The sequence below is a fragment of the Zingiber officinale genome, chromosome 8B, assembly GCF_018446385.1.
Source record: "Zingiber officinale cultivar Zhangliang chromosome 8B, Zo_v1.1, whole genome shotgun sequence".
Lineage (NCBI taxonomy): Eukaryota > Viridiplantae > Streptophyta > Magnoliopsida > Zingiberales > Zingiberaceae > Zingiber > Zingiber officinale.
In genome coordinates this window covers 49160830-49232455 of record NC_056001.1, presented here as the reverse complement: position 1 = coordinate 49232455, position 71626 = coordinate 49160830, and the positions used below count along the sequence as shown (strand labels likewise).

Below are 71626 nucleotides of genomic sequence, written 5' to 3'. Positions count from 1 at the left end.
CTAAATCATTCCTAGTCGAGTATTAACATTCAGGGACAATGTTAATGAAATAAGACTAGCATGTAGGTCAGCTCGATGACTTGATCTCACAAGTCATGGATATAGAGATATCAAGCTGACACATGGGTATGCATTAGAGAATGTATACTGAATGACCCGCCATGAGAAAGTATCATGGATCGTTATATGAGTGTCATATACTTTCTCATGTGGCTATTAGTATGACTATCAGTCCTTTGACCTGAAGTCACCATGGATCCCTACATAAGGAGTTATGTACTTTGGTTTCGTCAAACGTCACCTGTAACAGGGTGGACTATAAAGGCGATTACTGGGTATGTAACAAATTATGCAGAGGGATGTGAGTGATGTAGATGGGATCTATCCCTCCCATATGACGGGAGCGGCATCAATATTCTTGATAGAGTTAGACCACGAAGTGCATGGCCATGCCCAAATGAGTCAACATTAGATGTTGAGCTCATTTGATCGAGTGAGTCTACTTGGAGTTCAAGATTTAGATCGATTAGAGGATGACACGGTCTATGCCTCACATTGATCAATCTAGATGTTTAGGATAGAAGGACAATGTCACATATTGTGAGGAGTCACAATTAGTAGTCACAAGGTGATGTTGGATCTCGACATTTCTTGTAACTTGGGTAGTAATGATGTGTTGCTAGATACCGCTCATTACTTATGCTCCTAAATGGGTTTAGGGCATTGCCAACGTTACAAAAACCTATTGGGTCACACACAAAGAACAAGTGGATGGAGATTAGGTTCATATGATGAACCAATTGGATTAGGTTCATATGATGCACCAAAGATTGGATTCAAATTAGACTTATTGAGTTAGACTCAATTAGATTCAATTGTTGAATGAGTCTAATTTAGATTTGATTCATTGAGTTAATTTATATTAACGAATTGAGATTCATTAAATTAAAATTGACTTGAATCAAAGGTTGGATTTAACTCAACAAGGAAGACAATTTGTCAAGTTTGACTTGACCAAGTAGAAGTTGAAACATCATGTTTGACTTGATGTATTGCCACATTATAAGGATGACTCATCCTTGCCACATCACCTCCACCTCATGAGACATGCCACCTCATGGGGGTTACACTCTCCCCTTGGCTTTAATGTGGCCGGCCACATTAATGGGGAGGTTACAATGTTGTGGCCGGCCACACTAATGCAAAGGAGTTTTTGTTTTGTGGCAATTGATGTGTGGTAATTGTCTCATCTTCTTCCTAGCTTTCTTCCTCCTCCTTGCTGCTGTTGCCGTGAACTTCCAAGAGAGGAAAAGGTGGTTGAGTGAATTCCAAGAGCAAAGGAAGAGTGAAGGTCACAAAGGAGGGATACTACTTCTTGAGTGTATGAGTTTCTTTTGTACTCTCTTTTTCCTTCCTTTCCAATCCCATCCGAGAGCTCTAGAAAGTGCTAGCACACTTGGGGCTCTCTTCTCCATCCTTGAGTGCTAGAGAGCACTCCTTGTTCGTGTGGATATCACTAGAGAAGTATCTACCTTGATACTTTGGAGATCCGACACGTACCTTGGACGAGCGGGATTTTGCGAGGGCACGCTTCAAAGGTAAAACTCTCAACACTTAGATCTAGGAGTAGATCTAAAGTTTTGAAACTCGTACTCGTATTTTTGTTCGGTTTTCCTTGCACGGATCTACGACTTTGGGTGATTCGGGGTTTCCGCGACGCGAAAAAGCGGTTTTCGCGGCCCGAAAAACCCAACACAAAGGCCTTTCCATTGACATGCATACACTAGGGAAGGAACTCGAACCTTCGATTTGATCGAAAGACTGAAATGAGACCCTTCCAGCTGAAATCCGACACTCCAATCGATTAGCTGATCGATTGGAGTCATCTGATCGATCCGTTGATCGATTCAGCGTGCTACTGTGCACGGACAAGATTCTGGATCGATCGGCTGATTGATCCGTCCTGACTAATCGATCCATTGATCGATTCAGCGCGCTACTGTGCGCGGGGGTAATATTCTGGATCGATCAACTGATCGATCCAGACTTGCCAATCGATCCAGTGATCGATTCCAGGGCCTTCTGTTCGCGACAGAACACGTCCGGATCGATCAGCGGATCGATCCCGGAGCTTACTGTTCGCGGTACAAACTCCTCAATCGATCAACTGGTCGACTGAAGACCCCCAATCGATTGGCTGATCGATCAGGGTTTCTGATTTCATATCAGGAGTCTGATTTCAGCACTGTTTCGTGCCAAATTCTCACACATAAGTTCTAGCATGGCTATAAACATACCAATAACAATTAACTGACATTCTAAGCATGATCACTAACAATCTAAACAGGTCTTTCATGATTCCAAACTTTAAAATAACTAGAAGTGCGGAAACGTAATAATTTAAGAAAATGCTAAATGTTTCTAATTTTGCTAGTTTCTCCAAGATCTTTATTCCAAGTTCCATCCACACACATCTTCCTTGCATTGTCCTCCAGCCTCCGCTAATTCATCCTTCCTTTACCTTTATTTGCAGTATAAGGAAAAGAAGTATCTGTAAGCTCAAGAGCTTAGTAAGAAACCATCTACCTCACAAAACATGCATACGATGCAATTTATGTTTTTAAAACATGCTATTTGAAACATATGCTGAACGTGTTAAAGCATGGCATACTGAATGACAAAACATAGAAAGCAAAAGCTGATCATGGCAATATCTTCTAGTATCAACAAGATAGAACTAAACTGATACAATAACTAACTAAACAAATGCTAAGCTGATATAAATCCTGATCTGTAATCACATACTAAATTGTGAAGCTTTGAAAAACTATTTATCATAAATAGATCAAAATACATAATCATGCTGCTGTTGGGCCCGACAACTGTACTTGCTATGCGCGCATCCCTAACTAAACTCGGGGTTGCAAATCCCAATTCTAGTAGGGTTTACTAGGTTATCTAAACCTAAGGACGACTGTGGGAGCCCAACCCAAGGACAACTGAGGTCCAGTACAGTGCCACTGAAAAGTAAAATACTGACTTGTAGCTAATGTACCATATCTTGCTCTTACTAGGTTATCTGAACCTAGAACTAGGTTATTTGAACCTAGAACTAGGTTATCTGAACCTAGAGGCGACTGTGGGAGCCCACCCATTGGACCGTAGTCCCATATAAACTGTAGAAAGGCTAATTATGCTATAAAATGCTCCTATTGCATTTATCTAAGCTATTAAAAATGCCTATGTTGCATTTAACTGAGCTAAACATTTTATCAAGCATTTGGTGTGCCATAATTCACCCCCTATGCGTTGAAAATCTGTATACAACTAAACTAAGGCATAAAATCGTGAAAAGAGCTACTTATACTGCAGGTGAGGGGTTTCTTACATCCTGCGCTAATTTTCCTTACAATCCAATCACTAAGTTTTCCGGAGAAGAGATCTCTTCGACGATCTTCTCGCGTCTATGCGTTCTTCTCGCGGAGAGGAGCGTCCTCGTATCCTTGATGTTGCCGGAAGATACTCCTATGACCCTAGGGATGAAACCCTAGGTTCTTCCTTGAACTTGGGCGCCGAGAGGTGAGGAAGAGAAAGAGGAGGTGGCGTTGAGGGTTTTAGGGAGGAAAAGAGTTGTCGTTAGAAATAAAAATAATAACTCTCCACTTAATTTCTCCCTATTTATATTAAGTGGTTTATTCGGCCAACTAAACCTTAAATATAATTGTTTCCCTCTTCTTTCAGCACACCCCTGTTGGGGCCTCTTGGTTACTAGAGTTGTCTATAAGACATAGGGTCTCATAGGTCTCGGGTTCAATTCTCGCTTAGGCTATTTTACGTTTCTATTTATTTTTGCTACTTTCACTACTCTAAAAATTCCATAAAAATATCCTAAAATTCCAGAAAAATACTAGGATATTTATAAAAGTATTTTGAGAATTTTCAGGCGTTACAATAGGAATATTGATTATTTTATATTTAGAATACGTAACATTGAAATGCTCATCGGTAAAATAATAGATATAATGATTATGATGAAAATTAATATTTTATATTTATAAGAGATAAAATGAATAGAGGAGAAGACAGAGGATAGAAAACTTAAATTAGGTTATATATGCAAGAGTAAAATGGGAAATGAAGTTAATATTGTTGTAGATAGTTCATTAAATACCGAATTAAAAAAGTAGTTAGGAAGAGAGATAAGATTATAACTCTCAAGATAATAGTAACAAAAGAAATAATTAATGTAATTAACATATATGCACCTCAAGTAACATTAAATAAAGACACTAAACATAAATTTTAGGATGATCTAGATGAGGTAGTGTAATAGGAGGGTTAAATAGATATATAGGAGTAAGAAATGAGGAATATGATATAGTGTATAACGACCATGATTTTGGAATAAGAAATATAATATTAGATTTTATGATAGAATTTATAATAGCTAACATATTTTTCAAGAAGAGAGACGAATATTTGATCATGCTTAAAAGTGAAAATAATAAGTTGTAAATTGACTTTCTTAAGATTAGGAAGAGAAATATTTTTTTTTATAAAGATTACAAGACCATCTCTATAAAAAGTTAATCACCTAATATAGGTTAATATTATTAGATATGTGCCTTAAGCATAGTACCAGTAACAGAAAAATGTATATAACTATTAGAATTAAATGATGAAAGTTAAAGGATAAAAATAAAATATCTTTAAGGAAAACATAGAAGCACAAGTATTAAGAAAAATACATGATGACTCAAATAGGACAGGAGATAAGATAACATCAAATTTGAAAATAGTGTCTAAGAGCACACTCAGTGAGTTAATGAATCAAATAAGGAAACTTGGTAATGAAATGAGGAAGTACAAGAGAAATTAAAGAAAAAAGAATAGTTTATATGTTATTATACACTTTTAAGAACAAAGACTACTTCGAAAATAAAAATATATGTAGTAGCTAAGAAATAAACTAAAAAAATAATGAGTGAAGTTAGTAGGAGCTAAGAAATAAACTAAAAAAATAATGAGTGAAGTTAAGAATGAAGCTTTCTAATATTTGTATGGATAATTTGATACGAAAGAATTGAAAAAAAAAATGATATCTATAAAATAGCTAAAGTGAGAAAGACATAGAAATAAGGAAGTCATTAAAGATGAATCAAATAAGATACTAGTGAAGTAAATAGAGGAGTGATAGAAGTGATATTTTTAATATTTAGATAATCAATTTAGTGTAGAAAATTTAAATAGGTAAAAGACTACAGAAATTTAAATTTCTATAAGAGAATTTAACTTTTAGAAGTAGAATAGATGCTAAATGGGAAAGGAAAAAATAGATGATATATAAATAGAGGTATGGGGAGGTGGTGGGGCTAGGCGTAGTCACCACCAGCATAACTTAGATCTGCAATGAGCTCCAGTGACTCTTTCTATCTCTTGATCCAACTTGATACAATCCTGTGTTTCCTAGTGGAAGGAACAAAAATAGTTGATTGGGGGAGACAAGGTCAGCCTTCTCAAAATCTACTAATCATCATAGCTCTACAATGCTCTCTCCTTGGATTTCCAACTTAGCTTCCTATCAGTTGCCACCTGGTCATGTCTAGTGGCGGTTACTAGCAGTTGCTACTCTGTCGATATTGTCTGTTAAGGATTGCCAATAAGGATGAAGGGTCGTTCGACTTGGAGGGATTTGGCTCTAAAGAATGTGTCTGATTAAGGATGTTCCCATGGTGTGCATCGACTCTATGGGAATGCTCTTGATCATTGATCAGGGATGTTTTGATGGTGTATATTGGCTAATGTTTCAGGTTGGAGATGTTCTCATTGTGTGTACTACTGAGTAGGGATATTCTCGATGAGAGATGTTTCCATAGTATATGATCCTGTCTGGAAGCTGAGAAAACGAACCTGTCGGTGTGACGTGTCTGGAAGGTTGACCGCATCCCCATGACCCGGTCGATGATCTGTCCGCCGCGTTGACCAGATCGTCAGAAGTCCTCCTCCGGTCAACTGTACCTGTATCCAGCGACCGGGTCGCCCCCGGTCTCTGGTACCTCGGTGCTCGAGGCGAATCCCACAGACATATAAATAACCGCATAATAGTATAGCACAATTAACTGAATGCAGAAAAGGTACGAGAACGTACCCTGGCCTAGGGGGGCGCCCTCGGATGGAGCGGTGAGCTGGTTCCGGTGAGGTGGATGAATGCAAGTCGGTCGGGCAGCCGAATCCACGGGCGATAACTCGGAATCCAGTGCGGCATGGATCCAGAAGATGGCATGTAGGCCGGGATACCACAACGGCTCGCAGGCCGAAACTCGGCACGCAGGCCGGATAAGCCCAATAACCCACAATGATGATAATGATGCAAAAAGTAAAATACCTCGGCGCGATGGCCGGAATGACCCAACTAGTACCAAGCTGTGGCTACCTGGAAGGTGACGATATCTACTAAAGACAGCGGCAGTAGACGCGTGAGGGGGCTGTTGCGGCTGTGGCCGCGGGAGAGGGCAGCGGTGGCTGCCGGCGGCGGCTGTGGCCGCGGGAGAGGGCAGCGGTGGCTGCCGGCGGCGAGAGGAGGAGAAGGAGAGGCGGAAGTCCGGTCCCTTGGCAGCGTCAGCCGGCGAGGAGGCCGGAAGCAGTGCTGACTGCGGGTGGCGGTGATAGAGGAACGCTCCTCCTCTCTCTCTCTCTCTCTCTCTCTCTCTCTCTCCCTCTGGCGGCGGAAACCCCCTTTCCTCCTCGAACCCGAGCCGCCGCCGCCTCTTCTCTTTTCCCTCCGTGTGCTTGCCTTAATCCCCAAACCAAAAACCTAAAAAAAACCCCCTTTTACAAAAAAGCCCTCCCCCTTATATCTCTTTACCGGATCACAAGCCTCCCCTTCGAGTCTAGTCGAAGGAGGCGTGAGTCCGACTGACTGGACAGTCAATCGCAAAGAGCTGAACCGCTCTCGATGTCAAAGCCATCTCGCTGAATATAATATCCCTTGAGCGATCGCTATAATAATGGTGTCGTAGGAGATGGTAACGATACCGAGTGGACCAAGTCTGTAATCGAACCCATGCCGAGTGCGCAGCCGCGAAGATACCGACCGGACGATCGAAGTGCTATCGATCGGATGGATAGATGCTAGACGAACGCTGTCGTGCGAGCGACCGAAATGATGCCGATCGGATGGATAGATGCGGGGCGGACGATACCGCGCGTGCGACCGGAATGATGCCGATCGGATGGATAGATGCGGGGCGGACGATACCGCTCGTGGGACCGGAATGATGTCGATCGGTCGGATAAATGCCGGGCGGACAATACCGCGCGTGCGACCGAAATAATGTCGATAGGAAGAATAGATACCTGGCCGCGACGACTGCTCGACCCCGAACGAGGGAGATAGATGATCATGAATCTGGTCTGTGACCAGCGAAGGCCGCTCAACCCCGAACGGGGGAGATAGAATATCTGATAACTAGTCCATGCAGCGGTCTTCAAGCCGGGGTTTTATAGTCGCCGGTTCGACTCTCGATATTTAACGTCGGAGCTCGACGGTCTTCAAGCCGGGGTTTTTATAGTCGCCGGATCGACTCTCGATATTTAACGTCGGAGCTCGACGGTCTTCAAGCCGGGGTTTTTATAGTCGCCGGATCGACTCTCGATATTTAACGTCGGAGCTCGACGGTCTTCAAGCCGGGGTTTTTATAGTCGCCGGATCGACTCTCGATATTTAACGTCGGAGCTCGACGGCCCTGAGGGCTAATTCAAACCCGGCCGATCGGCTCGGGGTCTTCGCCATCGAGCCCGTGGCATCCACGGGCTCGTATATAAACCTCCCGGCCGATCGGCTCGGGGGCCTTCGTCATCGAGCCTGTGGCTCGGATATAAACCTCCCGGCCGAACGGCTCGGGGGCCTTCGTCATCGAGCCTGTGGCTCGGATATAAACCTCCCGGCCGATCGGCTCGGGGGCCTTCGTCTTCGAGCCCCTGGCTCGGATATAAACCTCCCGGCCGAACGGCTCGGGGGCCTTCGTCATCGAGCCTGTGGCTCGGATATAAACCTCCCGGCCGAACGGCTCGGGGGCCTTGGCTCGAGAAATAATACCGATCGTATAACTCACCGAGCCCGGTCCGGAAAAACTGACCGTGGTCGGGGCCTTCGTCATCGAGCCTGTGGCTCGGATATAAACCTCCCGGCTGAACGGCTCGGGGGCCTTCGTCATCGAGCTTGTGGCTCGGATATAAACCTCCCCGATCGGCCGGAGGTTTTCGCCGAGCCCCGGCTCGATATAAACTCGCCGAACGGCTCGGGGCCCGTCTTGAGCCCCTGCTCGGATATAAACCTTCCTACCGAACGGCTCGGGTCGCCTTCGAGCCCCTGGCTCGGATATAAACCTCCCAGCCGATCGGCTCGGGGTCTTCGCCATCGAGCCCGTGGCTCGGATAAATCCTCGGGGGCCTTCGGCTTCGAGCCCCTGGCTCGGATATAAACCTCCCGGCCGATCGGCTCGGGGGCCTTCGGCTTCGAGCCCCTGGCTCGGATATAAACCTCCCGGCCGATCGGCTCGGGGGCCTTCGGCTTCGAGCCCCTGGCTCGGATATAAACCTCCCGGCCGAACGGCCCGGGGGCCTTCGTCATCGAGCCTGTGGCTCGGATATAAACCTCCCGGCCGAACGGCTCGGGGGCCTTCGGCATCGAGCCCGTGGCTCGGATATAAACCTCCGGCCGAACGGCTCGGGGGCCTTCGGCATCGAGCCCGTGGCTCGGATATAAACCTCCCGGCCGAACGGCTCGGGGGCCTTCGGCTTCGAGCCCGTGGCTCGGGAGCCTTCGGCTTCGAGCCCGTGGCTCGGATATAAACCTCCCGGCCGATCGGCTCGGGGGCCTTCGGCTTCGAGCCCGTGGCTCGGATATAAACCTCCCGGCCGAACGGCTCGGGGGCCTTCGGCATCGAGCCCGTGGCTCGGATATAAACCTCCCGGCCGATCGGCTCGGAGGCCTTCGGCTTCGAGCCCCTGGCTCGGATATAAACCTCCCGGCCGAACGGCTCGGGGGCCTTCGTCTTCGAGCCCCTGGCTCGGATATAAACCTCCCGGCCGATCGGCTCGGGGGCCTTCGGCTTCGAGCCCCTGGCTCGGATATAAACCTCCCGGCCGATCGGCTCGGGGGCCTTCGGCTTCGAGCCCCTGGCTCGGATATAAACCTCCCGGCCGATCGGCTCGGGGGCCTTCGTCTTCGAGCCCCTGGCTCGGATATAAACCTCCCGGCCGATCGGCTCGGGGGCCTTCGTCATCGAGCCTGTTGCTCGGATATAAACCTCCCGGCCGAACGGCTCGGGGGCCTTCGTCTTCGAGCCCCTGGCTCGGATATAAACCTCCCGGCCGATCGACTCGGGGGCCTTCGGCTTCGGGTCCCTGGCTCGGATATAAACATCCCGGCCGATCGGCTCGGGGGCCTTCGTCATCGAGCCGTTGGCTCGGATATAAACCTCCCGGCCGAACGGCTCGGGGGCCTTCGTCTTCGAGCCCCTGGCTCGGATATAAACCTCCCGGCCGATCGGCTCGGGGGCCTTCGGCTTCGAGCCCCTGGCTCGGATATAAACCTCCCGGCCGATCGGCTCGGGGGCCTTCGTCTTCGAGCCCCTGGCTCGGATATAAACCTCCCGGCCGATCGGCACGGGGGCCTTGACTCGAAGAACTAATACAGATCATATAACTAACCGAAGACAGATAACGGAAAAACTGACCGTGGTCGTGAGGATGGCAGAACTATCCGGCGTCGTTCATCTTCACTTTCCAGATCAGGCGCGTTCCCACAGACGGCGCCATTTTGATCCTGTTTGGAAGCTGAGAAAACGAATCTGCCGGTGTGACGTGTCTGGAAGGTTGACCGCATCCCCATGACCCGGTCGATGATCTGTCCGCCGCGTTGACCAGATCGTCAGAAGTCCTCCTCCGGTCAACTGTACCTGTATCCAGCGACCGGGTCGCCCCCGGTCTCTGGTACCTCGGTGCTCGAGGCGAATCCCACAGACATATAAATAACCGCATAATAGTATAGCACAATTAACTGAATGCAGAAAAGGTACGAGAACGTACCCTGGCCCAGGGGGGCGCCCTCGGATGGAGCGGTGAGCTGGTTCCGGTGAGGTGGATGAATGCAAGTCGGTCGGGCAGCCGAATCCACGGGCGATAACTCGGAATCCAGTGCGGCATGGATCCAGAAGATGGCATGTAGGCCGGGATACCACAACGGCTCGCAGGCCGAAACTCGGCACGCAGGCCGGATAAGCCCAATAACCCACAATGATGATAATGATGCAAAAAGTAAAATACCTCGGCGCGATGGCCGGAATGACCCAACTAGTACCAAGCTGTGGCTACCTGGAAGGTGACGATATCTACTAAAGACGGCGGCTGTGGCCGCGGGAGAGGGCAGCGGTGGCTGCCGGCGGCGACTGTGGCCGCGGGAGAGGGCAGCGGTGGCTGCCGGCGGCGGCTGTGGCCGCGGGAGAGGGCAGCGGTGGCTGCCGGCGGCGGCTGTGGCCGCGGTAGAGGGCAGCGGTGGTGCCGGCGGCGAGAGGAGGAGAAGGAGAGGCGGAAGTCCGGTCCCTTGGCAGCGTCAGCCGGCGAGGAGGCCGGAAGCAGTGCTGACTGCGGGTGGCGGTGATAGAGGAACGCTCCTCCTCTCTCTCTCTCTCTCTCTCTCTGGCGGCGGAAACCCCCTTTCCTCCTCGAACCCGAGCCGCCGCCGCCGCCTCTTCTCTTTTCCCTCCGTGTGCTTGCCTTAATCCCCAAACCAAAAACCTAAAAAAAAACCCCTTTTACAAAAAAGCCCTCCCCCTTATATCTCTTTACCGGATCAGTATACGCTGACATGCGAGATATTCCCATAGTGCAGTGCATTGATGTGCCGGGATATTCCTTATATGAGATGTTCCCATAGTATGTATTGACTGGCGGGGATATTTTCAATCAGAGAGATGTTCCTATGGTGTGCACTGGCTCGTTTGGATATTCTCAATCAAAAATATTCTAATGGTGCACACTATTGAGTAGCTAGGGACGTTCCAGTAGTATACGTTGGCTTACGGAGATGTTTTCAATCGAGGATGTTCTCGTATTGTATACCAATCAGGCTATCCTGATCAAACCCAAAATATCATAAAGATCAGGAGTAAATTATCTAGAACTTAGTTGCAATCAAGAAAAGGATATAAATATTCAATAAAAAACCTATACCAGCCAAAATTCAATATTATTTTGTAAATAAATATATTGACCTATAATAAGATTTTAAGTTGTTGAGTCAACTGCTACGGCATTAACCCTATATTGGGCAAAAGGCGATAACGCTCGCCCTCAGCACATTCGCCGTATCTTGCCCAAGGTCATCACAAGGGAGGTTAATCATGGTAACCGGAGAAGCTAGTGCGCAGTGGGAAGAGGGACACGAGACTAGGGATTTACGCCCTGACTACCCCGCGATTCGAACCCACGATCTCATTGGGCAATTTTCTACACACTAACCACTCCGGATAACCCCTATATTGCTTGTACGTTGGATGCTGAAAAATACTTTTCCATGTAGTGACATGCTTAGTTTTATGATTTACTTCTCTATAAATGACTATGTGTGTAGCTGCTACGTGGGGTGTCCGGAATCAACGAATGACCTTTTACCAAAATTGCATATTGGATGCTGCTGATGGCTGATGACTTGCCACGAATGACAAAGAAGCAGCGTCTTAAACACTAAAGAGCATTTCATAACCTAATTCAATTTAGTACAAATGTGCAATGCCTAGTGAGTTTGATGGAACCATCTCAACGACTTGCCTCACCTTCATTCTTTTTCTTAATTAATCTTCTATTTGTGCACCTCTGGCATCCCTTTGTGTCTTATATACACCAAGGGTTGGAACCCCTTTTCTCCATAAACCTTAATCCAATTCACCTGATAATCCATCAGGCTCCTATGCTACATGCGTTCACAGCAAAAGAAAAACAAAAGAAACCCCTGGGACTATGATGTGATGGTAGGAAGTGAGACGGAGTATTTAGATAACAAAGATTCAAATTTCATCTAGGGTACATTACATTTGAGAAGTTTGAAAAACTTACGATGCTAGACCATCTATCAGGGTCTATTTGTGTTTCCTGATTTATCTTGATAATTGATGGAAATTTTTCATGAAACAAGACCAGTCACCTTCAAAATTAGTCGGAAAGCTGGATTACTTTTTTTTTTAAAAAAAAAAAGAAGTTATGCCACTATACAACTACAGGAAGAGCACATTCATAATCCTCCATGACCCCACTATCTTGAAAGAAGAATAAGCATCATCCCCCACTAAGTTACAGAATCCTTGTCATACAATCAACTAAGAATGAGCAGATTTTAGTGGGCAAATGGCATCCTCCAACATGGGCAGTCCCTATAAAATAAGAACTAAAGGGAGAAACAGAATCTGGGCATGCAAATGAATGAACTTTCTGGTAGAGAACTTCTAGAGGATATCCAAGTTGTCATGTTTCCTTTCTGACCATATGCATGGCACAAATGTTTGTCTGAATTGGAATTTTGTTGGAAGGCATCATGGACTAGAGAAAAAGAAGAACAGATGCTGCGCTGACATCCCACTAGAAACATGCAGAGTGCCACCTTTTGCAACATGATCGATTCCCTGGAGCTGTATAAATATGCTTCCTGAGTAGTCACTCCATTCATCCAGCCTCACAATTTCTTCTTGAAGGTAGCAGCAATCTGCTTGCGCATTTCTTTTATTTTGTTTTTTTTACCCTTTTTCATTTTTTTTTTGCTATTGCTCTTGATAATGCTTCTACCTGACACATAGAATGGTTTGGTAATTGCTTAACCAGTGCTCGTTGTTAATATATAGGGATGGAAACGCCTACAACAGAAGCCAAGTACGAGTGTCTTCTCTTTGGTAAGTGACAAATGTAACTACATCGTTTTCTTCAATAGAAACGTAGTTCAAATTCATAATTTTCAGATATGGATGATACCTTGTATCCCTTGGCTTCTGGTCTCAATTTGGCTTGTCGCAAAAATATCCAAGGTAATGTGGTTGTTACTTCTGATTCGAAGCACATTAAGACATTTGGTCTCAGTGTTGGATTCTGCTCGATGACAGATTACATGTTGCACCATCTCAATATAGAAGAAAACCAAGTTCCGAAATTGTGCCTGGACTTGTACAAAGAACATGGGACTACAATGGCTGGTCTCAAGGTGCAAACTTGTAAACTAATTTAATTAACCTGACCAATGAAGCTCACCCTTAATTCATGGCTGAATGGAACTTTCTCTCTCTTTTAACAGGAACTAGGTTATCAATTCGATGATGATGAATTCCATGCTTTTGTTCATGGAAGATTGCCATATGAGACTTTGAAACCTGACCCTGTGTTGAGAAGTATACTTCTTTCGGTGCCACAGAGAAAGATAGTAAGCTCTAAGAAGACCATACTTCATAGATGAGCTTCTAAAGGATAAGAATAATATAAGCAGTGGAAAACAAAAAATATATTCAGTATTTCAATTTTATTTCTTTCGTTATAGCACAGGAATCATTTTCCAATGATGATGAATCCAATTTTTACAGATCTTCACAAATGCAGACACAGTTCATTCTGCAAAAGTTGTCAGTAGGCTTGGCCTAGAAGATTGTTTTGATGGTGTTGTATGCTTTGAGACACTTAATCCAACCCCAAATCAGAATGTTCCTGCTGAAAAGATCAACACCATGACTAATGATGATTTAAACAGTGATAGTTATGAGAATGGTTTAAGCAGCGACTGTGCTGACGGCGATAACAAATACAACTCTAATTCGGTAGGGAGAATACTCTGCAAGCCTTCTCTGGAAGCCTTTGAAATGGCATTTGCTATGGCTAACATAGATCCAAAGAGAACAGTAAGTCATACTAATTGGAGAATTTAATTTAATTTGATTCGAATCACACTGTGAATAAGTACTAATTTTGGATCCTTTCTCTCCTAGATCTTTTTTGATGATAGTCCAAGAAACATAGCGACCGGAAAAGTAGCTGGTCTTCATACTGTCCTCGTAAGTCTGTCACTCATCTCTCCTTAAAGATCAAGTCAAGTATTTTCTATATGAAAATTAAGTCGAGATTTCTGTGCAGTTACTTCAACTCCATTGTGTAATTCAGTGAATTTGTTCATCTAGAAATTGAAAAGATTGTTGAAGGCAGCACGAGAAGTGCTTTCATATTAATTTATATTCTATTTGGAAAGGATCATTTTCTTAAGAACAAAAGGAGAAAAGAGATGCAAATCCAGTACAAAAGAACATACTATATTCAAGCATCAATACATGTTCAGTATTGTTAAAATATCAAAAAGTATAGGAGATGACTTCTCTTTAATGTAATGTAAATACAGATTAAAATCCTAAATAGAAAGACAAATTAACAAAACATCTATAACTGTTTTTCTTACCTCACTATGGAATTGCCAAATGCATGCAGGTTGGGAGCTCAGTGTTGGTGCCAGGGGCTGATCTTGCACTAGAAAGCATTCACAATGTAAGAGAAGCCTTGCCTGAGATATGGCAGGATGAAGAGCAGTTGGAACCGGTTCTTGCAGCCACATCTGCTGAAGCAGTAGTCCTCGCCTAGAAATTACTTTTAGCTACTATATCAGATGTATCTGAAGAGGAAATAGTAAGACTGTTGCTACTATAGATAAACAAAGGTAGTCTGTCTGTGCATGATGATGACTATATATGTAATAATATACATTTAACACCCAATAAAGCCAAATCATAATGTGCAAGGACGAAATAAGTTTATTATGTCGCCTCTTTTTCATGTAGCATTGAGGGAAACAAATTCGCTGGGGTGAGCGTTTTCGCTTTTTGCCACAATTGAGGAAAACAAATTGCTAGTAATTTGCCATCGAAGGTCAACATAGGCACCAAAAAGAAAAGTGACATATGTTTACGATTTTAGGATTTGTATTTTTTAGAAAAATGTCTTTTTAGTGTTTGGTTGTGTAATTGGAAAATGTTTTTTTCTCTCCATAAGTCGGGTTGACTTGCCTAGCTCGTCCTGCATGGCAAGCTCAATAATGTCATTAATTATGCCTTATCGACTAGCCTGACCTGAACGGCTTGTTAGGATCGATGAGGAAATTATGTGTCAAATAGCTAGGGGGAATAGTGTTTGACATAAAAATTAAACTCTTTATTCTTGCTAATGTTAGCAAGGTCAAAGCAAACAAGTTAATACAGCAAAAATATAAATCATAAAAGACAAACGCTAACACATAAGATTGATGTGGTTCAAAATCCCTAATGACATTATGTTGTACGATGGACATTAAGATGTCACATAGGTATCTATAGTTCGATTTTCAACTAAGACGTATTTGTAGAGATTTTTTCTCTAAATGAGATACATAATCACAAGATATTGGGTTGGATGAGGATGTGTGCCCTCTTGATTCTGAGGTCTTGGATTATTTGTTAGCACGATGACCAACTCTCTACGAAGCATATTTCTCACAATCTCTAAGAACTCGCCAAATATGTTCATAGTTGAAAGACTTGTTGCGATGATTTTCCTGCCACATTTTATGTGCTCTCATGAGCACATCCTCATCGCTCCACCCACTTTCATGATATGTATAAAAGTTATTGTATATTGCTGTAAATTCATTCACCATCGGATGGAGCCTATAGAAATGTGATTTTACCTTCACCCAAGGTCGCTCTACAAATCCATCAGACTTATACTTGTTGTAGTAATCCGCAATTCATTTTCAAAATTTTGTTCCTTTTGATCATTGTCGATGATTGGATCGGTGCTAATATTGATCCATGCCTTTGCAAGGTGTGTCTCTTCGTCCATTGACCACTTTGCTCGTTTGGTGTTACGCACACCCAAACTCTCTTCATTGCTCAACTCTAGAATCTCATATGGTGTTTACTGATTCTTTGTTGGTCCCAGATACGTCTATGCTAGTCCTTCTTGATTCATCTGAGAGCATGACTGAGGGTTGTGGAGAAGAAATTCCATAAGAAATGAGTGACATTATGAATTGGCTTGTCGTGACTGTCAATATTCGGGAGGATACATATAAAATGGAAGTTGGGGGGCATTACTCGAAGGAGCCGACAAGTTTTGAAAACTTTGAAAATTTGGAAGAAATTATGGAATGTATGGAACATTTGAAAATTTTTGAGGATAGTGTGTGGATGTGGAAAATTAAGAATATTGAACATCAGGACGATTGCGTGAAGTTTGCGAAGTTGCATTTTCAAAATTGAAAAAATTTCTAAAACTTACACTATAATTTGGATCCATTTCAAAAGACAAAAAATAAGAATGGGGTAGGAAGAATGAGAAATTTGATAAGAGAGGATAGATATATATACTCTAAAATTGGTGACCGTTAGAAAAAAAAAAATAGAACGTTGAAAAAAAAAATGAACATTATCAACGTTCAAAAAATAATGAACGTCGTTTGCAATCAACGTTCAAAAAATGAACGTTTGAAAATCAAGGCAAAAAGAAAAATGGAAAATGTAATTAAATTATATTAAAAAATTAATAATAATTTAATTGGGGCCCACCAAAACTTAAAAACCTGGGTTCGATAAATCGAACCCACGTTTTTCTCTGCAAAAACAAAAACATGGCCACAACGCAGGTTTAAAAAGAAAAAACTGGGTAAAAACCTCTATTGTGGATGCCCTAAGCGATCTTGCCTTTGGGACTTTATCATCTTAGCCAATCATCTACTCCTTAACTCTTCGAGAACTCAATTCATTAAGTATGCGGTCCTTGATCTATTTGAACTTTCATTTGCCAAATATCTGATTCTTGACTTATTTGGATTTTCACTTTCATTTAGCAATATCAAACCAAACAACCTACACCTATACACTTCACACATCGTATGATGATACCAGATAAGGTTTTTAGCGCACACCTTATAAAACTCAAATTCTCTATTCTTTCTCCTATATAATATGGAAGCCATTGAGAATTCGAATTACAAAGGCTCGAATTCTCAATTCTTTACTCTCTTGTTAACTCACTAAGAATTTACCTATTTTGGCTTTAGTTTGCCCCAAATTAAGGTTCTCTCATTAAGTCTTTAGTCCCTTAGATGCACCAAACCCTAGTCTCATTCCACATGTCATCCTACATAGTGAACCTCTAGCGACTCATCAAAGACGCCAATAAAACTCAATACTCCTCACCTCACTACAAGAAATTTTACATTTGGTGGCGCTGAAACACGTCGCCAAATGTAAACAAAATGTGTCGCTGAACATTTGGCTACGCCAAAACGCGTCGCCAAGACGCGTCGCAAATTGCTCGTATGCAAATGTCGATTTGCTATTTGGCGATGCGTTAAGGAACACGTCGCTAAAGGTGTAGGCATTTGGCGACGTTTCCCGTACGCGTCGCCAAAGGGTATTAACCATTTGGCGACGTTTACCTTGCGCCGCGAAATATATTTCTCGATTCAATTTTTTGAAATTATTATAATCATTTGGTGATGCAAAAATGTGTCGCCAAAGATATTAGACATTTTGTGACGCACTTCAAACGTCACAATTTGTTTATTTATTTATTTATTTTAATTTTTATGATACTATGAAAGCGTCGCCAAATTGAGGAATAAATATGAATATGAAATAAAATACTTACAAACAATGAAATTTAATAGACGTGCAATTTACTATTCACAAGTCAAATATTTTTCAAAAAGTTAAATAACTAGTAAAACAATATCCAAAACATAATTAGTCAAACACCAATTAAAAAATATCTCAAAATGAAAGACTACATAGGCGTTGCTGAATGCCAATGATATAATGGAGGAAATCATGTGGAAGAGCTTGTCGACGGAGGTTGAAAAGAGAAACCAGGAATGACATGTTGAAGTTGTTGCAATAATGCATCAAATCTTTGTTGCTGCTCACCTATCGTCTTTTGCTGCTCACATATAGTTTCACCCACTTCTTTCTTCAAGTATGGCCTGATTCCTGCCGGTAATAAACGCTGGAGCAAGACATGACAGTCATGAGACTTAAGTCCCAAAATTTTACAAGTGGTCTCATTTACATTTTTTGATAAGTTGGCAGCAAAACCATCTGGAAACTTCACTGATTTGATAAATTGACAAAATAAACGTCTCTCTTCAGCACTTAACATATATGTTGCTGGTGGCTTCTTTCATTTATTTCCATCTTTGTAGAGATGCAACTCTTTCCTAATCCCCATGTCTTGAAGATCTAGTCTCGCCTTTTCTGTGTCTTTTGATTTTCCTTCTATGTTCAACAAGGTGCCAAGAACACTATCACATACATTCTTCTCGATGTGCATTACATCCAAGTTATGTCGAAGTGGTAAGTGTTTCCAGTATTCAAGCTGGAAAAATATGCTTTTTTTAGACCAGTTAAGTTCGATAACTGAACGTTTGCGCTTTATACTTCCATATTGCTTATGCTTTCCAGGAAGACCAACATGCACATGTTCTAATTGAGCTAATATATCTTCAGCCGTTAATTCTCTAGGAGGAGATCTTGGTTCCACCTTACCATCAAATTGTTTGCTTCGCCTCATTGGATCATTTAAAGGAAGAAAACGTCTATGCCCAATGTAAGCTATCTTACTCCTTATGCCTTTTGAAGGAGTGTCTTCGTTACAAGAGGGAAAAAGTAGCTGCGCAATTCGCAATTGTAGCGACGCTGAGCATATTGTGCGTCACCATATGATAACATTTGGCGACGCTGATCATGTCATGCGTCGCAAAAAGTCATATTTCTTGTAGTGCCTTGTGATCCATTAGATGTCTCATACTATCCTTTTCTGATCTCTAGCAACCGTCTGATGCATTGAGCCAAAATCCTCTTGGTTTCGCCAAATCAAGCTTTATAAGCTTCATGTGCATTCCAAATTCTTGCAAACTTCATGCACACATTACTAATTAGAACAAACCTAACTTAAACTCTTTTCTAAACACGACCAATTAGGGCATGATTCCACTAACAACCTTTAGCTCTGTTATAGAATCCTCCTCACATTAAATCATCAAGTGCACTAAGCTTCCTTAGCTGTCTTCATGGCATCTTATCCTTCATGCTTGTGAATCCACCTAGTTCCAAGACATGTGTGATGCAGGAAAAGAAGAATTATTTTAGTCTTTTTTATTATTCTGCTGAATTAGGTTTTTGAGGGTATTGCTGAGGGAGTGGATAACTGTCAAATCATTGATTCGCATACGAATATTGAAAGTAATTTTCTAAACATGTTGATTCAAAAGAATACTAGAAAATAGACGTCCAAAAACTATACGAAATTTTGGGAAGAAGAAAAATGACATGACCGAATTATCATTGATCAAAGACTATCCCTCAAAACAATTAAATAGGTATTTAAATACTCAAATCCTAAATATACAAAAGACTAAAATACTCTCAAAAACCTAACTCAGTAAAATAATAAAAAAGACTAAAATAATTCTTCGTTCCTATCATTCTCCCAAAGTAGAGAAAATTCATCCTCGAATTGCTGATTATATCATCATCTGAAGAACCACTATAGAAAGGAATTTAATACTTCACATTAAAAATATTAGCAATGCGAATACGACTAGGTTGATTCAGACGAACGATAGACATTGAGATTTATATTCTCAACAATCTCAACATGATCAATCTTTTCTATTCCATTCTGTCTTTCGAATGGTGCAGTTTGGAACGTGCATATATTGGAAGCGAAGATGAAGCACTTTCTTAGACCAATTCCCTCTTGTAACAAGTTGTGCATGCACCAATTACCACAAACACGCCATTAGATACTCTTTGGAGCCAAACATGATCATAATTTACTGCCAATGTGCAAATAATTGAGTAGTTCTTCCATTCGATAGCCTCAAATTTCCGGGGTCAGCTGATTCTTCAGATCATCACCACTCAGATATCCGGCCAAGATGAACCAGTGTTTCTAAGCATGCTGGGGATACTTGAAATGTGCTGCAAAAGCATGGCCAATCGATTGCACTTGAGGCCCTCCAAGTATAATCGCATACCAATTACTGGTTTCTGATTGCTTACAACTTGGTCAATATTAACATGAAGCTTTGGACCAAAAAATCTAAACTGCAGTTTGGGACAAGAGACTTTTCTGCTTTGAAGTCCAAGAGCTAATTCATTGAACATTGGTGCCCACTGATTAGGAACTTGAAATTCCAAAAAATACTGTAAATCTTCAGGATCTGGTTTGTAGCGAAGATATAGATTTATAGCATGGCTGAGATATCCACTGCCTGGGATACCAGTTAGAAGAGATGTGATGGGAACAAACTTGAAGAGAATTGCGTCAGGGTTGTTCTGCACAGTCTGTAGCCAATTTGAGTGAGTTGGAAGACAGACATCACCTCCTCTTTTTGCACAAATGACAGTGAGTCCCTTGTTCTTGCCTTCTCTGATTTTCCGATGTTGAGGAGAAGGACTACTTCCATCAAAAAAAATAAAAAATCTCCAAGATCCTCAAAATACATCTTTAACTCAGCAGATGAAATTGTTGATGAAGGACTCTGTCTAACACAAATGACATCCTGACCTCCTATAACTACATCTACAATTATATGTGTTCCAAATGTCCTGATAAACCGAGGGCTAAGGGATCCCACATTGAAGGTACCACCCTTTTTACCTCATCACGAAGAACTAAGGGAGAAGCTTTCAGATGTAAATTATACAAGGAAATAAAGTATCCATCAAAAGCAAGCTAATTTGTTGCTTTAGCATCTTCCAACCATGCTCCAATTAGATCAAAAAGAGCATTAAAATAGCTTGAAGGCACTTTTCCTTGGATTGAAGATTTCTGATTAGTAATTTGGACATGATAGTTGGGACCTCATTTATAGAATTAGCAAGCAGATTTTGTCTCATTGTATCCCAGGTAACCGTAAAAGACCCCTTGCCTGCGACTCCCAAACGTATTGGTCGTCATCGATTTGAACAAAACTTATACATGAAAGCTCTTTCCTTCTAACTCTTCCGCCAACGGTGTCTCCATCAGCAAATTCTCAGCGTTCAAAACCAGCAGCATGCCGTCACTAATCTCATCGACAACTTCTTCTACTTCATCATCGTCATAAATCGGGTCACCGACTATTTCGATCTTGTTGTCCACATCTTCCTTATAAATAAAAGCTCTTTCCTCCTCATAAAAAACATCATCTTCCTCCGAGTTTACCCGGTGATGGCATTGGACCAGATTCTTCTATTTTGGTTTTCAAACATCGTCTTCATCCTTTCAGTAAGTTGTTCCACAACCCCTTGCATCCGATCTATCTGTTCATCCATCATCTCTCGAACTCGTTGCTCCATATCACATTTATACAAGTTGTTGTCGTGTTGATTGGTGCCGTTATCAACACATTGTTGTCTTCTCGGCAACATGACTCCACAAGATCATCTCGCTCTGATACCAACTAAAGCAACGGATAACTATAGATTCAGTTAATTCATGCACGAATATTAAAAATAATATTTTAAATCTTGTTGATTTCGTAGAATGTCAGGAGATAGACAATCAAACTTAACATTTAGGAAGAAACAATGTGGCAAGAAATTTTTATTAATCCAAAACTCTTCTAAAACAACTAAACAAATGTTTAAATAGACTCAAGGTCCTAACATTATAAAGAAGAAAATATCCTAAAAAATTCTAACTTAGATAGAAATAATAAAAAGATTAAAATTATTAGCACGAGTTGGACTCCTATTCAACTGCGACTGTCCTAGGAAATGCAAGGCAGGACACTACACTTGAGGTTTGAATCCCAGGGACCCATAAGTCATCTCTTCTTTCGTTCAATTATTTGTTTAAATGAAAAGGCCTAAAACAATTGCAATTACCCTAAGCATTCGATGCGATAAGAGTATTTTGTGGTCCGGAAACCTCTTCCAACCAGCAGCCTTCGCGATCGATCCTGCTCGACTCGACGAAGCGTACAATTCAGGAGAAAACAAGAAGAGTGGAATCACCTGATCTCCTTCCTTCCTTCCATCCATCCATGGCGACTTCGATTCCCATCCACACTACGCTGAACCCTCGCCTTCTCTCTCGCAACTCCACCTTCCTCCAGCAGGCCACCCCTCTGACCCGCTCCGCTTTCACTTTCACCCCCTCCGCCAAGCTCGACCTCTCGGAGACCATGGGTGGCCGCGGCCTCTGCAACGGCGAGCGAGGCATCCGCCACGAGCTCCAGCGGACCACCATGGAACAGCCGCCTTCGCCTCCTCTCGCCTCCCCGCCTGCTCCTGCCCCGCCTTCTGCCGTCGGCGTGGACGAAGGCGCTTTCGAAAAGGAGCTCTTCGGCCTCACCGGAGGCTTCCCAGGCGGCGAAAGGGGCCTCAAAGACTTCATCCAGCGGAACCCCTCTCCTTCCGAGGCAAAGGCAAGGGCGGCCGGCGAGGAGAGCATCGCGGTGTTGCTGGCGCGGGCGAAGCCGAATCCCCCCGAGCTTCCCCTTTTCCTGCCCGGGATGATCGTGATTGTGAAGAACCCCAAGAACCCTTTCCACATGTACAGTGGGATCGTGCAGAGGGTCACCGACGGGAAGGCCGGTGTGCTCTTCGAAGGGGGGAATTGGGACAAGCTCCTCACTTTCGACCTCGTCGAGCTCGAGCGAAGGGAGAAGGGGCCGCCCATGGTGAACCCTAAGTCCGCTGTACTGGAATCCATACTTGAAGAAGCCTGAATGACCTGACCAGTGAGCCTCGTCTCGCTCATCGATGATTTTCATCTCATCTCTTCTCTTCTTTTGTCATCTCTCCTTCCTCGTGCAAACATTTCTTCTTCTTCATTGCGAAAGAAAGAAATATGAATTGATTTCGCCTCGACTTTCCGTTTTTAGTTAAGTCATCGAATCAACATTATGGATGGCCATTTCCCTTCCAGATTAACTTCGAGCCAAAAGATAATCGAGCCAAAAGATAATCATCTGCTCAAGTGCTTAAGATTGATTGAAAATAACCTAAAACATAAAATAAGAGCAGTTCAAATTATGAAAATTACTAGTACTGGTGAAATTTTTAAAGTCTTAAAAGGAAAGGATGAAAAGTCAGATGAATGATCCGATTAATTAATTTTTTAGTTAATTAATTAATTTCTAATGATTAATTGAGAATAATGGATAACTTTAATGGTAGATAAATCTGTTTCCGCTTAAATCCACAAAAAAAAAATTCTCAATTTCCCATTAATTTATCTCCTAAGTGGTTTTAGGAGACTTGACATTTATGATCATCTTTATGAATGTTGGTATACCCACCCCACCCTCTTATATTAATTTTCAAGTTAACTTATTCTTTTTACAGGAGAAATTCTCTAATCCACAAATTATAAATCGGATGATTCATTGCATGAGAATCCTTGATTTAGATAAACTCTACCTTTAAATAGATGAGATCCATCCAAATCAAATATCTAAAAAAATAAATTAACTCCACCTTTAAATAGATGAGATCCATCCAAATCAAATGTCTAAAAAAATAAATCATCCTCTGATCCACAATTTACGGACCAAAGGATCCGTCCTCTTCTTTTTATAAGAAAATTAATTTTCGGATTAACTTATTCTTTTATAAGAAAATTAAGATTGAAGATGATATTATCTATCCAAGTTGATAAAAGATGGATCTATTTTTTTTTAGCACCCCACCCATCCCTCTTACAACCAAAACAAAAGAGATAAATCATAAATAACTATTAATTTTTAAAATAATAACAGACACATAAAAAGATATTTACCTCAATTATATTGAAATTCAAATCAGATCTGATATTATCTATCAAAATGTTTATAGTTGATCGACAATCAAATTTTTAAAATGCCAAGGGGAGGGAGAGGTCCAGAGGAAAATTGAAAAGAAAGATTCAAACTTGAGTGATTTGAGAAAGGGGAGGGAAGATTAATTTATAGGAATGAAAATTTTCATTAAAAGGATCCCATTAATTAATTTTTTTAGTTAGTTAATTAATTAATTTCTAATGATTACTTGAGAATTGTTAATTAATTTTTCTATTTCATTTTTGCAGATAAATCTACAAAAAAAACGAGGTAATAATGCTAATAATAAAACGAGGCAAGTAGGATGCCCTCGCATATCCCTTCCTTTCAACGAAACAATAAATAATAAGTCTGTTTCACCCCCAAAAGGGCATGAAGTTCAATGTTGCATCCAAAAGGAAGTTAGTATCAACCACATAAAATGGTTTGACATGGTATAGACCAAAAAGGATGCAGCTCTTAGCAAAAGTGTGGGGTGGTCATGCACACAAGTATTTCCGAATCATCTGTTTCATATGCATAACAGTACTAGCCTATTGGGGGAGAGACTACCTGTGTCAATGTTTGTCCAAAGTTGATAATGTCTAAGAAAAAACACCAAGAATGTCGCTTTAACTCAAAGGATTGTGAAACTTCTTTAAAGCTTCCCTGATATAGTTTTTCTATCAACATCTCGTCAATGCTGTTCTATATTATCTTCTGCAGCCAGAAACAGCATGAAGATCACCAGGTTGGGAAATATATAATGAACCAGTGACATGGGAAATAAAGATATGCCAATTTGTTAACTTTGTACAATTTGACATAGTTTGACTAACAGATAGAATAGGGAGCGTACTGAGGGAAGCTGAGCTAGAAAAATATGGATTTGTTGATACGTTCTTGTAAAACTGAATGGAAACAAATCCACCTGTCCTTTGTCCTGACGATTCAGGTGTATCATGCAAGCTGAGTATGTAGCTTCCTCGACAATACACTCCTATGAGTTCAGAGAGAAACAACTATACAGTAAAACATAGGAAATGAATTTCAAACCAGAAAACTGTAGTGAAACATTTGGTTGAACCAGTAGCAAAATGGCATTAGTAGAACTAATTGATGCCTTGTCACATAGTGCCATATGCTTGACCTATATCATCTGCACACTGGTCCACAAACTTATTGCCAAAAAAAGTCCACCACAGCGATGGCCGATGTGAAAGAAGTTGCAAGTCCTTCCAGGTACGAATATAAAGATTTAAGATAAGCAAGATAAGTTCAGGAAACCATTAAAAAGCTGAATCTCAAGCCACTAATGCACAATAAATATCAACTTCTAAAAATGAAGAGAAAAAAATAACATAATTTTTTCAGAAATTAAATTAAACTTGTTATCTTTCATCAACTTTCACAAATGAGTAAGGTCCAATCAAATCAAACTTGATTATGCAAGAATCTAAAAAAGCATGGGTGGATATTGACTTTGACCAGCAGAAAGATATAGCTCACAAAAAGACAATATGGGAGAGTGCAAGCCGAAACAAATCTGATTAGTATAAGGAGATTAGAATCAGCTTAACATTAATAAAGACCAAAATAACACAAATTGAAAGTATATCAAGCTTAACATCAAGGAGTTTTTTAAGAAAGAAATTAGAAAAGGGATTAAATGCCAAGACACAAGAGAGGGTATTCAGATATATACACCAATGAAATTCTGCCGCATACAAACAAGATATTAATTGTCATAATCAAGAAATTCTAATTGGTAAATATGTAAAGAAAAATAAAAAGAATTATATCTAACAAATAAGAATCAGGAACAAGGTCAAGTATCCATTACGTCTATAAGCTCATCAACAAAAATACACAACTTTTTTGATAAGGCCTATTGCACCATTCTCACATACAAATTTTCTTTAATTTCCCTCTTATTATTAAGTTATTAGAATCAGCAACAACAACAACCCCCCTAATCAAAATAAAATTAAACAAGGAATGCAAACAGGTCGCGGTATAATATAATGGATTTTTTTATTTGAAAAATAATCTCCCTCCAGTGCATCATCCAACCTCAACACATATAAACACCAAGATGAAACATAAAGATAATGAGTATACTGCAAGCAGCTGTGTGAAGAAATTGACTAGAAGGCAAAAGGTTCGCTACAGTGGACCCCAAAAGAGTTGGGCCCGACACACCTTCATTGCAGAATGTCAAGTAATTGGATATAGTTTTAATTCAGTTGTGTATAAGTAGCATACAAAATGAAAGGTAAGTTATTATTTTTTTAGTGGCAGATATATCGAAGTTATCTAGAAGCATGGAAATTAGTAATGAAAATTAGGACTCAGATACAGATTAAAAGCAGGCCATCAGTTTCTCACGGTATCGCTATGGAAAATTACAAATACCAGCTCTTAATCAACGAATTTTAAAGTAGCAATGAAGAATGAATCAAACCTTTCCAGCTGATAACAAGGACTAAAAGAATAGTGACGAGCAAGGCCCAAAGGCTGCTATTAGAATGTGTTGACTTATTCTTCATCTTGATTTTCATCCTTGCAATCCTTTCTCTCTTCAACCTTGCGATATGAGCAATCTCCTTCATTAGCTTCTGGTCAGTAGCATCCAGAGGCAGAGAGTTGGGAGGACGAGGTGGCTTAGGTGGCTTTTTTCGTCCTTTCTTTTTTGTCATTTCAAGTTCAATTTTCTTCTCCAAAAGGCTTACACTATCCTCCGGTTCAACCCTCTTGTCAACCAAAGCCTCCTCATCTGTGTAAGAATGTTCAGAAGGGCTAGATCGACTATGTTCCAACGGCCCATCTCTTTCTGGTTTTACAAACCCATCCATGCCAAACCCACTCAGAAATTCTATATCCTTCACTCCTTCCTGTTCTTTTTTCACATAATTCATGCCACTTTCTAAACCGAAGGCAAAGTCTCTTTCCAATGAATGGTTCTATCCATGGCAACGCCACATTCGAGTTTCCTTCTAGTCACAAATTAGTAGCTGTAGCCGGCTCATAAAGGGGCTATACACGAAGTGCACCAACAGACTGTGGGAATCTGAAATTCTCCATGTTTAAATAGTGTAATCCACCTGCATTCAAGAAAGATTGAGAATACTAAAGCTCGATTCAAGGGGGAAAAGGTCCAACCTTTTTCTAAATCGAAATATCGACTAAAATATCTCAGAAGAATTACAAATCTACTATGCCACGTAGAATTAACAAGAAGATCAGATCACCCGTACTTACAGTTCACCAGAAGGAACAAAACCCTAGTTCGAAGCGGAATCAGGGGAACAGCTTCCCACCGGTTTCAGCCGATACGAAGTCTACGAGCTGGAAAAGGGAAAGGAGGACGAGGATTTAATTAGGGTCGGCGGAGATGGAAACTCTGCTCAATAGACCTAAGACGATGGCGTCGACGACTTTTCGTTATTTAATTTCGAGATGGAAAAGGATAAAATAAACTCCTTATTGAGAATTTAGAGATAATGAATATTAAAACGTAACTATTAATAAAAAATGATCAAATAATTTTAATGATTAACAACAATTAAAAAAAACTTCTAAGGAACTGTCGAGATTATTTTTACTCTCTCTTTCTAACTTTTAAATCATATTAGTAAAAAGAAACGATTACAAAGTTGAAAAAAAATTATTTACTCACACTTCTTCTAACTATTAAGAATTTTAATATAGTAAAAAAAAATCTATTGATTAATTATTAATAAATTAATTAACATGTAAAAATATTAATAGTTGTAGTTTGAACTTATGATTCGCTAGTTAAATTGGGGTCTCAACCTTAATCAACCATGTTCTTGTCTGGTCCGTTATGGTTCAAGTCCGATGACCCAGGTTAATAGGCAATTGGCCTGTTGACTTAGTTATGGGCTCATTCCGTGGTTGAGTCTACTTTAATTGTTATTTGTATTTACTTCAAACGATGAAATGGAAAAAAAAAAATTAAGTGGACAAAAATTCTCTAAGAAAAGGCAAGAGAAAGATAATAATAAAGAAAATAAAAATAAAAAGAGAACGAAAAAGAAAAAAATAATACAACCACTTAAAACACGTTTGGTTCAAGTCACACGAGATGTCGTCATCATGCAAGACAACTTTACACGAAGGCCTCTGATTGCAATAGCGCTAGGCCACCATCCACATTTGTAGGAGGTCATCGTCCGTAATCGTGTAGGACTGTTGTCTATAACCACATGAGGCTCGACTGTGAGTTGGAAGAAATTTAACTACGTAATTAGGAAGGATGAAATTATTTCAGACGAAAAAAATGATAAAAAATTATTAGATTTTTTATGAAGTAAATAAGGGGAAAAAAACTAACGCACTGTTTGGGAGGAAGCGAGGATGGAGAGGGAAGGGTAAAGAAGGGGAAGGGAAATTTGAAATTCTATTTGGGAAGAAGTGAGCTACGGAAATGAAAGGAAAGGTAAGGAAGGATAAGTTTTAACCTTCCTTATCTATGAAACAAAAGAATTTCTTATATCCCGATTTGGGGTGTAAGGAAGGGTAAAGGGAATTAAAAAAAAATTATATTCCAATTTTATCCCTGTTTTATTAATTATATTAATTCTAAAAATCATTATTTTAGTATTCTTTGCATCACGACGAAAAACACTTGCATCATCCAACTGACACCACCCAACGCTCACATTCCGTCAATGTTGACATCGACTTTGATGTCGACGCCAACGCCGACTTTGACGCCGACACCGACTTCGATGCCAACACCGACTTCGACACCGACATCGACTTCGATGTCAACGTCGACGCCGACAACGATGTCGATGCCGACTTTAACAAATGAGTTACAATTATTTGAATATGTAAGTCTTAACCAACAAATATATGCAAGATGCACTGGATTTTTGAATGCGTAAGTCTTTAATAAAAGTGAGAGTAATTTTGTAACTTTATATATTTAACCTTCATTACCCTCACTTTTCTCCCAAATACGGTAACACATATTACGTTAATGAACCTTCCCTCCCACTCAAACAAGGAGAATATAAATACTTTACTTCCTTTTATCTCCTTTCCCTTTTTATTAATGAACCTTCACTCACCTCATCTAAACAGAGGGTAAGGGAGAAATTTTCTTTGTGAAAATCCTTTTATAATTTTTATTTCTATCCTCCAAATAAATAGGGCGCAAGTATTTTACCAATGCATGAGAGGTAAGACAAAGTGGAACTTTAAAATTACGAGATGAAATAAAATATTTGATAATTTATAAGGATAGTTTACACCTAATTTTCTTGAATGCTCAACTTACTTTTTCGAAGTACCAAATCACACGTTAACTTTATAAAATACACCAAAACTTGAACCAGCCCAAAGCAAAAACAAATATTTCATGCCATGGGATATTTAGTTCCTCTTCTAATCACGTTAACTTACCTAAAGAGGAAAGGGATAACTTACCTTAAGGAGGGATAAATTTAAGTTTGAGTTTTGTTTCTCATTTACAAACTCTTATCGGTATAGTAATTATATATGTTTTTCATTTACATTATTAGGTTTAGTACCTTTATCTAGTTTGGATGATCAATTATTTTTATACCTTTTTTATAATTCATATATTTTAATCACGCCCCACTAATCTTGCAGGTAAATCTTCTCCCTTGATTGTTTATTTTAGTGTTTTATCGCATCACACCTATGGGGGCTTTTATACTTGTATTATTGTTTGTGTTTAAAGTGTGTTGAAGGGGAGCAAACGAGAGGTTTAGGTTAAAAGCTTTCATTTTTCCTTAAATGACTTGGGAAATGGAGAGATGAGGGATTTGAGCTACAAACTCATATTACTCATACAAATAGAGAAATGGGGTTTAAGTTAACACCTCTAATTTTACTCTAAATGGCTTAGAAAATAGGTTTAAATGTGCTAATTTAAATGGATTTTCAGATATTAAGAAGCAAAGATTTGCAATTATGTCTCAAATTGTCAAGTTCAACCAAACGGTTTGGATTAGATTTTTTTTTTTTGTTTTGACAAAGAGTTAAGTTAGGATACATTGTATTATTAATAAAGTTTGTAAAGTATGCAAGTGCAAGATAATTAACAAATTACTATAGGTGCAGTTGATTGAGAAATCCAAACATGTCAAGATTGACCTAATACTTGTGAATAGGAGAAGTCCAACCAGTATTGACAAAAGAAAAGTTCAAGAAAACTTAATAGAGGAGAAATACAAGTAGATCAACAATAATTAAATAATTAGCGATTGAAGAAGTTCAAGTATGCTAAGGGACAAAATATTTGGTGATTAGAAGAGCTTGAGTAGGTCGAGTGTTATCAAATATTTTGGTGATTGGAGAAGTCTAAGAAGGTTAAGAGGAACTAAATATTTAGTAGTTGGAGAAGTTATGGTAAATCAAGGTTGATCCGATACCATACAAACATGGAAAAACCATAAGCAAGGCCTCTTAGCAAAGGAGAACACTTGAAGACAAAAGCCTCTTAGTAAACAAGGAAGGCTTGGAGGCGAGGCAAGGAAGATCTAGAGGTCTCTTGCATATGAGAAAGACCAAGAGACGAAGTCTCTCGGCAGATGAGGAAGACTGAGAGGTGAGGCCTCTTGGTAAGCAAGGAAGACCTCTTGAACGACACGAAAAACTAGAAGGCAAGGATTCTTGGCAAGTAAATTCTAGATGAGTTGTGAGAGCCAACGAATGACCTATATTTTGATTTAGGTGAGGACTCGAACAAGAAAAGGGTGTTTCAAGGTTGGAGTCAATGATCTAGTCAATTGGGTGTCAAGACCAATCAACTGAGTGTCAAGATCAATTAACTGATCTGTTGAGTATACTACGATGTCGACTCAAGATGTTCTGTTCTGACTGTTCACATTCAAAAGATTTTTGATTTGGAGTGGAGACAAATAAATGTTACTTTTCAGTTAACTAAGGTAACCTTAGTTGACTCAGTAGTCAACTAAACATTATCTCTGTGCAAATTAGTTCTCTAACTAGGAGTCAACTAGAGCAACCGACTGAGAGAGTTCAATCCATTGAGTAAAGCATTAACTGTCAAAGAACTAACATGATCGAGAGAACTATCGACTAGAAAAAAGTTGTGGATTGAAGTACCTATTACCAAGCACAAGTTTTCCCGATCACAAAATCGGTTGAAGACTATAAATAAAGGCCTAAGGGAGCTTGTCAACCAGCAAAAACGATTGAGAAAAGGGTAGAGTTTCACATTTTCTTGTCCTTCTTTAAATCATCACTCACTCCACTTGTCAAGATCAATTGGATCTTCGAATTCGAGAGCTTCGAATACTTTTCCTTCGTAGTGATTCAATTCTTGAAATATGTCATGAGAAAATATTCCACTCTCTTTTTCCAATATAAATTTTACCCCATCGAAGTCATACTCTTTTTCCAATATAAATTTTACCCCATCGAAGTCATACTCTTTTTCCAATATAAATTTTACCCCATCGAAGTCAAGTATGACGTTAGTGTGGTGCTAAACCCCTCTTAAATTGTCATTTATTGATTGAATGAGCTTCTTTGGCAGTTAGTCCTTCCAGAGTAGCAAGGTTTTTATACCAATTGTTGGATCAACCTTAGATGGTAGAGGAAGGATTGGAGGTGGGGGGTAAATATCTAGTTGAAATCACATGCTTTTATGTCAAAATATGTTAGTTGTCCAACGAAAATATAAAACAACAATTAAGACTCAAGAAGTGCAAAGAATCAATTGTACTCCACCACCTAAGGCTCATCCATTATTTACTCCGTGAATATTACTATATTTTCGTCTTCTCGAATCCCGTCATAGATGGGAAAACCTCTTATATTTCTTCTTGCAATAATAAATATGATAAACGCACAGAAGAGAGAATACATGCTTAACAAAATAAATATTATAAAAACTTAGAGAATGAAGCTTATATATGTTTTTTTAGAAATTTTTATGAGTTCCACTTGGTTCCATGTTTATATCCTTTTAACTCAACTTCACTTCAGCCTAAAAATAATTATTCTACACAAAATAATCGGCTAAAAGTCTTGCATCAGCCTTCTACACGACAATGGATATTCCAATTGATTCAACACTTCCAGTCAACTGAACCAGTGGCTTATGCATGTCATCTGAAACTAGAGTCTCCTTTTTACAAAACAAGAGTCTTCCTGTCAGACAACTAATCAATCGACTATCTAATCCACTCAGAACCGAACAAAAATAATCTATTTGCTAGCAAGCCAACTCGAGTTGACTCTAGTGACTCACATGCTAATCAATTGAATCAAACTATTAGTCGACTAAATCATTGACCATACCAATTTCTAAGTTTTACTTGAAATCCAAATTACAAGTTCCGGGTCAAACCCAGCACATGGGTCATGCTCAACCCAGATTTGTATGAGTTTGGCATTTCCTAGGATCTGCTTGTACGTGGCCCAACCTCTGGTACAACCTACCCACCACAACACAGCTGTTTGGCGTGACATGTTGCCCATGGCCCAAGTTGTGCCAGACCATACGCATATTTTCCATTCTATTCATTACCCATCACCACACTAGCAGTCTAGCATGCTCCATCAGAATCTCCTTTTTGAACCTGACCTTCAATAGTTTCACAACTTCCTCATCCACTTCTCACATATTTGCAATCTTTGGAAGCTGCTAATTTATGTGTCACAAAGGTCAATGCTTTGTTTTCTCTGGAAGCACATCATATTCCTCCGACTGCTCAATGGGTCCGTTCTTGAATTAAACTCAACTCATTGTACCTCCGCTGTTCATCTGATTATGACTTGAGCAATAAAGAAAATCCAGCAACCATTTTATAAAAATAAAACAAAATAAAACTAATTTTAGAAATACAACCAGGAAAATATTGAAATGGAGTTTCTGAGGTTGAATTGCCTTAATGATTTTATAGTCCTATAAGTATTGACTGCAAAGCAGCAGGCAACGGAGATATGCCACTGAGCTTTCCCAACATGTTATTTGGGATGGAACAATTGAAATTGTACCAAATTATCCACCATAACGGTATTTGAGAACCTCTGGGGGCTCTTCTTCCATAATTCCTGAGCCAGTTGAGTTCAAGTATTCCCGTATCGATGTTTTCCGGTCACTGATGAAGGTATGATCTAAGAAATTGTCATAGGCCAACTCCCCGAGGTTTTTGGCAGCGAGAACACTGCAGAATTGGGTTTATGAAAGCAGTGTTTATGAAATTGCTCACAAATTTTTAGATAGCAGAGTACAAAAATATCTGAAGAAATCTAATGAATTCCCACAAGATTCTTTGACAACCTAAGTCCAGACCAAAACCTAAACTGCTCTGTTGATCCCAAAGAGTTCTAGCATTCCATATTTTCCCCCTTAACTAGACAGATAATGTTACAATCAGTTATCAAGAGGAAACGCCTGATGACCCAATTACAAACTAGATCATATGTGTATGATGTATCACATAGGAAATACACAAAAGTAATTACTTACCAATGCCTAAGATATATCCGACAAGGCAAAATATCATCACGCCATATCTTCTGTATGTTGTATCGTCCATACTGATTGAAAAAAGTGCCCTTGTTACCTGTCAAGGAGATAGCAGCATGAGTGTAATAGCTTAAGCAAAAAGGGCATAACACAAGTTGAGGATTTGTTTTTTATTATGTAAATTGAGGATGACCTAAATTTAAATAATTTTAATATATTGCATAGCTGAGGTCACCTTACTCTTCACAAATCGAACAACTCGATACTAAGGTTATTATAGACGATTTACAGCAACCTAGGTGCTGTGCAACTAATGGTGCTGCCTCCGCACACATCTTATCAAGTGGTACATCACAGTAGCATCTTCTCCAATATTGTAGCTACACAATGTCTTCTCTAGTAGTGTGGCCACACAACATCTTATATAGTGTCCCCAGTCCACCTCGCAAGAGAAGGTGATTTTTTTCACAGCCTCTGGTGAGCTACGAACTAAGTTTGCAACCAACTTCCATTATTGCAGCCTCTCTAGTTCTCCCAGCATTGCTCACTTAATCATTTGGCCTTGTTAGTTTTGTTCCTGCTAATTTTTCACCATCTTCACCAAATGCTGTGAAGACCCAGCTGAGGGAAAGAACCTTTTTTGTGCATCATTTCACCCCCTTCCTTGATCTGGGCATAGGATCTCCACCTGACATACCCCATTTCATTTGTCATCAAGATCCTGTATTGTGCTCCTGCTTTCTGATCATAACCGTACGGCACGACAATAAATTAACTTGTATGTAACATTAGATTCAAAGCTAACATTTATCTAACCATATCAAACCTACATCTACTATGAGGGAAAGAATGTCAAGAACATAAAAACTTTTATGTAAAAAACATCTAATAGAAACTCCACCTAAAATCCCTACTAATTGGTCAAGTTAGAACATATTCCATGAAGGCAAAGCATAATATAAATTTGGTTCTCTTGCTTTTGTTCTCTCTTAAGGTTGGTGTAAAAGGGAATTAGCTCTGTAGAATCATCTGGCAATGCTTGCCAGTTATCATGATAAGTACTCATCTATGTTAGCTGACAAAAAAATCAAAGAAATTTTCAATAATCACGTATACTTGAATAATAAATGATACACAATGAGAGCTCAAGCTTTCATCTCATACATGACTTGAGTGGTCAAAAGTTGATCATGAAATAGCACCATAAATTGCCAAAGAAGACTACTCTCTTGAGCATCAACTTTGCACCATGTTGGTTTACTAAGTTACTCACTAGAATAAATCTTCATTACTACAACTCGCTGTGAATTCTCACTTATGAAAATAACAGAGATGACACCTTGTGATGCAATATAACAGTGGTGCAATTACTATTGGCTGAACTATGATAACAGTTGTGAAAACCAAATAGGAACACTCCTATCAATACGTTATCATAATTAAATGAACTATCAATACTAATCTGATATTATTTTCACTAATAAAAGCGATTTTCAGGATAATAATGCTAACACATCTATTATTTCCATGGTTGGTTTAAAAATAAAATGATAAGAATTTTGAAAAGTTAATTCTGCTTTGATACCATGTACTAATCTTTCATATCTCATCTTAACTAATAGAATGAAAACATTACTAGACATATCATCTAAAAACTACAATAAGAGCCTTTGGGCAAATCATTATGCGAAGAATAGCAAAGCAGAGAGATTCCAGACTTTACTCTTAACTACTATCTTAACAAACTTACTTCATGCCCTTTAAAGAAATGTATGCATAACAATAAATAATATATAATTTTGCCTCAATATACTTCCTTTAGTTAGTCGGGAGAAGTATTATTTACTTGGGAAAATCATTAAAGAAAAAATTATAGATGAGTCAATTTTTCTTTCTCCCATTTTTTCTTTCACTTTCTTCTACTGCAATGCATCTACGACACATCTAGCAAAGACTATGACATAGTTGCCTTTCTCGCCATGAAAGTCAGCTTGATTGACTTATCAATATTTTTTTCTTTAATAGAAGAAAGAAAGAGAAATTGACTTGTCAATAATTTTTTTCTTTAATAGAACAGAAGAGAAATTATCTATACAAATAAAAAATAGGAGAAAGGCAATCTCGAGGGTTTTATCATACAACACACACGGATTAAGCAACATGAGCTTTGAATGGCAGCAACCGTCATTTGATGTTAGGATCAATAATTGAATGGCCAAAATTATTTGAATGATGTGGCATATAACTAGGCGCCTCAAAATTCATGGGATTTAAAATGTCAAATATGGATTTTCTGCTAGATTTCTAGTTTCCAATCAGAATACTAGAATTTCATTACCATGTTATGGCAACATTCATCGTGCTTCAAAAAAGTATGTTGAAATTAATTCAAAGTTTAATTCTATAAAACCCTTCCACTTGTTTAACTCCTCCAACCATAAGCCAAAAGCACTTAGAAAGTCAATCAAATTGAAATTTTAGAGCAACATGATAATACTTAAACTCTCGTGCATCATATGAGAGCATTAGTTCTGCTTCTAATAAGGTTAACCCCATAATTTTTCAAGAACAATATTAAATAATTTTTCTAGGATATCTACTATTGAAATTGATCTCTCAATGTGTCAACAAGTATATCTAACTTTTTTGAAATTGATCTCTCAATCTGTTTATAAATACATCTAACTTCGCCACTGGGAGTTAGACTTGGAGTAGTGTAATTGGAATTGGAATAAACATGGGTACAATATGTGTATACATCTTGGTTTCTCCAACTCCAGCTCACCCCTCTTTGTGTTGTTAGTGCTCCATTTGGTTTCCTCTCTTCCACTACCTCTTTCTTATAGTGTTTCATATCCTCTTTGTGACCGCTAGATGAAATCGAAGAATAGGATATTGGATGAGAATCTTTTTCTCTTGGTTGGGTACAAACCAAGATAAGACTTGTTTTGATAGGCACCACTAGATTTGTTTTGGCATAGGGGTCACAATGATATGTATTTATCCCAACATTGTATCCATTTCCATGATGCCAATTGATGCCTATCATCATGTGAACCATGGTCATAGATACAACGTATCACAAAGAAATGGCTATTCAATTTTTGTGGTATTAAGAACTTTGTTGAATATTTGACTGAAAAAAATCCCTATGGTTTGGTTGCCTCCTATAAAGAAAAGGTGCGCCCAGTTTTTAGAATGCCCTTATCTGTGTGATGTTGGTGAAGGTGTAGTTGTCCTTAAACCACTTTGCATAACTAACATCCAAGAGAAGGCCTACTCATAGTGACAGATGGATGTACCAAAATCAACGTTAATACTCAATCAACAAGTGAAAAATATGAAGATAACAACAATAAACACACTCTACAATTGCAACTATCTATATAACTTTAAATACCAACATTTGGTGATGATTATGGCAATGACACTATTATCTCTATATATTAGTTACCATATTATCTGTATATATTAGTTAATATATTTGTCAATTAGCCTAATTATAGTTTCTTAAGATAGATTCCTAGTTTGTATATAAATATCCCTCACTCTTCAATAAAGATTATCAATTCTTTTTATCTCAAATAACACGGTATCAGAGCAACTTCGAAATTAAGGATTTGAAATTAGGGTTCCATCTCCGCCTCTTCTACCTCTCACGTACTTTCATCTTTGCGGTGCGTCACCGTCTCACTCTCGGCCACGTGCATGTATCTCCACCGGTTGGCCATGACCTCCTTGCCAGCACTCTTTCCTTCCCTCATCTATCCATGCACGAAGTTGGTTGTTGCTCGTTGTTTCACCAGTCGTTGTTGCGCCTCCCCTTTGAAGCGCACAACACACGGGGTTGCTGACCCACTGCCGCACTGGGAGCCAACTTTACTTCCACGATGTTGTCGTCTCAAATTCTGACTGCCGAGCAGCCATGCGTTAGCCTATCCCCAATGACTGCCACTGCTGCTTTCCAAATACACATCATCAGTATCACCATTGTTGCCCAATCTCGGCCGCCATCGATCCTTGCCACCAGCCTGAACCTGTCGCCTTGCTTTCCGCAATGCGAGTAGCACCTAAGCTCGCAGACACAGTGCATCGACAATCTAATATGTGATTTCATACTACACATATTCCAAGAGACAAGAATACACAATCAATATAGATTTGTCATCAACTATCTTAATGATGACAATCCATGAGAAAGCATCCAACTAGAGTCGATGGTGGATGGAGCATGGGCAAAACTACTCTAGTACCATGTTAAAACAAGGTTTCCAATGAAAATGAAATTGCTCCTTCAATTAAGCCCATGTACATTATATGTGATACACCATTTCACATAAGCCCTTAGACACATCATCTATTCACTTATTAGTGTTCTACAACAGTAATCATAAAGGCAGATATGTGATTTAACTTAACAATACCATTTTAGGTATCATTTATAATTACTTTCCAACAATACAAAAGAAAGAAAGAAGAGATTTTGAAAAAGTCTCCTACATTTTACATACATTTTCTAGTTAAATTGTACATCAACATGGTAAAACAACAAAAAACAAACTGTTAGTCTCAACTAATTTTGGTCGGCTACAAGGGAGTTATCTATTCATTCAATGTTATCTAATCATTCAACTCTATGGGGTCATTATTGCAACTAATATTTCAATCTGTCATGCCACTTCTAATATTCCAAGATAGTTTTCTATTCGAACATCTATCTCCACATCTCCACCCTAAGTTGATTTCACTGGTGTAATTATGAATCTTATTCGTGTAGCAAAAACATGTTCAATTATATTAATGTACTTTATCCTGTTTTATCATTTATCAGAAATATATCTAACTTCTACTAGGAAATATCATTTTTTTTATTCTTTTCATGCAACCACAGACATGTATCTTAGTATTATCTCTAATGCAGTATCTTTCATGTTATTACTTATTTCTTAATTTTCCAAGTATGATGACAGTACCAAAATCTTGTAAAAGTTTCTTTTATTTTACGAGGCACACAAAGATCACACAAGCTTTTTTTCCATTTTAGTACCCAATCCCTCTCCAATATAATATCTTCATGAATATCTTCTTGTTGAATAATAGATACAAATTTTGTGTACATCCAACTTATTTATATATATATATATATATATATATATATATATATATATATATATATAATTGAGACTATATTTCATATATTTAGTCTTAGTTTTATTTATTTTAAATCCTTTGATTTCTAAAATTTATCTCCACCAATTGATATTTGTGCTTATTCTGTCTAGGCTCTCATTAATTATAATAAAATATACCAAAGAATTTATCTTAGATGTGTCTAGTAAGTTCATTTAGTGTCAGCAACAATGGAAAAAGATTTGGACTTTATCTTCTTGATCCTTTATGCAAAGATACAGTCATAGAGAGAAGTATTTTTACACAATCATATATGAATGACAAGATATCTAGGATATCCCGACTGGTTCATAGATTCATATTACCAAGATACCCAAGCCCAAGGTAATATAACAAACTGTGAGATCTAAGTTTTCTAAACAACTATCACAAATATTTTTTCTGTTCTAGAAAACCAGTGACACAAATATGTTATACAGAAAGTAGTTCTCAGTAATTATATATAAAAATTAATAACAAACATTCCTATGTGAAAGCTCTGAACAAAGCACAATAATCCTAATCTTACATTGTTATGTCGTTAAATGTTATTCCCATATAGCAAAGATGAGTATGACATTAGGATAAATATTTCAAAGCCAAAATCATCTTTAATAGGGACCATTTTGTCTAGAAGCTCCATCCTTCAGACAATCAATTGTTTAGCATTTAGAACCTACATCAATAAAAGGGAAATAGCCTTCTACAGGACAGAATCACCACCTTTGCATCTTATATGAAAATATTCTTCATCGCTGTAGCGTGCACAAACCACCTGGAACATTAAATGAATCTACTCTTTTAACCCAGTTAATTAAATTATAGATAAGCAAATAGAAAATACAAACATAAGAAAGAAGTGCTGTCACAGCATGATTGAACACTCACAGCAGGGTTTGTAAATGAAATACCATCTAAATATTCAGGGTAAACCTGCTCATCCAACCAAAGCAGCAAGGTGTCAAGCAGGGGAAAAAAGAATAGCAGAACCAAACAAGCCAATGAGATGAACGAGCAAACCAATATAACTCACGGCTAAAAATCTGAACTCGTTCTCTCTCTCTATAAAGGCAGGAACCTGCAAAATTTTAGAACAGTCAAAGACCCGAGAAGGTCAATTTCCAGTAATTGAAAAACAAAAACAAAAACAAACTCTTCTCACCCCCTCTTTCTTTATCTCAAATACAGTCACTATAAGGAATTCACCCTCGCAAGGCTCCACACTCAAACTCGAGACCTCCTGTGATACGCAATCAATTAGAGCAAAGCACATATAATTTAACAACAACTATCCGAGTTCAAAGCGGTTCACTAGTTACCCCCGTCGCCTCATTAGCAATTCCGCGCTCGAAAAAAATCGGCGCGACATGAGCAAAGACCCGGCGAAACCCGCGGAGCACCGCAATGCGGAAGTTTTTGAGATCAGGGAAAGTGCTCCTGGCACTCCTCTCTATTAGCGGAGGAGAACGACAAGGAGAGCAATAATGGCTCAGAAAGCGGAACGGAAAACGAAGGGAGAAGGAGATCAAGGATTACCCGAAAGAAGAGAGCCAAAGCCGAGCACGGAGAGGAAACCGTCAGGGGTTATGATAGAATCGAAGTCTGATTTATCATTTAGTTCGAAGGGACTGCCCGGAGCCAAGGAGGGTGCCGGAGAAGCCATCAGGGAGGAAAAATCGCGGCGAAGGGAAGCCCCAGGGCGACGGAGGGAGAGTGTCGCGGCCGGAGGCGATCGGATGGGGGAGGGGGGAAGTGGGTTCCAGTGGTGGATTTTGATCGAACGGCGGGAGATGAGGCGATGGAGGACGGCACCTGGGACCGCATGGATGCTTTCTGTCATTGCAGTTTCTTCTTTCGTTTACGGCGAATGGGGATGGGATGGAGTTTATAAATCCGAATTAAGTGAAGCTCGAGCCTAACTCGATTTGTTTTTTAACGAGCTTAATTGATATTGATTCGTTTAATTAAAATTTTTGATCATTTAAAATATTTTAAATTTATTTTAATTGATTTATGAACTCCATGTTAGATCCTTCTGAACTCCATGTTAATTGATTTATGAACCCTCTTGTGAGTACTCGAAAATCCCAATAATAAATTACTATAATAGAATTTCCTTTATAAAAAATATTAATTTAATATTATACTTGAACTTAGTAAAAAATCAAGAAAAATATATTTTACAATCTTGTCGGCCTAAGATATTTATATAAATTTCTTTACTCGCGGTGTTATCAATTCTAAGATGTGACACTAAAAAGAACTTAAGATTTCTAATTGATTAATGAGAAAAATTCTCAATAATACGTTGCAGCTGAGTCTCGAATTCTAGATCTCTGATTGAAAGTCTTGAACTTTATAATAATTAATGAGAATAATTCTCATTAATACGCTGTAGTTAAGTTTCACATTCTAGATCACTGATTGATTAATGAGAGAAATTTTCAATAATATATCGTAGCTGAATCTTGAATTCTAGATCCCTGATTAATGCGTTTGTGGAAATTATTTATATATATATATATATGCATGTATATGCATATGCGTGTATATGGGCGACTGAGTGGAATTTGGGTGTCCTGAGTTAATTTCAAGCACTCAGGGTAATGGTACAATGATTAATATTAATTATCATGTAGCAAAATCTCCGGGGTAATGGAATAGTTAGACCCTCTAATAGATAATCAAGACATCTAAGATTCGAATCCCCTATGAGAAACAAGCCTAAGAACGTTGACCATCTGAATGAGTTTCTATAAGCGCTTCTCAATTTTTCCTAATAACCTATAAGAAATTTTCAGGGATCAGATCAAATGGCCAATTACCTCTGAATTAATAGATTTGAAGAGTTGAATTCATGCCAACTAAAAAATTATCTGAGTAGCAAAACAAATTCCAAACTGAAAAAAAAAGAGCAAGTTATATATAAGGGACTAGGTGGAGTTTATAAAGACTATTAGAACTCTTCATTTTGATATTTAAAACTCCATTCTTTACTTCTCAATAGACTTTATAGATGTCGCATAAAGACTAATTTTAATATTGATACGGTGTATAAATGTGGGGTATGTGAGATGATCTGGTGCGGAGTCAAAGTCACAGAAGGGTCAAAAGTCACGCCAGCCTGGAGGTCAGAAGTCTAGCCCTCGTGGCTAGTCAAAAGTTACACCAGCCTGGATGTCAAAAGTCTAGCCTTCGTGGCAATGCCATCGTGGAGGTCAAGAATCAGAATTACAAGAAGGTCAAGATTCCGGCACACGTGGCTAAAGTCAAAGCTTCAGTTGAGGAACTGGTTAGAGGACAGTATTTACGAGGTGGGCCGGATCTGATCTCGAAGGGAATCGAAAATGGACCTGACCCACATGATCAAAGTCAATTGAGGATCGGATACATGGGTCAGATATAATCAGGGATTGAGTGCGACTAGGGAGCCAACTTATTGATTGGATGGGTATACCGAATAAAACTTCCGATGAAGCGATGTAGGTCGGGAAGCTGACCCAGCGTGCAGGTCAGGACGTTCATACCATGGATAACAGAGGACAGATACAGGTCGGGAAACCGACCCAGCGTGCAGGTCAAGACGTTCATACCATGGATAACAGAGGACAGATACAGGTCGGGAAACCGACCCAGCGTGCAGGTCAGGACGTTCATACCATGGATAACAACGGACAGATACAGGTCAGCAAGCTGACCCAGCGTGCAGGTCAGGACGTTCATACCATGGAGAACAGAGGACAGATACAGGTCGGGAAACCGACCCAGCGTGCAGGTCAGGACGTTCATACCATGGATAATAGAGGACAGATACAGGTCGGGAAACCGACCCAGCGTGCGGGTCGGGACGTTCATACCATCGATAACATCGGACAGATACAGGTCGGGAAGCTGACCTAGCGTACAGGTCGGGACGTTCATACCATGGATAACAGTGGACAGATACAGGTCGGGAAGCTGACCCAGCGTGCAGGTCGGGACGTTCATACCATGGATAACATCGGACAGATGCAGGTCGGGAATTAGACCCAACGTGCAAGTCGTAACGTACATGCCCTGGATAGCAATAAGCAGATGTGGGTCGGGAATTAGACCCAACGTGCAGGTCGGAGCATACATGCCCTGGATAGCAATAGGCAGATGCGAGTCGGGAATTAGACCCAACGTGCAGGTCGGAGTGTACATGCCCTGGATAGCAATAGATAGATGCGGGTCGGGAATTAGACCCAACGTGCAGGTCGGAACGTACATGCCCTAGATAGCAATAAGCAGATGCGGGTCGGGAATTAGACCCAACGTGCAGGTCGGAATGTACATGCCCTGGATAACAATAAGCAGATGCGGGTCGGGAATTAGACCCAACGTGCTGGTCGGAACGTACTTGCCTTGGATAGCAATAAGCAGAGGCGGTCGGGAATCAGCAGGTCGTCGAGATGTACATACTTCGAATGACGGAGACGAAGGTGGGTCAGCAGGCCGGACACTACATGACAAATAAGCATGCAAGGAATCGTAACCACTTGTCAGAGAATAATCATCACATGTCAGGGAATATTCTAACGGTCGGAGGCTCACACTCCTCTTGGTTCCTCCGCCAGCCTATAAGAGAAAGCCGCGTGTCGACCACCGCCAGACAGAGCTTGACACCCGACATTCGCTGACATTCGCCAGGTTCCAGAAGCCTCAGTTGCAGTATAAAAAGGGATGCTTTGTCCCTTATGCAGGTACGCTCACTCGTCATTTCTTACTAGTCTTTTACTTTTTCATGCTTTCTATGTGATTTCTGGGGAAAAAGTATCTGACTTGAGCATCGGAGGGTCTGATCCGGGGACTTTTTCCCTGGTTTCTGGTCTCTAACGACCGATGGACTCGTCTGAGTGTGTGCAGACCAATAGCGTCATCATCTTGATCATCTCTCTTCGTAGAACCGCCCGTGCGAACTTGTCCAGGGGGTACCTTGCTGACTCAGCATCTCAATGACTCTCCATCAACTTTTAGCACAGCAAGACCCGTCTTCATTCGACTCAGCTTCCGGACGGGATCAAATATGAAACTTAAATAACATGGTAAATTAGATAAACATAAAAGATCACACGAAAGGTAAAACAATATTAAAAAATTATATTAGAGCATTTTACCAAATCATATACTTGGTCCAAAACTCGTAGCCCATTTTTAAATGGACGAAATCGCATATCTCTCTTTCCATTCTCTTTCCTATAATACCCTCTTCATTGCCACTGTTCATCCAAAAAAACTTTGAAGCGCTTCATTTATCCTTTAAGAAATCTTAATCTCTCAACCCTCCTCCTACATCACTGTCTCGACGTATTTCTTCCATTGTCCTCTTTCACCTCAGCCAGCAACACAAAGAGACACGATAAGTCAACGACACTTTGAGGCCAAGACTAGAACTTTGAATCGATTTGTGGCGGGCCCGGAGAATAAATGGTGTTTCTGATCAAGATTTGGAAGAAAATGAACGACATGGAAGACATTGCAAGCTACGCCAAGGACATTGATCTATGGCTTGGTCTGTCATGCTCTGATGCATTGAACAAGTCAGTTACAATGGGTAAAAATTGAGTACTTCGGAGGATGAGATTAACTTCATCGATTCTTCGTCAAAGGATGACTCCAGTCGCAAGAGTGTCGATGCATTCTTGGTGGCGAAATAAGTTTTTGATTTAGGATCAAAGATGTAAAATTTGTGTGTTTTTAGGGTGGTTATGTTTTTAGGGTGTCAATGTTTCTTTTACCCGTAGTTATTTAATGAAATGTCAAAGAGTAACTGAAGGTAGAGACAAAGGCGGACGTCGCTTGGTTGTTTGTAAAGGTTAGCATGAATGGAGTTCCTTGAGGAAGATTGACCTCAAGGTTTACAAGGGTACAAGGAGTTCAAGGAGACTTTGGATAGTATTTTCAAATAATTGCTATCATCCTAAATTGATATGCATTTGTATTTCTGAATAATTATTGTTACAAATTATTGATTTGCGTTTGTATTTTTGAATAATTATTGTAACAAATTATTGATTATGAAATCTCTTGCAGGAGAACTAACAAGAAAAGAAGGTTGCAATGAATGTGAATATATTATCACTTAAAAAGATAAAGATGATGGTTTGATATTGGTCGGAAATGTTTCTTTAGAGGGAGTGTCATGTATTAATCTGTTTGAGAAATTATTCCTTTTTCTTATGAATTAATAGAAATATTTTTAATTGTTATTTATAAAATATTTATATCTACTGGCAAAAGACTAAAGATAATAAAAGAATTCGAAACAAAAGGCTTGGAGTCAAGAAGTCAAATAGTCATACAAAAGGATATAAATAGAACTTGAGCCTTTACTTCATGAAACTAATTGTTTGTCAAAGTTCATAGACATTGACCAGATAAATGAAAGATTGGCAATGCATTTTAGATCTTTCGTTCCTATTCAGACAAAAAGCTAAAATTTGAAAAAGAAAATTATAAGACATGCAAGATGGTAAAAGTTATTCAAGTGCGCATTTAATTGAGAAAATCATACATGTTATATAAGTTCGTGTCAACCTTCCATGATATAATAAAACTATGTTATATATTCTTTTCTAACTTGTCAAATTTGAAATGTGATAAGTTTAATATGAAACTTAAATACTATGCTAAATTAGATAAACATAAAAAATCACACTAAATTTAAAAATTATGCATGCTAGATTTATATCTTAACTCTGTAATACACATGACAACCGATCATACACAGTTCTCTCTCAGGTCAGGGATAAAAGAGCTTGCTGAAAAGCAGCTCATTCCAGGTATCCTGCAGCCCAGGCAAACACCAGTGCACGCAGTCGGCGTAGCTCACCGGGTTGGCGATCTGCTGCGGCGTCAGTGGCGTCCACTGCTTCTTGTATATCGACGTGTGTGCATCTTTGCGATAGCTCGAGAGCTGCGTGATGTTGAGCACAGTGATGGGCACCTCGCTTTCGCCCAACACCTCTCTAACAACTTGCATCACTCCCTTCCTGCAGTCAGAGCCCCAGTAAGTGGGATCTTCGACAAGCGTCGTCTCATTGTAGCAATTGCCTCCTTCCTCGCCACCCCAATCTTTGCTCCTGCAAATTTATCATATTTTTCTCAATCTTAATAAATGACGGCGTAAAGTAATGCAAAACTTACTTTTCATGAGAAGGCGACATTGTCACGAAGAAGACCCTCGTCTTCTCTGGATCCATGTTTCTGTGTACCCACTCCAGCATGCTTGTCATCGCCATGCGGTAAGCATCCTCTGTAGATGGCTGCACGATATCTTTCACTTCATCTGTGAACGATCCTTCTCTTTGTCTGCAGAAAAAAGCACACACACGCACACAAACATTGTCAGGTTACGTTCCACCTCGTACGTGTTTAAATTCGAGTTGAAGTGGATCTACTGACAGGATCTTCATTGTCAAGCCTGTCATCCACCAAAGATACGTATTGAACACCAAAACATCGGCGCCCTTCCAGTGCTGCCCGTGCTTGTCGATGGATCCTTCCCTCACGATTCTGTCTTTCATCCTGTGGATGACAGCATCGTCGGAATTGGATTCCAGGAGGAATGGCGCCCAGTAGAACTCGATTGTCGCATTGTAATCCTGATTAAGATTTTAAAAAGAATTAGAAAGAAGGAAGTATGGATATGAAGACTTTGAATCTTACCTTTGCGGTGAAGATTTGGAAGGAGCCTTTTGTCTCCATTGACTTGGAGTCGTTGTGTGGGATGGCGGAGTGGAGAAGACAGACCAAGGAAATGAACTGGCCTCGGTTCAAGGAGTCGCCGACGAACATCATCCTCTTCCCCCGGAGAGTTTCCAGCATGAGCGTGGCGTTGAAGCGGGGCAAGCCGCAGCCGTGAGGCTGCCACCTCCAGTGCTGGTAATCCTTGTCGGGCCTCCCGTGCTCCTGGCAGGTCAGCTGCGGCTGGATGTAAGGGCACTCCGATTCGTCGTAATGCGGCCGACTCTGCTCGTCTCTCGACCACCTGCCGTCGAATATATCGCACTCCCCCTCCGTTCTCCTTATCACAAATGGCAGCTTCTCAATGCTGAGGCGGTCTCTTACTGTCTCTGAAACAGAGGAATGACTTGTGATTATCAAATTCAAGAAAAGAACAGATGGTGGAGTAGACGAGAGGAAGTTGGATCACCGTTTGTTGGCCGGAATGTATGACGCTGCGTCCCGAGATGGACGAAACTGATGAAGTCCTGGCCGGAGAGGACGACGACGAGCACTGCCAAGGCGAACAAGGGTAGGAGGCAGGGAGAGAAGAGAGCTCTTTTGCTGAGGAAGAAGGAAGAGTTCTGCTTCATGGTGCAGTGCAAGCTTCTGAAACCTGATTGGGCTGCCAATCTCTTTAGCGAATCTGAATAAATAGAGAGTGATGGTGGCAGTAGGTCGCTGGAAGAAGGAGACTTGTTGGATGGGTTGCTTTCTCATTGCAAACTTGAATCGCACTCCATGCTTTCCATTGTTTTTGTCAAGTTACCGACACCAAATTGGTTGGTGATTTATGATTGTTTGATCAATTCTTAAATGCGTCGAGGTTGATTTGGAGTGTACTAAAATCAATTATGATTCAGGTATGGCTGGACACAACTTCATCTAACTCGATATGATTAGTGAGTTTGGGTGCTACTTTTGGCAGCATGGAGAAGTTTGATGCGATTTAAGGTAGTAGGCTGGAAAATGATGGAGCAGTGGATCGACCAGGTGCTATCAATCCAAGCATTTTGGCAACAGTGCAAAACATCTTGGACATGGACTTATCAAGTGTGCCTTTCAATCGAATCCAGCGTCCAGATCCATTCCAGTTGCATCAGCCAAAGGAAGAACACATACACATCTAATCCCACCCCACAAGACTTCCACAAACTTTACACGAGTAGCTATCAGGAACCACTCTGTTACAGCAACAGGAAAACTTTTTGAAGTTTTTGCTCAAGCAATTGCTGAACAGGCAGAGCAGTAGCAAGAAGATCTCTGCTAGAAATTTGTCCGATAAACGAGAGGCACAGAGATGGAGAACGGAAATCCAGCCACCCATCCTTATGCCAAAAAGAGAAGCTTGAAGATCCTAAACCATGAAAAGAAATGCCGTTTGCACAAATGTCTCTACATTCGATCAGGCATCTCCCAAAAAACTTTCCTCTGAAAAAACAGTGTTCCTGACTTGTAAGCATCCACCGCCATTTACTGAGCAAGCTAGATTGTGCTCTTTAATTCTTCCCTGTTTACTCTGAAGTGTAAAGTGTGAATTAGATAATTTTCTTTTTTATATCTTTAAATTCATCCATACACATTTTTTTACTATTTTTTGTCCATTTATAATCGGATAAATTGATCCTTTCCTGTCAATTCGATCCAAAAATTCATGAACGCAAACTCACAGCGAGGTCGGTGCTGCAAGCTGTGACTAATTTGGTGAGCTGCAGCTCTTCCTCAACCTCTCTGCAGCCGTCAAGAGTTTGTGCATGGCTGCGAGCAGGGGCGGAGCTAGGATATAGGTTTAGTGTAGACGCTTAATTTGCTGCGGAGTGCGGAGTGCGGAGTGGGGAGTGCGGACAGCGGAGGTCGAAGGACGTGTGTGGAGGTCAAAGGGTGGAACGAGAGTGGGGCGTGTTCGGAGACAAAGTTTAATTAAGGTGGATTGAATCCTCCCTTGCCGTGCTTGTTTCCAATGGAGAAATTGTCGATGGCATTGACAATGGCGCCTGATCATGTTTGAAAGTCTAGAAGACGGTCGTTGAGGACGTGACACTCTGGTTGACCTTCGATGGACTTCGCTCCCACCTGCAACACAAGCAATGTCAGTGCCGAGTTAAGGAAGGGGTCCCCGGCGATGATTCTCCGACGCTCAAGTCAGTCTCCGCCGAGGCAAGAAGAAGCAACGAAAACTGTAGCGTAATTGTAGAGATCGCCAGAAAAGCATACCTCCGCCGATGTCTGGACTCCCTTTATATAGGGCTTCTGTAACGTGTGTGCACGCTTCTTAAAGCGGGCATGCAATCCCAAGCTTTTCCTGAAAAAACATGTAAGTAAAGTGTCCCTGATACAATACTTTAATGGGTCGAGCATATCTCTGACGTGACAGTGGAAGCTTCCGTCGTACGATCTTTTGTTTGACCATGTCGCTCGTCGACGACACTAACTCTCAAAAGGATATCGAAGGATATCCTGCTATGTCTGTTACTTAGCCGAACGGAATAGCCGCTCGGCTGAAAGTTCGCTGTCCCAGTGTCGTCCGCCGTTGGGCCGAGCGGGATGGTCGCTCGGCTGGAGTCTCCATTGTTTGGCTGATGAATCTACTACTTGGCCGAGCGGGGTAGCCGCTCGGCCGATACTTCCACTGTCCAGTTGCTGTACGTGCACCTTAGCCGAGTGAGATAGCCGCTCGACTGTATTAGCGTTGTTCATGCGTGGTCTACTCAGCTATGACTCTATTCTGCTGATTTGAGCATTGATGTAAGGGCGAGCGGGGTAGCCGCTCGGCCTGCTTCTGCAGGCACTTGCGTTTATTCCTTTCTTGAGCGTCCTAACTCAGCTGGTGGTCGAGCTAGTGATGATGTCGGATCAGGCCTTTAATATCTCGGTCGGGCAAACCACTCGCCCGGCCGCCCAGTGATAATGGGGCATTAACTGCCTTGACTTTGACCTCCATTGCGGCGAAGATCTTTCCCAAGGTGGGTCCTGTTGGGACCTTGACGTCTACTAGAGGGGGGTGAATAACGTCTTACCCAAATCGTCACTTCATACACTTGTTAGTACGCAGCGAAAAAAAAAATATAAACTAACAAGAAGAAAGGTAAATCCTATAAACAATAAGGAAAGACAATAAACCAAAACAAACCTAACACAAGGCGTTTACGTGGTTCAGAGATTAAGGCTCCTACTCCACGGCTGTCCGTAAGGTGGACGATCCCAATCCATCGGTGAATGACTCCCCGGAAACCTCCGGCTAGCTCAAATCTCCTTTTCGGTGGAGAAACCTCACCATAACCTTGATCCAAATACTCTTAGATCACAAGAAGAGCTTGGAGGCTTTGGAAGAATACTAATAGGTATTAACCACCTCTATTTCGTCAACCATGCCCAAGCACCCCGAGCTCTATTAAATAGAGCTCAAGAGGAAAACATTAAGCTATTTTCCCGCTACCAGTCGACTGGTGTATGCACTAGTCGACTGGTCCTTTATGTGAAGTCGACCGTTACCCAACGGTCGGCTACCAATCGACTGTTACAGTGTACCAGTCGACTGCTACAGTGTCGCAACAATGTTGCTACTGTATCGCTACAGTGCTGCTACGGTACTGCTACAGTAAATCCTAAACACATAGAATTTTGCCCTGAGTACAATCACTTAGCACTCGTCCTCGCCCGACCAACCTAGACCTAGTCTTCTAGCCTCCTTCATCAGCCTCGTGTCCCTCGGATGTCTCCCCATCCTTCACGTCTTGCCTTCTGGAGCTTCCTTCGGCCTTGTCCATATTATCGGGTCTTCCTTTGCCAAGAGGCTCCTCACCTCCGGGACTTCATCCATTCCCAAGTCACACTTGAACTTACGTTGCCAAGACTACATGCTTGGACTTACACCGCCAAGACTCATCCTTGGACTTTACTCCTTTGCCAAGATCACACTTGGACTTTCCTTGTTGTATCTATATCCTGCACACTCACAATGCATATTAAATACAACAATAAACCTAACTTAAACCTTTGCCCAAACATCAAAACCTAGGGCACCTAGATTGCTCCAACAATCTCCCTCTTTTTGATGTTTGACAACCTGTTTAAGTTAGGAAAACATAAATGCAATAATAATGCGAATAAACATAACATCTACACATGCATAAGTCATGGAACCTAACCTTAGGCTCCTCCTTCACCTAAGCTCCCCCTTAGCTAGGATTTCTCGCAAAGGTAAACTTCTCCCCCTTTGCCTGAACAATCGCTCCCCCTTCACCTAAACTCCCCTTAGCTAGGATTTCTGGCAAAAGTGTGTAGGTTTCCCACTTAAACCTAAATTTCTCTCCTTTTGCCATACATAAAAAAGAGCTCCAACAATATCCCAATTGTTGAAAACTTGTCATCCAAATTGACCCTAAACTCATGTATTTATCCCCCATGGATCTCATACATCTAAACGAGTTGACACGGTCAAGAACAGTGTTGAAAAATACTTTCAGGCTGGTGTTAGTCAACTGCACTAGGTACCAGTCGACTACCCCCATTCGATTTCTACTCATAGAGCTCTCTGTGTTCGAAATACACTATTACCAGTAGACTGCCTTCATTAAAATGAGCTTACAAAGATATTTTGTGCTAAAAACACTGTTACCAGTCGACTGGTATCTGCACCAGTGGACTGGTACCATATTTCTACAAAAATTAACTTTTTCTAACCAACTTCAGAAATGCACCAGAAATTCCACAGACTTCCAAAAAATCCCAAATTTTGTGGAGAGGTTTATTTTATCTATGTCTACTTGGAAAAAAATATATAAAAATATATTTATTACGGATCTCAAGAATGACACAAAATTCAAAACTATCTAAATGGTTCAATTGAACCCTTGACCTAAAGTCCTAGTTTTGGCTTCCTCTTGATGTATCTATCCATACTAAACCACAATACTTCCTTAGCATGAGTTTATATGGTATATATACATCAAAAACTAATTTTCATGCAATATGACTCCAATGTCATATTTTCATGCATGAAACTTAACCCAATTGTGCCAACCAACTACAGTAGAGACTCAAATCCATCTCTAATCCCTTTGACACATATTGGTTCACATCATTTATCATATGTCCCAAATACTCTTTGATCTCCGCCTTGAGCTCGTAATCTTATCCACCTCCCTAAGTGACTCATCCACTATGGCTCGGCCACTTTAGTGCCTTACCCTACTAATAAACTCATTCATAATTATTCAATTACCTTCCATTACACTATTTTTATTATTATATCCCACATATATTTTCTGTCTAAAGTCAAAATTGGGGACACGTTGTATTAGTTATAAAATCATAATTGCTATAAATGTTGAAGTAATAATGGTTAAATAGCTACTACAATATGAATATATTAGTTAAATCTGCATTGTAGCATATACGAAATCCTAGTTGCTATAATGTGAATGCCTGAATGGTAGGTGAACAGAGTTGAATTCGCATTGTAAGAGTTATGAAATCGTAACTAGTACAACTTAAATGCTTTTAAATATATTAAATACGCATTGTATCAGTTACTCAACTGTAATTGTTATAATAATTGTTAAACATGTGTAACAGTTAAAGTTTCGTAGTTACAACAATACGCTCTCCATTCAAAATTTAAATGAAAAATATAAATGGAAGGTAATAATGGGAATAATATACGAGATGATAGTCATATAATTATATATGAATTGTTGGTGGGATGAGATGTCCTTTTATAAAAAAAATTAAACTAAAATATTGATGATTTTAAAAAATAGTGTTGCTCTCTTAATTAACTTTTATCTAATTTTTAAGAATCCAACTTCCACCCCACTTTGACAAAAAAAAAAAAAAAAAAAAAAATTCTTCCATTACTATTGAAGTATCCACGATGGAAACTCCTTGACATGATTTAAATGGCGAACTCCCCCATTTTAGATAGGAAGTTCCCTTTTTTTCTTAGGGTAGAAAGTGGCTCCCTCTCTCTCTCTCTCTCTCTCTCTCTCTTATTAAACTAAAATTGTTTAACTTAAATTTTAAAAATCAATATTTTTTTATTTAGGTCTTTTATTTGATGTAATGCAATTTATTTTTTAATTATTAATATTATTCAATATTAGTAATTTATGAATTTAAATTTTAATTATATATAAGTAAACATATAATGAAAAAATGAATGGTTTAAAAGAAATTATTAAAAGATTTTTAATAACGAAGAGATATACGAAAGTTTTACTTTTAACATAAGATTGATATGACATTAAAAATGCTTTTGAAAAGCTTCCACAGCTATGAATACCCTTAAATCATTATTTGGTTTCCTTATTCGGAGCTAAAAGCCAAGACAACTCTTATAACTGTAGCCAACTGTTACCACTGTTGGTCGAAGATACCCATCAGCTGGTGCCTAAAGGAAGATGAATGACTCAAAAAAACAATGAATGACACTGCTATAATTACCGAATTACACACTTTTTATTTTTACTTCGGTCATGATGCAATGGTAGGCGTTCAAGCAGACAAGCAGTATTCTAAATTTTTACGATTCTAATTTTAATTACGACGTATACTGTAAAATATTTTATTCTGGTGGAATAAAATATTCAAAATGTTGATGGTTAAGGGAAGAGTACACTTATGCTTTCAAATTTATCTGGTGATAGATTATCACCGGTGGCTTATCCCAAACAAGAATAGCTACAATTGCAGTTTAGAAATAAAATCAATAGGTTTTAGTTTAAAAATTAACTTTGAGTTTAACGTATGATTTATCCAATTAATCCGTTTCTAAACTCAATAGGTTTTAGTTTAAAAATTAACTTTGAGTTTAACGTATAATTTATCCAATTAATCCACGGATCTGACAATCATTTATCGGATTTGATTTCCAGTTTATTTTCTTGCATATACTTTAAATTTATTAGAAATGAGTGTAAAAATTTGTTTTTAAAAATTTTTTCAAACCAAAACAAATGAGTGGAAATTTCACAAAAGGCAAATAATGACGAAATTACACGTACGTGAAATTTAATTAAAGAAAGAAAAGGAATGATTGGATGGCAACAATTTTAATTAATTAATTAATTATACTAAACCCCTAGTTGAGCTCGCTAATTACTGCTGGGTTTATCCTTGACTTAAAGTCCTGATTAATTCCATATATATCTCCTAATATTTCGCACCAACTAATTCTGTTGAGTGTGTTTGCGATTTTCTCGTTTTGATTTTGATTTGCTGCTGCTCTATTTAAACTCCTCCGACTCTTCCCTTCAATTTCCACTCCACTCGATCGATCGAAACCTAACATCTCCTCGATCTCCAGCTTCCAGTACTTTGGTATTTCTAATATCGTCAAACTCATCATGGCTGTCGCAGTTGTCAACAACAACAACAACGATATGCTAATTTCCTCATCCGCCGCCAGCACCAGCAGAATCGAGGTTCGCTCCGTGTGGGCTCATAACCTCGACGAGGAGTTCGCCCTTATCCGCTCCGCCGTCCCCTTCCACCCCTTCGTCGCATTGGACACAGAGTATCCTGGCGTCGTCGTCGCTTCCAAAAATCCCTACTGCACCCTCACCCTCCCCCAGCGCTACGAATTGATCCGCGCCAACGTCGAGGCCCTCCGCATCGTCCAGGTCGGTCTCACCCTCTCCGACGCCGCCGGCAACCTCCCATGTGCCATCTACAACGACGGCACTTGTGTGCGTTACGTGTGGGAATTTAATTTCCGCGACTTCGACATCAGCCGCGACCGTTACGCCCCTTCCTCCGTCGAGCTGCTCAAGGCTAATGGCATCGACTTCCAAAAGAATCAAATATGGGGCATCGACTCTTGCAGATTCGCCCAGCACTTGGCCACCTCCGGCTTGCTTTCCTTTGGCCATTTTTCTCCTGTCTCCTGGGTTACCTTCCAAGGCGCCTATGACTTCGCCTTCCTAGTCAAGATGCTGACATGTGACTGCAAATTACCAAAGACCGTTCGTGAGTTCTTGCACCTTGTTCACTTCTTTTTCGGCAAAAGGGTGTTTGATGTGAAGCACCTTTGCAAGCATTGTCCTGGTCTTTACGGAGGATTGGAGCGGGTGGCCTCTACCGTCCGAGTTGAGCGAGCAGTGGGCTCTCGACATCAGTCCGGCTCCGATAGCTTATTAACATGGCAGGTGTTCTACCAAATCGCTTCTCGTGTGAATCCACAACTCATCAATCGTCCAGAACACATGGGAACTCTCTTTGACCTCCAACTGCAATAGTATATATAGTCATTAATCCTACTAGTGGTGACTTTTGGGTTCTGCAATAGAGTTTATGATTTATCACAGTTGATAGTGGTTCAGCATTAGATTAATTTGTCCACAAGATTAATTGTCCATCGCTTCATCGTATCTTTTTGTAAAGTACAAATTACATGTTGTCGCATCGTCATATATGCAAACAAATTGTCAATATTAATTCTTAATTTGGATCATGAGTAGTACTTGTTGTTTTGCTTTGCCTTAAATAATATAATCATCCCCTAGTGTAGTCTGCTGGATCATACTCTGTTCAAATTATGAACGATACTCAAATACATGCTACACTGTGTGATTGATCTTTTGGAAGGCTTGTAATGCGCATAGTGTAAATAAGCTCAAGGCTTATAATCATCCCCTAGGCTTGTTCAGATTTGACCACATGACCTTAACCGTGTGTATAAATAAAGGTGAATAACTTACAATTCACTTAATATAAATAAGTCATTACATCATGTATACATACATGTAAATGCATAAGGGTGAGTGACATGCAACCCATCCAAGAAGGATACATCTTAATTATATGAGAGTGAACGATCAACAATCCACTCATAACGAAATACATCGTATGTATACACCTATACATACATATATAGGATAAACGATCATTAATCCATCCAAAAGAAATGTATCATATATACAAGGGGTGAACAACGAAATACATTATATGTATACACATATACAAACAAATATATAAGATGAACGACCGACAATCCACCCAAGAAGTGCCTCACATAAACACAGAGAGAACTACCCATAATCTAACTCGTGAGGAAAATCACCTCAATTTAGTCGAAGCCATGAATGCGCAAAAAGACTCAAAAGTCACATTTAAAGCACAGAACCAACACTCTATATTTATATAGAGCTCAGTTGTGAACAATGAAACAGATGATGAAAGCTTTAGTTGATTTTTGTGTTTTCGTTCATTATTCTAAAGCTCTATCAATAAGAATTTTTTCTAATGTATTGTGAGTACAAATCAATATGGAAAAAGGGAATTGTTACTTATTTGAACTCTCCATGAACTCAGTTGTAATCTCTTGGAAATTACAATTCTGAAAATGAAGTGAAGGTGTTCTGCTGAGTTTTATTTCAGCAACCACAGAATTATTTGCTGAATCTGATTTCTGAAATAAAAGATGATTTCTAATTTCTATATCTGATTTTTGAGCAATTACAATTCAGAAATTGAGAAACCTGTTTTCAAAATGTTGTTGTTGAGTTGCCATTGTGCCAATTTGGAGGAATATGTGCAGGTTTATGGAAGGCAATTTCAGAAATCAGAATTTATTTCTCAATCTGATTTCTAATACTGAATCTGATTTGTTTCAGAAATCAGAATTTATTTTAGAAATCAGAATTTATTTGCTGAATCTGATTTGTTTATGAATTTGATTTCTGATTTCTGATTTCTCAATCTGATTTCTAATTTCTTATGAAACCAGATTTCTGATGTTTAAAAGTACTCTAGTATTCAATTGTGGAAATGAAGTGAGTAAGTGTTATGTGCTAGTGATAAGTGGGCTTCTTTACTAGTTGGCCTTCTAAATCCACATGGGCATTGGATCGGTCAGCAGACCGATCCAGTGATACTATGGGTTTTCTGATCGGTCTGGTGACCGATCAGAAACCAAACAGTGGCTCACTGTAAGTTATCTGATCGGTCACCAGACCGATCAGGAAACGATCAGGAAACGATCATAGCCTGATCGGTCCACAGACCGATCAGGCTTCGAAGCCAAGTCTCACAGAGAGTTGGCTGATCGGTCTGGGGACCGATCAGCCTAGGGACTGATCGGTCCACAGACCGATCAGGCGACTCCCAGACCGATCAGGTTGGATCCTGATCGGTCCAGGTCTAGAATATTAATCAAAATTCCATTGCCTTAACATAATTTACATTCCCTATTTTTTAAAATTATTTTAATAAATTAAATTAATTAAACAAAATATGAATATTAATACAATAAAAATAAGACTCCACCCAAATTTCACATTCCTGCACCCAAATTTCACATTCCCGCTATTAATTCCCTCCCCTCACATTACCTTAACATAATTTACATTCCCACTAAAGTCGCCTCGTCGCCTTCCACAGACCACAAACACACTCACCTTCATCCCATCGTCGACGAGCCTCCGACCTCCGCCTCTTCTAGTCACACAGCCAGGAACCTCCGTCTCCTCCCAGGTACGCAGCTACCATAACCTCCGCCTCTTCCTTCCGCCGCTGTTTCCTTCATCCTCTGATTCCGATTTTTTATTATGTTGCTTAATATTGATTTTGGAAGCCTTCTACAGATTATTAGACCTATTTTCGAATCCTATCTGCTGTTAGAGTTTTTATACCTCAACCTCTCTTTGCCCTGTCTTTGATCCTTCGACTCTTTGCAGGTAAAGGCTTTTGCTTTTGGAATTTGTTTAGGGTTTTTTTATGGGTTTTGTCAAAGGGATGAATCTCTTGATATAGGCAGTTCAAGTCAAAGGATGTTTGAGCAATGCCGAGACAAAATCACTGGCAATGTTCTTGATACTTTTTTATGGAATTTGAGAAGTATACAAATATCCTTGTAGCACTCTTTATTAGCATTGTTTTGCAGTTACATTTATCAGGTTTGATGTAGTTCGTGTTGTTAGAGCTTCTGTTTTAGTTTTTTCCCCTTATTTTGTGATATAGTTTGAAAGAAATATATGGTGTACAAGGTCTAAAGTTTCCACGTCATTGATGATACTTGAGCCAATCATTTACATGTTCTCAATTATGTTATCTTTCGGTCCCTTTGAATCTTCATCAAATCAGATTAATTTTGTATAACTTTTATATTGGTAAATATCACTAAAGAAGGCAGCATGATGAACAACATAGTTCTGTTTTCGTTAGTGTTTCTTTAGTGTTGTCGTCACCAACTCTATTTATGCTATTGTTTATAGTGATTTTCAGCTCAAGTAGGTCTTCAACCACTTCAACTAGATTAAATTTTTTTTGACAGAAATCTTTTCTTACAGCTACTAGAGTTATGCATTTTGACTAATACAATTCATTCCTTATGTTTTTTTAATGCGGAACATTGTTTCTCTTTTGTTATTGATATCTGAGTTAATTATCTAGATGTTTTTTTAATGCAGAAAATTTGTTCTCTTTTGTTATTATGCTTGAACATTTTATGACAATTTCAGATTTTACACTTCAAACTTCATTCATATTTCTATATTGTGATTTGTAGGTAACTTTTGAAAATGGCAAACAAAAGAATGCGAAAGCTAATACAAAATAGCCAAAGGCGATCTACGAGAGAAGAATCGAGTAATAGAGGAGTTGATCATGAAAATGAATCACAAGATACAACATCTCATTCACCATTAGAGCTACAAAATGAGGAGGTTAATGAGCAAGGTGAAAATGTTTTTGGATATGAATAGAAAATTATTTTTTGCAACACTAAGTGAAAATTATATTTTTCAGATGAAAATGAGATCATGTCTTCATCCCAAGCTCAGAAAAGAAAACGTGGCAAGACTATTATGAGAGATATTCATGCATTACATCCCGATCATATGCTGGTAGTGAAATTCAATGAAAGGGGACAGCCTTACGGTGATCTACAACCGACTCTTGCAAATTTTATTGGGACTATTGCACGGAATGGAGTTGTGTTGCCCCTGAGCTTTTTAGATTGGAGAAAAATGCCGACAAATCGCTTGAATGATGCATGGAAACTTGTTACTGTAAGTTTACAAGATCATAATTTCAATCATGAATTTAAATCATGTACATATTTTATTTTATGTTTATAGGCACGTTTCTGTATCTCCAATTGCCATAGAAGAGTTATAATGCAAATGATGGGGGCTGCGTGGAGAAGGTGGAGGACCGAAGTGAAAGCTACATCTTATGATTCAAATACTCCACTAGAAGAGCTTGTTGCAATACAACCCATTCCTCATGGCTTGACACTTCAAACATGGGAAGTTTTATGTAACTATTGGAAGTCTACCGAGGTACAACTAGTATTAATAGTTTTTTATATATGTTATAGATGTTATAATTTCCTTATAAATTTTTGTGCCAGAAAACTTCAAAAATCAATAGAGAAAATGCGAACAAAAAGAAAGGGACTCATGCACAAGGACGCACTAATATTCCATCATTGGAATATAAATTTGTAAGAATCAAAATTATTTCTTTTCTTTCTTACAGTTAGTTTCACACTGCTTATTTACTGTTTTACACTTTAATGCTCTTATCCTTGAAGTTCCAAGGTTTTATGGGATTCTAGAAATTGATTACAAGCAATGTAATGTATATAGTTAGTTTTTGAAGAATTTATATAAATAGAATTTATTACTGTAAGTTGTTATTACTGTAATTTATATAATTACAACCAATGTAATTTATTACTGTTTTATTTTCTTTCTATAAGTTGTTATGCAAATAGAAGAATTTATGCTATTAATATTTGGTGCTAAATGTGAATTTGTTATCCTGTTAGTCTCAAGAAAATGGAAGAAAATCGAGTCGTATTGAAATACAACAATTGAGTCGAAGAAGTAGAAAGAAAGGAGGCGCCCTTATTGATGACGAGGCAATATGAATTGAGGTAATAATATATTTCACTTTTTAAGTCGACTTTTAAATATATTTTTATTCTATTAACAATTTATTTTCTTGTTAGAATTTACTTAAAGAGACTGTGGATCATCACCTTCAAGATAAACCTGAAGGAACACAACCAATAGAAGTCCATGAGGAGGCATTTCGGTAATAATATTTTTTTAATTTCATTTCATTTTTGTAAAAGCTGTTGCAAATGGTTCAACTTTAATTTTATTCAATATATAGTGAGGTTTTTGGACCCGAGCATTCTGGTCGGGTACGATGTTTAGGAGCTGGTGCGCTGCCTAGTCAAGTGTTCCCAGAGCTATGTAAACGTAGCTCAATGTATTGGCAAGACTATCACTCTAATTCAGATATGACGGACAAATTTAAGGAAATGGGAGAGAAAATTAAAGATATGGAGTTGCGAGAAGCACAACGACAAATGGAAATAGAGCAGATGAAAAGACAAATGAAAGAAAATGATCAATTTCAAAATTTTGCACGGGTAATGCTCAATATGATGTCGGGTAGTGCTGGAGGTTCTCATGGACCTGAATCATTACCGGCACAGGTAATAACATTAATAAAATAAAAGAATTTGTTTAAAATTATTTGTATAGTTAAGTACATGATAGCAAATTTATTTATTTTTGTAGATGGCAGCTATGCTTACAATATTATGCAACAACAAGTTTTATCAACTGCGGAAGGAAATAGATGTAGATCCTCCCCATCACCAGAATCAAATAATAACTAGACAGGTTAGAAATTTTTAAATAGAAATGTTTTTGTTAAGATGAAGTTTTAGCAACTCATCTTGTTTATCACAATTAAACTGGAAACAATTAAATTTTGAATTAGGTTCAAGGTCAAACTCCATTTTGTGACTCTATAAGTTTACTATTTTATCAAGTTAGTATATAGTCATTAAAGTCGTAAAGTATGACTTCATTAAAGTCTCAAAGTATGATTTTGGCTGATGTTAATTGCTTAGTGCGATGCCTTTTCTGGCTTCTTAAGCAGTAAGATCAAATCTTGCTTTGGTTATTGCATCAATTTTGATCATCTCTCAACTTAATTGAAATGCTATGTATGATAGCTCTGATTGGAGTTGTTAACTGTGAAAATTTACCTCACTGAAGTGACCTCTGCTGTACTGGTTCAGGAAATTGAATTGTTCAACCGAAAAAAAACCCTTACCTAATTGATAAATTTACATTATTTGCTTGCTAGCAATATACTAGAACAATGTGCTCTTTTGTAACTTTATTTTTTGTATATGCAGAATTTGACCCAACGATCATTATCTTTTTTGAACAAGCCTGGAATGTCTATATTGCTCCTTGAGATATTAAACTACAGACTACTTCCTCTATACAGGTGCTACAATGAGATATCCTTTACCATGGTCTCTCTAAAATTCTAAAAAAGTTGTTTATTCCTTATAGAATTTAACTTGGATATTTCATGGTTCATATTGAGTTTTGTTGATGATGGAAATCTTGTAGATCTGCAATATCATATCTCACAACCTTGACTAGATAAGCATTGAACGAGTTAAAGTAGTTTATGAAAACCATGTATAGCTGCTTTGTGCCTTGATCTTGTCTAAATTTTCTATTTCATCCTGTATTGTATTTTTTCCCAACTACTAAAGTCGCAAGGGTATTCATTATTCTTTATAGCTATATAGTCTTTTATGTCTTTTTCCCTTCTATATGTCTTTGCATTATTTGAAGTTTGCATTTTTTTGAAGGTTGCTATTGAAGGTTGGAGAAAATGCCTTTTGTCGCTTGAAGCAAATGTCTTTTGATGCTTTATTGGCGGAGAAAACTTGTTATTGAAGTTTCTATATATTTTGGGAATTAAAGAAAGGATTGTATTAGTGGTATAGTGTGGTGTTAAATGTATGTTATGAATATTTTGAACTTAAATATGAATATGACTTGTTTATTTGGTAATCCAAATTGTGTTATGAATATAAATTAGATTTGTGCAGTGAAATATTAATATTATCAATTGATTTAAATTGAGCATTCATTTTGGAAATCTATAGGTACAATATGATATAAAAGCATTTTTAAATATGGTAATTCTGTATATTTAGAGGCGGTTTAAAACTGCTCCTATAGATAGTGTCACTGTTGTATAATAAACTTATAGTATCGGTTACAACCGCATCTAAACGATTATTTTCTAAAATGGTTTACAACCGCCTCTAATAAATCATCCTTCTGTGTCGGTTTTAGACCACTTCTAAAACGTCATTTTTAAATTGCAAAGTAAGTTATAAGACCGGTTTTAACTGTTTGTAAAAGTTGACCTTCGGAATCGGTTACTAACCGCTCCTAAAGGTCCACCTTAAGGCGACCCATATTGATCTATATACGCGGTTACTACCCGCTCCTAAAGGCCCACCGTAAGACCGCTGCTATTGGTAAGCATTAGAAGCGGTTTATAAGTTTAAACCACAGGTCAGTATTACCGTTTCGGTTGCATTTAGCGTCGCCAACACCTGCACCGGTTACAAAACTGGTGCAATAGGGTTAGCAGCGGTCGTAAACCGCTGGTATAGGCCTTGAAAAACCGTTGCTAAACCCTTATTTTTTTGTAGTGGAAGTGCCTCACATAAACACAGAGAGAACTACCCATAATCTAACTCGTGAGGAAAATCACCTCAATTTAGTCGAAGCCATGAATGCGCAAAAAGACTCAAAAGTCACATTTAAAGCACAGAACCAACGCTCTATATTTATATAGAGCTAATTTCATTATTCATCTAGCATAAATAATTTATCTCTTTAGAACCAAAGCTCTACAGAATAAAGGTTACACTTGTTTCTTTATTTATTTACTTGAGAAGTTGCTGCTAGGACTGAGTGAATTTAGATATTTTCATAATAGTATGATGTTATTCATTTTGGGCTTAAGCTCTCATAGTTTGATTTTTTGAGTTTACCCAAAAGGGCTCATATCAATGAAAATATCTTTCCCTTATAAGCTTATGATATTTTCCATGTGTTTTCAATATGGAGCTTTATTTATAACCTTGTAACCCCAACAATCCCCTCTCCAAACAAAGTTCACAAGGTCCCCCTCAAGCGGAAAGCCTATCCGTTTGACATTCAATTTTCGACCCACCAGGTCTTCTTACCTTTTGGTCGAATTGATCTACTAGGTCTTCCTACCTCTTGGTCCATCTAACATACTAGGACTTCACTGCCTCTCAATCCAAGTGACTTGCTAAGTCTTCCTTGCCTAGCCGCAACTAGGGATTTTTTGCTTGGTTGTCAACCGGACTTCTTGCCTAGTGTATGATCCTTTTGATTCAGACATGAAAGCCTCTACTTCCTTTGTTTGGGGTCAATATTTTACTCACATGGCTCAATTAGATCATAACCCTTGTGAATAGTCGACGGTCAGACCTTCTGGATGTTCAGACTCTAATACTAATTGTTAGAACCAAAATAATTTAGATATCTCCACAATAGTATAATATTGTCTACTTTGGTCTAAGCCCTCATGATTTTATTTTTACGTTTTACCCAAATGGTCCTATACTAATGAAGATATTTTTCCCTTATATGCCATGATCTTTTCCATATATTTTCAATGGAGAACTTTATTTACAACATTGCAACCCCAATAGTTGTATACTTTTTACAAGCACTGAGTTATTGAAGCTCAAGACTACAAATAATTATGCAACTCCTTTAGAGGGCAGAACCAAAGCTATAAATTACAGATAATCATACAACTCTTTTAGAGAGTGGAACCGAAGCTCTAAATTACAAATAATCACGTAGCTCTTTTAGAGGGCGAAGTTGAATCTCTAAACTACAAATAATCACGCAACTCTTTCAAAAGGAGGAGCCAAAGCTTTAAATTACAAATTAAATAATCGTGCAAGTCTTTCAGAAGATGGAGTTGAAGCTCTAAACTATAAATAATCATGCAACTCTTTCATAGGAAGGAGCCAAGCTCAAAATTATAATTAATAATGCAGCTCTTTTAGAGGGAGGAGCTAAATCTCTAAACTATAAGTAGTTACACAGCTCTTTTAGAGGGCAAGCTAAAATCCAAAACTACAAATAATCACATAACTCTTACAGAGCAGAGCCAAAGTTTTATAATGTAAGTGCTACATTTATTAATTTGACAATTAATGTCAATGATAATGAGCCTCTTTCAAAACACAAAGTCCAAAACTCTAAATATAACAATTGCATTTATTATTTTGTTAATTAATATCGGTGCTAGTGTACTCCTACAACACACAGTTGAATTGTTGATATAATTAGTTTCTTAATTCAATAGTTACATAATTAATTAGATACTCTAATTTATTATAGATCTCATATAAGAATAGACAAAATAGGATTTAAGAATAAAAGGACAAGCAACATTGATGTGAAGCCGCAAGTATACAACTACATCGTTAAGTAATAAAAAGATATCGATCTATAGGAACTGTTGATTAAATACTAGTTGGTTTCACATGGTGAATTATTTAGATAATCGAAAGGTTGGTTGCAAGCTTGAGAACTAAGGTTGAGAGAGAGAGAGAGTAAAGAGAGAGCAAAGAGAGAGAGAGAGAGATCAAGGGAGAAGAGTTGGTTGGGAGAATTATTTTAGAATTTCAATTTCACTATGATGCTTAATGTCGCTATGAACTATTTATTTACCTAACTCCATGCTTATACTCATGTAGTGATTCTAATTAAAGTCTGACACAACCTCGCATAGGTCGCACCGTAGATGTAATGAAGTAACTCTAGAAAGTCTGATTAAAGGGATACCCTAGGGCCCCTGGTCATACAATCGCTAATGTTATCTAATATACTTCCTAACGGTAGATTAATGATATTAAGTAGAAGAGATAACCTAGAAAGTCCTGTAAAAGGGATACCCTTTTGTCACATGACCCTTGGTCGTGCAATCGCTAAATTACACAAGTCACTGTTGGATCGAATGAGTGCGATAAAGGGGAGGGTGAATATCGTGCTTTTAAAACTTTTCTTTTACTCGTTAAAAACAAAGTCGTGCAGCGGAAAAATAAAGAACAGTTTGGTTACTTGGTTCGAAGCTTAGGTCGACTCTTACTCTAATACCCGCGATCCTTGATCGCACAGATGGACAATCTACTAATACTTTTCTTTCCGAAATTCTCAGAAAGAAGCAGTGCGTACAATATGCAAGATAGTAACACCATACTATCTTGTAAGAATTTAAGTACAATGCAAGATTTTCTAAAATAAAATATACCGATAATAATTGATGACGAAGCTTGGTCGACACTTCTGGATAGAGTAGCTTGCGAGTCGTAGAGCAGTAGCAGAAGCTTGCACAGAGATGATTTTCGAAGAAGAACAGAGTTACCCAGCCTCGGACCTTAAGCTCTCTTTTATAAGAATCGTCGATGTTCGATCGACCGATCTTCGGTTCGGTCGACCGAACCCGCACCCTTCCTTCCTGGCTGAGATCCGATGCTGATTTAATCTTCGACAATTAATGACCATTAAGGGTTTGGTCGACCGATCCCTTTGTTCGATCGATCGAACGAGCTCCTTCTCTGTTCATCGAGATTTGCTGAGATTCGCATTTATTGCGCCTTTAATGTTGATCGTTTGGTCGACTGATCAGTGTAGTTTCCTTCTACTTCTGATCGTTGCTGATTGAATTGATCCATGCTGAGTCAACCTAGTTCGGTCGATTGATCCCTGCGTTCGGTCGACCGATCATGACATAACCTGCAAAACAGTGTTAGACAATATTATTGGTGTGGGAAGCATCCGACGATCGAACCTGTGTTTTGATTATGTCAAAGGGTTCAAAGTTAAGTTGTGTTGTTATCTAATATGTGTGAATGAGTTTACAGGAAAGTCCTAACTATGGTTAGGCAGGTGGAAAATCCTAAGGGGCAGCAATCTTAGGTCCTATGGGGTGGTAACCCTAGGTGATGGAAAACCCTAAGGGGCGGCAACCTTAGGTCCTAGGGGGTGGTAACCCTAGGTGGTGGTAAATCCTAAGGGGCGGTAACATTAGGTCCTAGGGAGAGGTAACCTTAGGTGGTGGAAATCCTAATGGAGGTAACCTTAGGTCCTAGGGGGAGGTAACCCTAGGGGGTGGAAAACCCTAGGGGGTGGTAACCCTAGGTCCTAGGAGGTGGTAATCCTAGGCAAAAAGTCCAGTCGGTCTGGAGGACCGGACTGGCATCAGGTATGCTCTCTTGAGTGGAGTAGGTGAGGACGTGTTCCCTATGGAGGGAACAATAGGCGTCGGCTCGACCTAGGGTTTCCGGTCGAAAATCTGAAGTCAGCACCGGACAGTCCGGAGACTGTCAAAATATTTCTGTTACTATGTTTATTATGTGCTAACTTTGTTTTACAGGATATGTTGATATTTTATGGACTAACATGTTTTGTAGGAACTAAAATGCAAAGTGTGCCTCGGATGAACAGTACCCGAGGTGGCCTCATGGAGCTTGGAGGCGCCTCAGGTGCAGAGGAGGAGAAGTGCGCGCAGCAAAGATGGAGGCACCCTCATGAAGGCTTGAGGCACCTAAGATAGCCTTGAAGGCGCTCTCAAGGAGTATGGAGGCGCGTTCAAGAGGATCAGCGAGGACTTCTTCATAGCTCATCCGCGTGGCGGATTCGGCGCGGATGAGGGCGCCCTCAAGGGGATTGAGGGCACCCTCAGCAGGCTATACAAGGAGGTCTTGACCAGCACTTGTATTCAATGAATTCCAAGATATCTTTGAGCCGCGTACTACTAACAAGACGATCCGGATGAGCTACGACAAAACCCCGACGACCCGAAGCTTCAAGATTGCTATTTTCATCGTCGGTATAATTGTTACTTCAGTTTTAATATTGTACTCTAAAGTTGTAACCTTTTGCGCGATATAGTTGTTGCCCAAAGTAAATGCTCAACGAGTGTGGGTCTTGGAGTAGGAGTCGTCCTAGGCTCCGAACCAAGTAAATACTTGGCGTCTTTTTATGTTTGTTTTCTTATTCCACTGCTTAACTCTCGTCGAATTTTCGAATACTATAAGTGAAAGCCACGAGCCCACAAGCGCTATTCACCCCCCCTCTAGCGCTTTTCGATTCAACAAATATAATCCTACAAAATAGATGTTAGCATAGTTATATAAAATACATGAGTAGTAATAATAGGCAGTTCAACTGTCTTGATCTCAACTTAGAAACCTTCCCGATTTCTTCAGTTGGATCAACGACCGTAGGTTGTTCCCTTCAAGAATCCAACTTCATTGTCGCTCCTCCAGTTATTTACCTCAACCTACCTGCCAAATATTGATCCTCCAAATCTTGTTTGGACTTTTCACTTAGCCTTGATCAGCTTGCCAGGACTTTTCTTTCGATCTTCGATCCTCCAGACCTCTCGATCACATTGCCAAGCATCAGGTCCTCTGGACCCACTTGGACTTTCACTGGGTTCCATGATCTGCTAAGACTTCTCCTGCCTAGCCTTCAGCTAGGTCTTTCCCGATTGAGAAAATAACCTGCACACTTAGTCAACTTGTTAGATCACAACAAGACTTAACTTGAACCTTTGACAACATTACAACTTAGGTTTGATTCTGGTACAACTTGCACAAAAAATCTTTCCCTTTTTGATGTTTGGCAACCAAGGTTCAAAGTTAAGTTAAAAAGTACAGAAATAACCAAGCATTTTTAATTTACACTCTCCCTTTGAGTTGAACAACTCTCCTTGAATTCACTATCTCTCCCCCTTTGACACACATCAAAAATAGGGGAAGCTTACAAATAGTCTCAAAAATAAAAGCATAAGCTAATTTATCTTTAAAAAATTTAGAGGGAAATTTTAAATTTTGAGAAGTTATAGGTTAAAAAATATCTAAGAGTAAAATGAGAATATTGAACACTCTGTAAGGGTTGAAAAGTTTAAGGCATTGAATTTGAAAAGTGAAGCAAATTTTTTGAAAAAAAAATTTGTAAACTAAAAGTGTGAAAGATTTTGAAGAGTATAAATTTTCTTAAAATATAGCAAAGTTATAGTTATTCTAAAGAAAATAATTTGAACATTTGAGTGCAAAGTTAAAATTTTAACAAAATCAAAATTTTGAAAATTTGGTAAAGTAAAATTTTAATAAAGCTTTAGCTAGAATAAAATTTTTAGAAAATTTTAGTAAAGATAAAATTTGAAAAATTACTAAGGAAATAAATTTGAATAAATAGAAGAATAAAAACTTTTCTAAATTCATAAGCTCCCCCTAAAATTGATAATTCTTAAAAGTCCAAGTATGGTTTAACAACTAAAAAATGTCCTTATGATGAAATGTCCAACCTTAGTTCAATGCTAACTACCACAAGATAGTAGCTATTGACTCGGGTTGGTCAATTTGAGCATTTAGAACTAACTAAGTTGTTACTAGCTAGTAAACTCAAGCTGATCAATGTATATGATTTAAAGCCCAGATTTATAGCCATGCACTGACATAAGCATCTGAAATCTTAAGCTAAGTTCTAAGTATCTCACCCATTCTAAGTTTTACAAGCAAGAGATCCTACTGTGCTTATGAGATACTGGCTCCTAAAACTATAGGGTCATGCAATTCTATGGTAGAATCTTGGCTACTCTAGAAAGATAAAAATATTTTGAAAGGATTTTGGAAAACAAAATTTTAAAAGGGGAAAGTTTACAAAATTAATTTTGAAAAACTACTAAATAATATTTTCGAAAACATGTTATGCAGCCTACTCTATAAAACACATCCCTAATTATCTTCTTAAGTTACTAAATTCAGCTTCAGGTAATGGTTAGTAAAAATATCAGCTAAGTTTGATTTTGAGTCAATATAGTTAAGTACAATATTCCCTTTGGAGACATGATCCCTTATGAAATGATGTTTAACTTCTATATGGTTAGTTCTAGAGTGATGTATTGGATTTTTAGTTAGATTTATAGAACTTATATTATCAATGTAAGTTTTTACATTCTTATATTCAAGATTAAAGTCTTTTAAGATATGGGACATCCATAGCAATTGAGATACGCATTCGCCCATTTCTATGTATTCAGTTTCGGTGCTAGATAAGACAACACAATGTTGCTTACGACTAAACCAACTAACTAAAGATGATCCTAGCAATTGACATCCTCCACTAGTACTCTTTCGGTCTAACTTACACCCGGCATAATCTGAATCAGAATAGCCAACTAAATCAAATTGTGATGTTCTAGGATACCACATTCCTACATTAATAGTTCCTTTAAACTATTTAATAATTTTTTTAACCAAAGATAAATGTGACTCTTTTGCACAAGTTTGATAGTGAACACACATACTTACTGCAAATAAAATGTCAGGTCTGCTTGTAGTTAAGTAGAGTAGGATACCTATCATGCTTCGATAATATTTTAGGTCAACTGATTTACCATTTTCGTCACTATCTAAATTAATGTTACTTGCCATAGGTGTTCTAATTTCTTTTGAGTTTTCCATACCAAATTTCCTAAGTAGGTTCTTTGTGTATTTAGTTTGATGTACATAGTTACCATCTTTAGTTTGTTTGATTTGAAGGGCCAAAAAATAATTTAATTCTCCAACTAAACTCATTTCAAATTCATTTTCTATTAAGGCTATAAATTCTTTTAAGAATTTTGAGTTTGTTAAACCAAATACTATATCATCTATATAGACCTGGGCTATGAAAATGTCAGAATTAAGGGTTTTTATGAAAAGTGTAGGGTCAATTTGAACTTTTTTAAACCCTTTTGAATTTAGAAAACTAGACAGTCTTTCATACCAAGCCCTAGGTGCTTGTTTCAAACCATATAATGCCTTTTTTAGTTTAAAAACATAGTTTGGGTTTTCGAGATCTTCAAAACTGTGCGGTTGATTTACGTAAACTTCTTCTTTAATTTGTTCATTTAAGAAAGCGGATTTAACATTCATTTGGTATAATTTGAATCCTTTATATGCTGCGTAGGCTAGCGACATTCTAATTGATTCAAGTCTAGCTACCAGTGCATAAGTCTCGTCATAATCTAGTCCTTCGACTTACTAAACCATTTGGAAACTAGTCGGACTTTATTCCTTATGATTTCTCCTTGATCATCTAATTTATTTCGAAACACCCATTTGGTGTCAATGATTGTCTTTCCTTTTGGTGGAGGGACTAGATCCCAAACTTGATTTCTTTCAAATTGACCTAACTCTTCTTGCATCGCAATTACCCAATCGGGCACTGACAATCCGTCATTAATGGTTTTAGGTTCAATTTTTGATATTAGTGCTATTTGACTTAAGTTCCTAAAGGCGGATCTTGTTTAAACCCTTAATTCAGGATTACCTATGATTTGATCAATCAGATGATTAGGGTTTAATTTTAATATTCGTGGATTAGAATTTTCAGGCTGTTTGGTTTGTGTTAATTGTTCCTCTTCCTCTTGATTAGTTGAACTTTGTTGAGTAATAGTTATGATATTATTTTCATCAAAAGTTACATTGGTGGTTTCTTCAATTTTTAAAGTGGTCTTGTTATAAACCCTATAGGCTCTACTTGTAGATGAATAACTAAGAAAAATTCCTTGTTGAGTCCTTGAAGTGAATTTCCTTAAGTAATCTTTAAGGTTTAAAATATGCACATTACATCCAAATACTTTAAAATATTTTATGTTAGGAATTTTATTAAAATAAATTTCATAAGATGTTTTATTTTGACTTTTGTTAATTATAATTCTATTTTGGATATAATAAGCTGTATTAATAGCTTCAACCCAAAAATATTTAGGTAAATTATATTCATTTAACATTGTTCTTGCAACTTCTGTAAGGTTCTATTTTTGCATTCTACTAGGCCATTTTGTTGTGAAGTTTTTGGGCATGAAAATTTATAGTGATAACCATTTTCTAAGTCCATTATCACTTCTAATTTTCTTAATTTTAATTTCTTTTTTGTTTTCTATTTGTTTGCAGAAATTTCTAAATGTCTCAAAAGTTTCAGTTTTATTAGATAAGAATTTAACCCAAGTATATTTCGAGTAGTCATCTATAATTACTAAGCAGTATAAGCTTCTATTTAGTGATTTTATACCATGAGAGTCAAATAAATCTAAATGTAAGAGTTCAAGTATTTTATTAGTTCTATTTTGATTAGTTAATTTATGAGTTGATTTAATTTGTTTTCCTTGTTGACAAGAATTACAAAACTTATTTTCAGAATTTCCTAATTTTGGTAGACCCTTAACTAATCCATTTTTGTTTAATTTTAGTAAATTCCTAATATGGGTGTGAGCTAATCTCCTAAGCCAATCTATGAACTCATTCAGATCATTTCGTCCATCAAAATCTGGAATGTCAACTTTAAAGTTAAAAGATTCCTTATGATCATCGTTCCTTCGATATCTTTGACCTCGTGTTGCATCATCACTGGAATCACCGCCTCCATTACCATGAAATGGATTATAACCCATCTCATGCGTTGTAGAATTAGCCTCCGAACCATGACCCTCGACATCATGATCCATAGGTTCGCCCCAGGCGAGGCGCTGCTCGAGTTGTTGCACTTGTCTCCGTAAGTCATCCAACTCGATGTCACGAAGGTCTCTTTGATGAGCTGCAAGATCATCACCATTTGGCCTTTGTCTTCTCCGATTAGCCATGGTGAACCTCGCTCTGATACCACTTAACAACGGTAAGTATCGGAGAAATAGGAGGGAACACAAGGTGAACTCTCAACTCACACTCGACGGAATTCTCCGAAGAGTTTAGAGGATAATCAGAAGATAACTCTTCAAAAAAGCTTAAAAGCTCACAATATTTTTTTCATCCAAAAAAACTCCCCTCAACCATACAAATGATAACATTTTATAGGGAAAACTTGGAGCACTTGCCAAGATGAATCAAACTATTTTAAATGACTCTTAGAGTTCCTAAGACCTCATTAAGTGAGTTATATTTTCTAAGACTCAAGAATAGAATTTGTCCAAAAAGAACATGCAGTGGCATTAAAGAAGGCTTGTCACTCGAGCAGTTGAATTTTCCCAAGTAGAATTTTTGGCGTCAATAGTAATCTAGTGGTGGCTAGCTTTAGAGTTCATGGCTTATCACAGCTGATAATGATTATGTCAACATTAGCTTAATTTGTACACAAAATTAATTGTTCATTGCTTCATCGTATCTTTTGGTATTTAAGTACAGATTATATGTTATCGTATCATCAGATATGCAAACAAATTGTCAATATTAATTCTTAATTTGGATAATGAGTACTTGTTATTTTACTTTGTCTTAAATCATCCCCTGTGTGTTCTGGATCATATTCTGTTCAAATGTTTTTTTTTTCCTTTTATTGGTAGTCATATATATGGTAGCCTCTAGTGGTTTAGAATTTATAGTAAGTATTTGGATAATGAGTACTTGTTGTTATACTGGGACAAGGGAAGGATGACCGATGAGAGGACATGGAAGGGGTGGCACATTCATACTGGGATAGAAGGCA

General features: G+C 38.8%; 6 protein-coding genes, 1 long non-coding RNA gene and 1 pseudogene across 10 annotated transcripts; 3 read left to right on the top strand and 5 right to left on the bottom strand.

Annotated features, from left to right (window-relative positions):
* Positions 1–2311: 2311 nt before the first annotated feature.
* LOC122014614 lies at positions 2312–9909 on the bottom strand. The gene is made up of 2 exons (XR_006120722.1): positions 9741–9909; positions 2312–2521 (listed from the first exon to the last, which is right to left on the bottom strand). It is a non-coding gene; the product is annotated as an uncharacterized LOC122014614 (long non-coding RNA).
* A 2818-nt stretch (positions 9910–12727) lies between these two features.
* LOC122015930 lies at positions 12728–14833 on the top strand. The gene is made up of 8 exons (XM_042573037.1): positions 12728–12749; positions 12897–12944; positions 13011–13076; positions 13152–13249; positions 13340–13465; positions 13623–13934; positions 14022–14087; positions 14512–14833. The coding sequence occupies exons 2-8, from the start codon at positions 12899–12901 to the stop codon at positions 14659–14661; spliced, it is 864 nt and encodes a 287-aa protein (XP_042428971.1). The 5' UTR covers positions 12728–12749; positions 12897–12898; the 3' UTR covers positions 14662–14833.
* Positions 14834–19418: 4585 nt separating this feature from the next.
* On the bottom strand, positions 19419–22089 carry LOC122013791 (annotated as a pseudogene).
* LOC122014732 (NAD(P)H-quinone oxidoreductase subunit S, chloroplastic-like) lies at positions 21905–22916 on the top strand. The gene has a single exon (XM_042571119.1). It carries the CDS (start codon positions 22088–22090, stop codon positions 22772–22774), a length of 687 nt encoding a protein of 228 aa, XP_042427053.1. The 5' UTR covers positions 21905–22087; the 3' UTR covers positions 22775–22916.
* A 1275-nt stretch (positions 22917–24191) lies between these two features.
* Positions 24192–27310, bottom strand: LOC122014730. 4 transcript variants are annotated; one of them, XM_042571116.1, is made up of 4 exons: positions 27107–27310; positions 26310–26949; positions 24705–24845; positions 24192–24565 (listed from the first exon to the last, which is right to left on the bottom strand). In XM_042571116.1, the coding sequence occupies exons 2-4, from the start codon at positions 26761–26763 to the stop codon at positions 24543–24545; spliced, it is 618 nt and encodes a 205-aa protein (XP_042427050.1). In that variant the 5' UTR covers positions 26764–26949; positions 27107–27310; the 3' UTR covers positions 24192–24542. The 4 variants fall into 4 exon arrangements, with proteins under 4 accessions (XP_042427050.1, XP_042427049.1, XP_042427051.1 ...); XM_042571115.1 differs by having other exon boundaries at positions 24192–24845; XM_042571117.1 differs by having other exon boundaries at positions 24477–25080.
* Positions 27311–32647: 5337 nt separating this feature from the next.
* On the bottom strand, positions 32648–40372 carry LOC122014511. The gene is made up of 8 exons (XM_042570748.1): positions 40050–40372; positions 39833–39963; positions 39676–39753; positions 39547–39591; positions 39402–39446; positions 39237–39288; positions 33345–33441; positions 32648–33039 (listed from the first exon to the last, which is right to left on the bottom strand). Exons 1-8 carry the CDS (start codon positions 40351–40353, stop codon positions 32874–32876), a joined length of 918 nt encoding a protein of 305 aa, XP_042426682.1. The 5' UTR covers positions 40354–40372; the 3' UTR covers positions 32648–32873.
* Positions 40373–45167: 4795 nt separating this feature from the next.
* On the bottom strand, positions 45168–46883 carry LOC122016090 (protein trichome birefringence-like 33). Its single transcript, XM_042573276.1, has 5 exons — positions 46690–46883; positions 46203–46609; positions 45939–46138; positions 45681–45845; positions 45168–45616 (listed from the first exon to the last, which is right to left on the bottom strand). Exons 1-5 carry the CDS (start codon positions 46850–46852, stop codon positions 45277–45279), a joined length of 1275 nt encoding a protein of 424 aa, XP_042429210.1. The 5' UTR covers positions 46853–46883; the 3' UTR covers positions 45168–45276.
* Positions 46884–53605: 6722 nt separating this feature from the next.
* LOC122013790 (probable CCR4-associated factor 1 homolog 11) lies at positions 53606–54496 on the top strand. Its single transcript, XM_042570019.1, has one exon. The coding sequence runs from the start codon at positions 53606–53608 to the stop codon at positions 54494–54496; it is 891 nt and encodes a 296-aa protein (XP_042425953.1).
* The last annotated feature ends 17130 nt before the right edge of the window (positions 54497–71626 follow it).

Coding starts and splice junctions, on each gene's coding strand:
- LOC122016090 (XM_042573276.1), bottom strand. CDS start 46,852: ATGAAGCAGAACTCTTCCTTCTTCCTCAGCAAAAGAGCTCTCTTCTCT. Junction 45,846..45,938: donor GGCTTGACAATGAAGATCCT/GTCAGTAGATCC, acceptor TTTTTTCTGCAG/ACAAAGAGAAGGATCGTTCA. Junction 45,617..45,680: donor ATGTCGCCTTCTCATGAAAA/GTAAGTTTTGCA, acceptor ATAAATTTGCAG/GAGCAAAGATTGGGGTGGCG.
- LOC122013790 (XM_042570019.1), top strand. CDS start 53,606: ATGGCTGTCGCAGTTGTCAACAACAACAACAACGATATGCTAATTTCC.
- LOC122015930 (XM_042573037.1), top strand. CDS start 12,899: ATGGAAACGCCTACAACAGAAGCCAAGTACGAGTGTCTTCTCTTTG. Junction 13,935..14,021: donor ACATAGATCCAAAGAGAACA/GTAAGTCATACT, acceptor TTTCTCTCCTAG/ATCTTTTTTGATGATAGTCC. Junction 14,088..14,511: donor CTGGTCTTCATACTGTCCTC/GTAAGTCTGTCA, acceptor AAATGCATGCAG/GTTGGGAGCTCAGTGTTGGT.
- LOC122014511 (XM_042570748.1), bottom strand. CDS start 40,353: ATGACAGAAAGCATCCATGCGGTCCCAGGTGCCGTCCTCCATCGCCTC. Junction 33,442..39,236: donor TTTTCATATAAGATGCAAAG/GTGGTGATTCTG, acceptor TCTCCTTGACAG/GTAACAAGGGCACTTTTTTC. Junction 33,040..33,344: donor CGGATATATCTTAGGCATTG/GTAAGTAATTAC, acceptor CCAATTCTGCAG/TGTTCTCGCTGCCAAAAACC.
- LOC122014730 (XM_042571115.1), bottom strand. CDS start 26,763: ATGAATTATGTGAAAAAAGAACAGGAAGGAGTGAAGGATATAGAATTT. Junction 24,846..26,309: donor CCTTGTTATCAGCTGGAAAG/GTTTGATTCATT, acceptor CTGAACTCATAG/GAGTGTATTGTCGAGGAAGC.
- LOC122014732 (XM_042571119.1), top strand. CDS start 22,088: ATGGCGACTTCGATTCCCATCCACACTACGCTGAACCCTCGCCTTCTC.